Below are 65,753 nucleotides of genomic sequence, written 5' to 3'. Positions count from 1 at the left end.
TCATGAGCACAATTAAGTGTTCTGGAATTCCCATTCTTTGCAATGTTATCCATAATTTGTTATGATCCACACAGTCCAATGCCTTTGCATAGTCAATAAAACACAGGTCACTTTCTAACATACTATATAGTTTACCTATTTATTTTGTTTTATTATCTATTTTCTCATGTTAGAATGTAAGCTCCATGAGAGCTGGCATTTTTTTTTTCTGCTTTATTCACTGCTATATCCCCATTGTCTATAAATATGTCTAGTATGTATCAGGCACTCAGTAAATATTTGCTGAACGATCTCATTGAATCCCTAAATCAACCCTGTGAGGTAGGTTCCAATATCTCCATTTACAGGCAAAGAGAATAAGGTACAGAGAAGATCATACTGTATCACTAGCCCAGATCCCTCTCTAGAGCTTCCATCTGCCTACTGGGCATCTCCATTTGGAAATCCTACAGGCACCGCAAACCCCAAAATGTCAAAACTTAATACATCTCCTCCTTCACCCCAGCCTCTACGTCTACAAATTCTTACTACCAAGGCAGCAAGAAATAAGTCCTTCCACCTCAGCAGTAGTGAGCAGCTAGAGACCTACCACAGCTGCTAAGAGAAGTAGCCACCATTCCAGCAGCAAGAAGGAATCTGGTCTCCTATCACTACAGTCAGTGATATGTAAGGCATGCATGTTTGCAAATCAGATGTTTCTATCTTTGGAGATGTTTGTACTATGAATTATAATCCCTTATCATATATAGTCTGCTGCACTTATTTTTAAAGAATTTAAAGCCTAAAATGCACAGTAATATATCTCCTAAATCCATTCATACACATGTGCACACACTCCCCCGCAAAAAATTGGAAAGAAATGCAATCAATAGTGATTTACTCTAGATAGTGTGGTTACTGATAATACTTTTTCCTTTATACTTTTCTGTTTTCCAAATTCTCTGCAGTGATTACATTTTTAAACTCAACACAAAGTAATATTAGACAATTTAAAAAAAAACTTGCCATCAAGTTGATTCCAGCTCACGGTGGACTTGAGCTGCTGACCTTTTGGTTAGCAGCCATAGCTCTCAACCACTACACCACCAGGGTTCCAGTGGTAGACAATAGGTATGATTAATATTTGTGTTCAAGCTGGTACCCCTTAAGGGTTTGGTGAGGATTGTAATCCATAGGAATTTTTCTAGAGAAGACTGAGAGGTCTTAGGGAAGAGGAGGGAAGCCAAAACCCAAAAATAGTCAAACTGCCTGTGGAAAGTTTCAGTAGATATTCTATAAATGTCACAAAAATAGGCAGTCAATAAATATTGTTGAATGAATATACAAATTAAAATTAAATTCATACAGCATACATAACTTGCAAATCAACTTTTTTTTTTTGCCACTTTTTCAGTAGACTATAGCACTTTTTTCTGGATTACTTTTTTTTTCTTTTTTCTTTTTAGCTATTTCCAAAGAAAATTCCATGAAACCACTGCAGGAACGTTGTGGAGTCCCTATGCTATGGGTTATGGAAAAAGGCAACTCAAGCCAGACATATGCACGCCTCCAAGCTCAAGCACGGCTGCCTTTGCCAGTGCTGCCCGGACTGCAATAATGAAAGAAAAGGATTTATTTAAATTTCTGGAAGAGCTTAAGAGTAAGAGCTACTTGTCTTTTCTCAACTATCTTAAAAGGATTTGTTTGTATATAAATAAGGTCAGACATAAATCCTAGAGGCCAAGTATCTTAACAGTAGGACCACAGCCTATTCTGAGTAAATGGTTTGTCACATAGATATAATTTGAAAGCAAGTAAACATCTTACCTAAATCCTCAGACACTTGGATGAGACCCAAAGTCTGTGGGTGACTGTGGGGAATAGAAGCAGGAGATAGGGGTGGGGGGTGGGACACATGGCCACTAAAAGGAAGATTAAAGAGCAAAATAGGCATCACATGTATGTCTGATGTGTGATTATGATACCATTTTGTTTTTACTTTTTTAGGATGCAATCCTCCTTCAGATAGCCCATATTCAAAAATACCCATCTTTCCATTGTTTCCAAATGTGGATGGAGTAGTGATGGGAAAGCCATTCAAAGACATACAGAAATTAGAGATGCTAAAGAGAAGGGAGCCTCTGAATTTCTTTGAGAACTATTTCTTCCGTAAAAGAGACTGGAAAACACAGGTGAGATTTAGATCATGTCATATCAATTAATTTAAATACTCAGGTATGACAGAAATAACCATGCTTTTTATGACAAATATTTTCAGTGATTATATTTCAAACCAGATTCCATAGCTATTTTCATTTAAATGTAAATATTTCATTAATTTCAACAAATAGTTGAACTTACTGAAAAATACAATCCTAGGCTTGAGGTTGAAGGTAGGGAATGTAAGAATAATAGCAACAAAAAAGCCCTCAGGTCCGAGCTCCAACTGCTCCCCCATCAACTGAGGGACCAAAAGCTGCATTTTGGACTCCCTCAACTGGCTCTAGATAATGGTAGGGCCAGTCACCATAGGATAAGAGGAGCAAGTCCACAGCCCACAGTGCTATGATGAAGGAACTATCCCACCCTTGGACTGGACCCTCATTTATGGTACCAGCTGCCCCTTCTGGCCCTGCTTCAAACTCTGTTGCCTCTAATCTAGTTGCCCCTTTCTCAAGATACATTTTGTTATCATGAGTTTTAAGGTCTCAGGCAAGTGTGTCCATGTTTCTGGATATTCTCTCAGGATGCTCTGGCCTTACTTCAGGCTTGTCCCAGGCCTGTTAGCCTGAGAAACAGGATCAAGATATGACTGGAGACGCTCCCAAACACAGGGCCCTGTGTGACTACACAGGTCACAGTCCAATGAAGCTGGCCCTGGAGGGGGGAAATTGAAGGGATATAGCCCAGGAGAGGAGTTAATAAAGAATATAGGGGAGGCCTCGCTCTTAGAAATCAGGAAGCACTTTCACATATAAGAGAGAAGGAGGGAAAAATAAAGGATGGAGAAATCTTATTTCTTCCCATACAAAAATTTATACATACATTGTTAATGTGACTCTGATTGCTCTCCCCATACTGTGACAGCACACTCCTGCTTTCCACCCCTGATTCCCCATGTCCATTCACCCAGCTCCTAACCTAAAGGATGGAGAAATCTTGAGGTGGAAAGGATTAGGAGAATTCACATCAAATAGCTGAGGGAGTTTGAAGGTCTGGTTTTGCAGCCACCACTGTGAGGACTGTGATGAGATGTTAACAGAGAATGAAGAAAAGGAATGTCAAGCTTACGAGGGCCTGAATGTGATTGGAAAATAAACATTTTGAAAGAAAACAATCAGCATATTTATGTGATTTCCTCTAGGATTGTTTAACAGCCCAGGAACAGGAAAAGACAGTTGGCTGGGTCCTCGTGAGAAGTTTGGAGATAATATAGTTTGTACCCTGTGGAGGGCTCATTCATTTTCAGTGGATTGTGATGGCTTGGAAAGTTTGGATCAGGATAGAGTTGCCTCCTCTATACCTTCAATATCCATTCCACACCTTCTGGCTTATACTTCTTTTGTATGAGTAGCCATCATCATTATTAAAGAGAATTTGCTAAATGCCTGTTGCTACCTGCCCCAAGGAGCCCTGGTAGCACAGTGGTTAAGAGCTCAGCTGCTAACTAAAAGGTCGGCAGTTTGAATCCCCCAGCCACTCCTTGTAAACCCTATGAGGCAGTTCTAGTCTGTTCCATAGGGTTGCTATGAATCGGAATCAACTTGACAGCAACGGGTTTTTTTGGTGTATGTGCCCCAAAACAACGGGCAACTTGCTTAGCAATAACTTTGCAACTGATATACAAATCCTTTCATAATCAAATATACTTCTAGTAGGTTTTTGTTGTATAATTCTAACTAAAACATATTTCTAACCTTCTTTAAATATTCATAAAGGCAGCAAATGTAAAGCCTTTTGACCCTGCCTCAGGCTATCCAAGTGAAATCTTTGCCATTGACCAAATGTTCAAGAGAAAGCAGACTTGGACAGTGACAGATGCAGCAGCTGTTAAACACCACGTGAGTTTCATTGTTGAATACCTTCCCAGAAAGCATTGACAAAAATACTTTCCACTTCAATACTACACCATAAAACCAAGAGAATTTTTTTTGCTATATCATTAAATGAGACAAAATCATTTTTCATTTGTACCCATTGTAATGACATTATTGTTCTATAATCAAATTTATTCAAAAGTTAGCTGTTACGGTTTATCCTGCTAATTACTTATGTAGCCATGCCTAGCGTTATTTCTGGGACATCCATTTGTTTTATGTTGGAAATAGCAACTAGTTAAGGTGGTAAAGAAACAGTCACAGTGAGCGATGTACTCAGGGCATCATGATAAGTGAAAGCATCTTTAGTATAGCAGTTAAAAGAATAATAAAAGCTTAAGCACACTTCCTAGTTGCCAGATACTATGCAAAGCTCTCTACAGGTAGTATTTTATTTAATCATCACAACAGCCCTTTGAGAAAGGCATTCCTTGTCATTTTATAGTTACGCATAGAGTTTAAAGTGACTTGTCCAAAGGCACACAGTTAATAAGTAATAGAGCCAGTATTATAAACATGGGCAGCTTGACTCCAGAATACACACTTTTAACCACCATTCTATGCTGCCTGCTTGCTTTTGTGCCCGGACTTCTTAGCAGTTTTTGTACCTCTACAGAGACAAAGTGGGGTGTATTTATTTTATTTCTCCTCCCTTCACATTTGACACTAGTGATCAGGCTGTCTTTGACAATTTGACTTCCTTGGACTTTCCAATACTGCACCTTCAGTTCTTGTAATTCTGGGCCCTTTCCTTTCTCTTCTCTTTCTTGAATATTCATCCTTTAAGTATTGATATTTCCTAGTTTTCTAGCCTCATGCTACTGCTCTTCTCATTATATACACTCATCCATTCAGTTCAGTAAATGTTTATGAAGTGTTAACAAAGATCTGGAATTAGGGGATACCACGGAGAAAAACCACAGTTCCTACCCTCAATGAGCTTAAAGTGAGTTGGAAGGCATGGAGAAGAAAAAGGGCGATGGTAATAGTAATACACTGAGATAAATGGAACTACAGGTGTTAAGTACTGCATGCCACAGAACACAGAGGCGCAGATTCCCGACCTCTATCTTATCATGACACATTGTCTTAGTTATCTAGGGCTTCTATAACAGAAATATCACAAATTGATGGCTTTAACAAAGAGAAATTTATTCTCTCACAGTCTAAGAGGCTAGAAGTCTGAAATTCAGGGTGCTAGCTCCAAGGGAGGGCTTTCTCTCTCTGTTAGCTCTGGGGGAAGGTCCTTGTCACCAATATTACCTGGTCAAGGAGCTTCTAAGCACAGGGACCCCAGGTCCAAAGGACGCACTATCCTCCTGGCTCTTGTTTCTTGGTGGTATGAGGTCCCCATGTCTCTGCTCGCTTCTTTTATATCTCAAAAGAGATTGACTTAAGACACAACCTAATCTTGTAGATTGAGTCCTGCCTCATTAACATAACTGCCACTAATCCCACCCCATTAACATCATAGAGGCAGGTTTTACAACACATAGGAAAATCACATCAGATGACAAAATGGTGGACAATTACATAATACTGGGAACCATGGCCTAGCCAAATTGACATACATTTTGGGAGGACACAATTCAATCCATAATACACATACTCAAACTAGAGCAAATGGAGGTTACTCATGGCCAGAGGCCTCCAGCCCTGGGGCACCACCTGTCTCCAAGGGCTAAGAAGCTTGAGAGGATCAATAATGTGGCATCACTGTAATCCAGTCACAAGGAGCCCTGGTGGCACAGTGGTTAAAGTGATAGACTGCTAACTGAAAGGTTGGCAGTTCAAACCACCAATGGCTGCACAGGAGAAAGATGTGGGCAGTCTGCTTCTGTAGAGATTTACAGCCTTGGAAACCCCATGGGGTTGCTATGAGCAGTGGGTTTGTTGGGTTTTTGTAATCCAGTCACAGCAGAACATTGGGGATCTCTGAGGTGAAGGAACAGCTAGGGTGAGTATTCATTGGGCTATCTTAATCTGCCCTCCTTGTTTCGGCCACCTCCTATATACTGATAACTCTTAAATTTATTGCTAGCCTGGACCTCTCTCTTGTACTTCTGTCTCATCTCACTGACCAGCTGATGAGCATCACTACCTTGCTGTCTCATAGCACCATCTACCCAGCCATTCTTAACTTATGCCTTTTCTTCACTCCTCACATCCTTCAATCACCAAATCCAGCCATTTTTGTTCTCCTAAAGATTTTTCAAATCTGTACTCTTAACTCTATCCCTATTCCCAGTGCCTTACTTGAGGCCCTCATTAGGTCTTCCCTGGACAACAACCTCCAACCTGGTATCCCCACTTCTATAGCTGTTCCCCTCCAACCACTCTCCACACAGCTACTAGGCTCCAACGTGAAGATCCAATCATGTCACTGTCCTACTTAAAAATGAATGCCTCCATTTAAAAAATAAGTAAAATAATGTTTTTAAATAAATGCTTCCCTTTCACCAATGGCAGGGTTTTTCAACTATATTTTTTGCTCCATACAACTGAGGGATTTATCTCACTTCTGTCAGAAACGGTGGTTCACTACAGCATGATTTTTACTGAGAAAAGGGCTCTCCCCAACCTCACTAAAGATTACTGACTTACAGGGCTAAGTCCAAGGGCCTAATTACGGCAGGCTGCCTCTCTTCCATCATTAATCCTTCCCTCCCACTTTCAACTTGATGCTCCAGCAACACCAAAGTGCCCGTACCCCTCTACCAACTCCAGGATGTTTATTGCCTTTGAGCCTTTGTTTATGTAGTCTGCTCCTTCTAGAACACTTTCCCATCCCCACCCACTCCCTCAATTTGATCAAATCCTTGAGAACCTAGTCAGCTCAGCATCTTCTCCCAGACACTTCTCCTTCCCTGCTCTAGGCTGGATTGGGTACCATCTTTGGCGCTCCTGTTATATCCAGATCTTATCTCCATTCCACACCTCCTCCCCGTTTGAATCTATTGTATTTGTAATATTGTTACAAAATTTCTTATTATCTCATTATTTGCAAGTAATACATTTTCATTGCCCATCAACTCCTAGCTCACATGTCCTCAAGAGGTACTATCAAATGTACAAACTCAGTGACTTTCAGGTAGCCTGGGAACATAACTTTTGGGATATCTATAATTTTAAGGTACCTACAGTAAACTTCTGCATTCTCACTGCAGGTGAAGAGAGCAACAGATACCTATAACTTAGGAACTGCCCTTGAACACCGAAAAGAAATGCTAAACCTCTGGCGGAAGATCCGAGGGGATTTGATTGGAATAGACACTAAAAATGAGTCCTTTTATGACACCTTCTCTACTTACACATGGTCCTGGAATGTATGCCAAGAACTACTTTCCCCAAAGGACTTAAGGTTATATGATGCCTGCATGAATAGAAATTCCATCCACAGTGCCAGATTATCTTCCTCTTCAGATATCAGTGAATGTGACACAGAAACAGGAAGGAAAAGAAAACGGAAAGGTTCCAAAGAGTTTCGACAATGAAATTTCTGCATTTTCTAAACAGCTCATCGTAAACCTTTTTCGTAGTTATCAAAATTATCATTTCTTGCTTTTGTCTAGTACATTCTTAGCAGCTGGGAATGTTGACATCTTTTGGATTCTGACCAGTAAAAAAGCTTAAGTCATAAAATGGCTTCCCTTTCCTAATTCTTTACTAGTTAGTAGATGCTATGAGTCGGAATCAATGCAACTGGAACTCTTATGGGCGCTATAATTTCCGTAGCAACCAGCTACACTCTGCTGCCCCCTCCTGGCTCAAAACTGCCTGTGCCTCATCAGGAAGGAAAAAAGCTGAAATCTGACATGACCTAAACTGACCTTCTGAGCTCCTAAGGGCTGTCACAGCAATAAGAGTCTGAGTTTATGGTGATTGTAGGGTCGCTGTGAGTCGGAATTGACTCAACAGCAACGGGTTTGTTTGTTTTTATAAGTGGCATTAGGTTTTCGATTGTTTGTGAAAGAGGCCTGAGGCAGCAGATGACAATGACCTTCCAGTTTCAGGGACTAATATTACCAGCCCACAGAAAACCTTGATTAAATTGAGGTGTTCCCTAGACTCCTTTGCTACTCACCTGCAAAATGATCTCTTAGATAACTCTTACAAATAGCTGCCCTCAACCATTGCGTTATTCTTCCTAATTCTACTCTTTCAGTTCTTAGGACATTTTACTATGGTTCTCAAGGGTTGACCACAAAGAGACAGATCTTTTGGCCTCAAGAAATCCGTATCTACCAGGATTAAATCTATATTTACCTTTTGATCTAACATCAGGTTGGCAAATGTGTACCAATTCTCTTTTTTTAACAGTTTACGTGAAATTTTACATAGCAAATTAGTTTCTCATTAAACAATTAACACACAAATTTTTTTGTAACATTAGTTGCCAATCCTGCAGTCTGTCAACACTCTCCCCTTCTCTACCCCAGGTTCCCTGTTTCCATTTGTACAGTTTTCCTCCCTGCCTTCTTGTCTTTGATTTTGGGCTGCTGTGCCCATTAGTCTCGTACACGATTGAACTATGAAACATATCCCTCATGTACATTATTGTTGGCCCTGTAGACCTATATAATCTTTGGTTGAAGGGTGAACCTCAGATGTGACTTCAGTACTGAGTTAAAAGGGTGTCCGGGAGCCATAACTCTGAGGGTTTCTCCAGTCTCTGTCAGACCAACAAACCTGGTCTTGTGTATGTGAATTTGAATTTTGTTCTACATTTTTCTCCCACTCTGTGATCCCTGCCAGAGCAGTCGGTGGTGGTAACTGGGCACAATATATATAGTTGTTCTCGGCTCAGACTGGTGGAGGTTGTGGTCCATTAGTCCTTTGGACTAATCTTTCCCTTGTCTCTTTGGTCTTCTTCATTCTCCTTTGCTCCAGTCAGGATGGGACCAGTAGATTATCTTAGATGGCCACTTGCAGGCTTTAAGACCCCAGACACTACTGCAGGCAGATGTAGAACATTTTTTTTATAGACTATGTTATGCCAATTAAGCTAGATGTCCCCCGAGACCATGGTCCCCAGCCCTCAGCCGAGTGGCTTGGTCCCTCAGGGTGTCTGGATGTGTCTGTGACGCTTCTGTGACTTTGCCCTGGTCAAGTTGTGCTGACTTCCCCAGTATTGTGTACTGTCTTACCCTTCACCCAAGTTACCACTTATCTACTATCTAGTTAGTGTTTTTCCACCCCCACACCCCTCGCTTGTAACCATCAAAGATTGTTTCTTTTTGTGTAGTATTTCCTGTACCAATTCTGGTCTAAAAATATAATGAATTAAATCAGCTATTTATAAGAATTATCCAAGAGATGGGTTAGCAGGTGTATGGTTAAGTCTATCACAATCAACGTATAGAACAAAAATGCCTTTTTAATCATTATTCTAGAATAATATGCTCCAGAAAAAGGACAAGACATGTTCAGTGTTGATGGGGACTGTGGTGAATAATGTAAAATTATAAAGTGACAGGAAAAAGCAATGAAAATAGTGAAGGCCGCCAAAACTGTTTATTGAAATAGACTTGCAGTAATTTGGGGGTTATCTTTGAGGGTTACCCTGAATATTCAAAAGAGTCTAAATATATTTACCATTATTTATAAAGTACAATGTTGGGAAAAAGAAGTAACCTTATAGATAAGGGACTATATTTCTAGCCAAAAAATAAGATTTACAATTAGTCAAGAGATTTTTTTTGTATGGTTTGTAGATGCAACAGGCAATCTAGGAGATGTAATTTGGATGCTAAAATACTAGGATTCCTGTAATATTTCCTTGAATCAATGGATAACAGTACATACTATTTTAAGTAAACTTGTGCTAAAAAATCTAAAATGTACGGTAATACATTCTTTCTATTAAATTGTCACATACTGTTGATGACAGTATAAATCGGTACCTCTGCCTGAGTAGTTTAGCAACAGGTACTTACCCATTCATTCACCAATTACTGATTAAGTTGCATACTGTACACCAGACACTATTCTAGGTCCTGGAGATGTAACAGTGAACCAAACAGATAAAATGCCCTGACCTCACAGAGCTTAGTAACAGAGCTAATTATAACCATTGACTCAGCAATTCCACCTCTAGAAATTAATCCTAAAGAAATAATCATGAATGTACAAAATGATTTCGCTACAAGGATGTTTATTATGTTGAATTTTTAATAGTGAGAAACTTAAAGTAGCCTAAATGTCCAGTTAACATGGTACATCTATACCAAACAATACCAGGGAATCATTAAAATGATGTTGTAAAAGGAATAATATTCACAATATTATTAAGTTAAAAAGCAGGCAACAACTGCTAAGAGGCATGAGGGAACTTTATGGTTGCTCTAAAGCTTGATCATGGTAGTGGTTGCACAGATATATATTTTTATGAAAGCTCATCAAATGGTACACTTAAAATGGATGAGTTTATTTATATATAAATTATACCTTGATAGAACTTTTTTAAAAACAGGATACAAATCAGTTTATGTTAAACCATTTTAATTTAAAAGTTACTTACATAAATAAATTAGAAAAAAAGCCTGGAAGGATATAAACTAAAATGTTAATGGGTTAAATGAATGCTGGGAATGCGGTATTTTCTTTTTTCTTTCGTCGTCTCTATATCTTCTTAATATTCTACAATAAACATAGAAAGACTCAAAAGCTGTTTTAAAACCAAAGCTGTTAAACCAACTTCTACGATTTCTATAGTGGCTATAGAGTCTGTCCTATGAAACCTTTGTTGTTAGGTGCCGTTGAGTTGATTTTTGACTCATAGTGACCCTGTATGACAGAGTAGAACTGCCCCATAGCGTTTCCTAGGCTGTAATCTTTTCAGAAGCAGATGGCCAGGTCTTTCTCCCACAGAGCGCTGAGTGGGTTCAGCAGAGTGCTTAACCGGTGCGCCACCAGGGCTCTTTTGTGAAACCTTAAAGAGAGCAAATTAAGACTCCAGGATATTTCCCCAGTCCTTCAGTTCCGGAGCACACACACAGTCCAGAATTTCCACTGATCAGAACTGAATAAAAAGCATGAAGCAATTAGCAGCCTCGGCTGCTAGTAAGGTCAGCGGTTCAAACCCACCAGCTGCTCTGCAGGAGAAAGATGTACAAGTCCGCTTCTGTAAAGATGACAGCCTTGGAAACCCTATGGGGCAGTTCTGTTCTGTCCTATAGGGTCACTATGAGTTGGAATTGACTCTATGGCAACGGGTTTGGCTTTGGTTTTGGTCCTTAGCTAACACAGAAGGAAAGAATCGAATGAGAGTTAACCTTTGCATCCTTTGAACTGATGCCACCCAGTGAGCTAGATTTCTCACCACTCACCAGCAGAGGGACTCTTCTTGTTGTTAGGTGGCCTCCGGTCTGTTCCCACTCATAGCGACCCAACGCACAATAGAACGAAACACTGCCAGGTCCTGCACCATCCTCACAATCGTTGCTATGTTTGAGCCCATTTTTGCAACTACTGTGTCAATCCATTTCATTGCGGATCTTCCTGTTTTTCACTGACCCTCTATTTTACCAAGCATGATGTCTTTCTCCAAGGACTGGTCCCTCCTGATAGCGTGTCTGAAGTATGTAAGACGAAGTCTCACCATCCTCACTTCTAAGGAGTATTCTGGCTGTACTTCTTTTAAGACAGATTTGGTCATTCTTCTGGCAGTCCATGGTATATTCAGTATTCTTTGTCAACACTATAACTCGAAGGCATCAATTTTAGGTGCTTCAAAAGATAGATAAAAATGAGTTGTACAGGCCAACTAAAGATAATTGTATAAAATTAAGTTTAGGATACTTTATCACATTTCACGAAAAGGGTCCAAGTTGTCATTTTAAATTGCAAATAATTGTTAGAACTAATATAGTAAGTTTTCAGGTAAAGACAGTGAGCTATCTACAAGAAAATACGCAGTGGGACTGTTGACTGAAAGCACTAACAGCTTTTGGTGTGGAGAGAGGAAATGTCCACTGCTGAGAAAACAAGTTGATAAGAATAAATACAAATCAACCACCATATCTGCAAACAGCTGACCCTGAGAAAAGACTGAAGACCTCGTACTTGTTTCTTTGGAAAGGAGCTTTTGTTCAAGATATTTCAAAAGACCTTGAGAATGGCAAAAGCATGTTATCTTTAAATAAAGTACAAGTTCTTTACTACCTTATCTTTTTGATTCACTTGTACTGTTCTTCTTGATTAGAAAAGGCCTAGGGCTCTTTCCCATTAGTTTTGATGGGAAAAATATACTCTATTGCTCTCCTTTAGTTTTGCCTCTGGAAAGAATCTGCAATGGAATGAACGATCACTGTGGACCAATGTGCTATGTGGAGCAGTGCACTAATTAACTAAATAACCCAAGTGGTAGTCATCAGTCTTCTAAGTCTTCTCAACTAATCTTACACTGAAGACATACATTCTACATTCCTTTGAGAATCATTTGTAGTAACTACAGAAATAAAAATGTAGAGCTGAAAATGTATCAATATAAAAACTATGTATGTATGAATTACAGTCTTGATAGTGCTAATATAGCTCAGGTATGGATAATTCAAAAAAAGTGGGTGGTTATAAAAATGTTTTAAACTTGTCCTTGAATATTCCATTTGATTTGATGGGTAAGCCTCAAGTTCTTCATTGCACACAACAACAAAATAGGAATCCACATTATGCGGAGCTGACTGTGGAAGTTTGAAAATTGCCGTTTAATCACTCTGCTGCCTTCAATTCTTCTGGCTATCAACTCCACAATGGGACTGTGGTGTGCAGTTGAGTCGGTTCCGATTCATAGCCATCCTATAGGACAGAGGAGAACTGTCCCATAGGGTTTCCTAAGCTATAATCTTAGGGGAGCAGATAGTCAGCTCTTTCTCCTATGGTACCGGTGGGTGGGTTCAAACCACCAAACTTATAGTTAGCAGCCCAGCGCTTAACTATTGCGCCACCAGGGCTCCTTGCAGTGGGACGAACTCACTGCCATGGAGTGGATTCTGACTCATAGCGACCCTATAGGACAGAGTAGAACTGCGGTGCAGCTGGTGGATTTGAACTGTCCACTTTTTGGTTAGCAGCCAAGCTCTTAACCACTGAACCACCAGGGCTCCTCCGTGGAACCAGGTACCCTTAACTCTTCGAGTGATTCAAGATTTTTCCTGTCTTAAATTTGAGGAAAAGTGGGGAGCATGTTAAGAGGATCCCAGCATCGAAAACTCGGGCTCGGTGGAACGGTTACCATTTCTTCCCGCCAGCACGTCCCCCAGCTCTTCCTCAGGGCAAAACGACCCCAGGAGAAATTCCATCTGCACAGTCCCCTTCCCCAGAGAGCCCTTCTCCAATACTTGGCTGGCTCCACCCAGCGGAGCTCCAGCGCCCTCCAGACGCTGTACTCCCGCAGGGAACACCTCGGTCCCGCCGCGCCGCGTCACGCCTCTCTTTTTTTCCCGCCCTTATCCCGCGCCTCCCGGAAACGGGCGTGGCCCGAAGGAAGTTCTCGCGTTAGGAAAAGGAGGGCATTTCCGGCTCCGGTGTCATGGCGGACTCCTACTCTGAAGGTGTGCCGGCAGTTCGCAACGGAAAGAGGGAGCAGTTCGGGAGCCGGTTCTTGAGCGACCCGGCGCGCGTCTTCCACCACAATGCCTGGTAACCCCCTGCCCCTCCGCCCGGCTTGCGGCTTACCCTCTGCTCCGCCGCCCGTGAGCGCCCCGAAAAGCTCCTGACCGCCCCTTCCGCCAGCCGGGAGTTCCGCTGCCCTACCCGGGGCGCTCTTTTCCTAGAGATGAGGCGTACCCGCGCCAGCGACTCACCCTGCCTGCATTTGGCACGTGAGGCCCCTGAGCTGCCCGTTTGGTTTTCCCAGGGACAATGTGGAGTGGTCAGAAGAGCAGGCCGCGGCAGCGGAGAAGAAAGTCCGGGAGAACAGTGCTGCCCCGCGAGTGCCCCAGGAGAAGCAAGGTGCGCCTGAAGGGGCCCTCGATGGCATCTACAGTTACGGAACTCGGGAGCAAAGTGAGACGGGGAGGGGATGGGGAAGGAAGGAAAAGAGCTGCGCCTTAGCAAAATCTTGTTAGGGAATAGAGAAAATGGTTGTTTTTATTTGGGAGAGGATAGCTGTGTCTTCATTTTATTTTCCAGTGATTGAATTTTTAGTTACGTTGACTGTTATTTGGTGCCATAGACTGGATTTCTACTCCTAGCGACCCCATGTGAGAGAATAGAACTGCCCCATAGGGTTTCCTAGGCTGTAATCTTGATGGAAACAGATCGCCCTTTCGGACTGAGCGCTTGACCATTGGGACACTAGGGTGTTGACTAGACCCAAATTAATGTGGCTGGTCATGTCACCTTTGTAGTCACCTGGTCATTTTAGAGGAGGGTGTGCTTTCTGCATGATACACTGCCTGAGGTGTTGCCACTGAAGCTAGATTCAAATGATCAGGTTCTGAATATTGGTTGGGGAGGAGATTAACATCTGGTGAGTTGTGTGGCTTTTCCTTGTGTAATGTGCATGAGGATTTAGAGTTTCTTCCCAGAAAAGGTGGAGGGAGCAGGCCTCTTCTGGAGGAGTGTATGATTTTGCTGTGAAATGTCCCCAAGGCCAAAATTAGGACTGGTTGGTTCAGTATTCTAAGAGGCAATTGACAGCTGGGCTAAAGATTGAAGAATAGTATCCCCTGAAAGAGTTCTGTACAACAATTAGAAATTTCCAGTTACAAAGTATTCTTTTCTGTATAGCTTGAAAGACTAAATCAAAGCAAGTTAGAGTTTGAAGGGATTTTGAAAGTCATGTAGTCCAATATCCTCTTTTTCAGTTAAAGAAATTTGGACCACAGGACATTAAGTGCCTTGCCCAGAGGTAAGCAGTTAGTAGTAGCAGTGGTAGAACTAAAATCCCAATTTCTTAGGTTTTTATTCTTTCTACTACACTACTCAATGCTCTGTATGGCAAAGCGTAGAAAACAAAATCTAAGACTGCCCTGATCACCTTAAACGGCTTCCTTTTAAACAGTACATCAGTCCGTACTGTAGTCTCTCCTGTCCTCTGACTCATCAAAACTCTTCTCATCTGAAGACATTTTTCTCTCTTCTGAGCATTTTCTATTTTTCTCTCAGCCTTTTTCCTTCTTAGCATCTATTACCAAAAAGAAAAAAAAAACCATTGCTGTCGAGTCAATTCTGACTCATAGGGTTTCCAAGGAGTGGCTGGTGGATTTGAATAGTTGACGTTTTTTGGTTAGCAGCTAAGCTCTTAACCACTGTGCCACCAGGGTTCCATTAGCACCTGTTATTAGTACTGAATTCATTTCTGGACTCCAGGCTCTAAAAAAGCACAGACAGAGGGATACATTTAAAGAGGAGTTGCCCCAGTGGTAGTCATTGAGGGACATTTAGCTTGTAAAAGAGAAGATTTAGAGGGGAGATAATTTGCCCTTGAATACAAAAGAATTGTTCTCTATGGCTCTGAGAAATAGTGAACTTTTGACTAGAAGTGATAAGACTGATTTTTACTTAATGTTGGAATTTTCCGATAGTTAAGAGCCATCCAAAGATGTGAGGGGAGCATTAATAGGTAGTGAGTTCTCTGCCTGGATGGTTCAAGCAGAAGTTGGATTCCCTGGGAAGGGCAATATAAAAAGAACTTAAGTATGACAATAGATGCCTGCTGCTCATTTTCATTGAGTCGATTACAACTCCTAGCAACCCTGTACAACAGAGTAGAACTGCCCCATAGGGTTTCCAAGGAGCGGCTGGTGGATTTGAACTGCCAACCTTTTGGTTAGCAGCCGAACAACTAAATGACCCTCAGAAGTGCCTCTAGCCCTGAGATTCTATGGCTCCACTTGAGGATACTTTTAGTATAAAATGATATTTGGTGAAGCAGGATGATAATTGATACTTGATACACATAAAATAGTTGAAATATGGTTCTTAAAATTTTTTTTATAGTTGATTATGAGATCAATGCCCACAAATACTGGAATGACTTCTACAAAATCCATGAAAATGGGTTTTTCAAGGATAGACACTGGCTTTTTACTGAATTCCCAGAGCTGGCACCTAGCCAAAACCAAAATCACTTGAAGGGTTTGCTGTCAGAGGACAAGAGGAGTGAAATACCTGCGTGTAGAAGCAGTGAGGATGGACCTGGTTTAACAGCAGAAGAACAGCACAAGTGTTCTTCGAGCAGCCTTAGAGATAAAACACAGGTGTCTTCTGTGGAGAAGAACGTAACTCAGGAGCTCAGTCACCTGAGAATTTGTGCTGATGAGTTTCCTGGATCCTCAGCAACCTACCGAATACTTGAGGTAACCTCTTCTTATTGCCTTGGTAGTGGAGTGTGTAAAGCTGTCATACTGTGCACAAGCAGTGGCCCCTAGAGAGGCCGGCCACAAAAAGTGACTTCTGTCTGATGAAGCTGACTAGACTTGACCCTTGAGTTAGCCTGAATCACTACCATTTTTGAACTCATGAAATGCCCTAAATGCAGGCCAGATGCAGGTGGTCATGGCAGACAAAAGTAGACCACCTGGGACCACCCATTTTGCATCAGAAAATTGTAGTAACGTGCTGTCTCTGCCACGTGCCACTGTCTCATACAGAGAAAAGCTCAAGAGTGTGGTATGGAAAAGTTCTCAGGCCACAAGACATTTTCTGTACTTCTCTTCAATACAAGTATAAGAGCAGGGAAGGTAATCGGGGTGGTGTCTGCTTCTCAGGCCTGGGAGAATTCTTGTTTGCCAAGTTTGGATGGTGTTGGAGGGGCAAGCCTAGACCCAGAAAAGTGTCTAGGTGGGTACTGTAACGTAAATTCACAAATGCTGGCTACACACACCAATGAAAGCAGATTTTGGAGCTGGTTAGCCTTGGGACTGAGTCCTGTCGCATGACTTTGGATGAATCCCTTAACCTCCCTGAGCAGAATGGGACTGCCACCTCTGTCTCATAGGTGTTAGAATTAATTGAGGTAATGTATGTAAAATGGCTAAGAACAGTGCCTGGCACATAGTACACCCTTAGTAAATTGTCAGGTGTTTTTATTATTACTGCACACAGCACTGTAATTAGGATGGGGCTACTATGACCCTCTTTTCATGAATATTTTCAGCCCAATCTGTTAGAAACATTTTCCCACTAATGATACAGTGGAGCTCAGTAAGAAAATATTTCATCTATAGGACCATTTGCTAAAACTCAAAAGGCAAAAGCAACCCATTCCCTTTTTTCTAGACCAGCTCCCTTCTATTAATGAAAGCCCATGCTCTTGTCTTTTTTGGCTATGTCTGGTTCCTGAGGTCAGGGTTAGGGAATGTAATGGGTCCTGGTCACTTAACACCTTCCCTAAAACGTTTTTATTTATCTCGCTTCAGGGGATTAATGCTCTGGAAAGTTCTGTGAATAATAGTAAATTTCTATCTGCAGGTTGGATGTGGTGTAGGAAACACGGTCTTTCCAATTTTACAAACTAACAAGTAAGTATGTTGTAAGGTTTAACTACATGACAGCAAAGAGCAGAGAAGTAGGTTTTTCTTCTCAAAATTCTTACTGCATCAAGCTGTTAACAGTACTGTAGTTATTGGGTTTACAGGGAATTTAGATTTCTACATTATGCGTTTATGGATTGTTTTAGTTTAATTTGATATGTATGTTAGCTTTGTCATCAGGAAAATTAGTAAAATTTAAACCTGTTACAGTGTTAATGTTTAATATATCACCTTTCTGTAGGTACTTAAAACACATTTGGTTTTTCCACTCCCGTGATCTCTTTGAGGGACAGTCGATGGCTAGGCTGTCATTAGCTCATATTATAATTGAGGAAGTTGACATACATGAAGATTGTCTCCTATTTTCAGACCACTCATAGAAATGACATTCCAGTTCCAAGTTCTCCGTTGGAACCTACTGTTTCTCAAAGGTTCTATATAAATAATTTAGCCAGGTTAGCCCGTAATGCTTTCCTGGATTTAGTAAGACTTAGCTTCGTAAATATATGTGTAAAATGGAAATACTATCTCTGCCACAGCCTGTTAAGACTTTTAATGAAATCATTGTGCTCAGGGTCTGGCTGAAACCCACTTGTTCATGTCATTCACTTGCTGAGAGTCAACAGAGGCTTTTACTACCTGTGAATCAGATTTCAATTGTTCAGTATGGTTTTACCTATACAAGCTTATGCCTGTGTTTTTAACACTTGTTTTGTATTTTATTCCTTTCAACCAAATGCGTTCATTCATCCTTCAGTTGAATCTGAAGTATGTCCTGTTTCTTATCCCTTGCATTATTTGTTTTTATGTATAACATCTTTATTGAGATACAATTTAAAGTGTACAATTCATTGTCTTTCGGTATATGCGCAGAATTGTGCAAACATCACCACAGTCAATTTTAGAATATTTCATCGGTCCAAAAAGAAACTCCATACTCATTAGCACTTACTCCCCTTACTTGCCCCTCTGCCCCCCAGCTCTAGGCAACCATTAATTTACTTTCTGTCCATAGATTTTTCTCAGGCTAAGGTTTTTTGTTTTTTAATTGTATGAAATAAAATAGAGGAAACCAATTCTTTTGAAATTCTATCCAGAGATCCCCGTTAAGGACCCTTGATTTATATAATTCATTTTATGGGGTTTTTTCCTCATAATTCTTACCATTGTTTTATAATTTCTCAAAAGTAATATATGTCCTCAATAGCAAAAAGATGGAAACAACCTAGATACCCATCAACAGATGAATGGATAAACAAACTATGGTACATACACCCGATGGAGTACTACACAACAAAAAAGAACAATGATGAATCTACAAAGCATCTCCCTCCCCACATGGATGAATCTGGAGGACATTATGCTGAGTGAAATAAGTCAAGCACAAAAGGACAAATATTGTATGAGACCACTACTATAAAAACTCATGAAAAGGTTTACACACAAAAAGAAACACTCTTGGATGGTTACAAGGAAGGGGAGGGGTAGGCGTGGAAAAACACTAACTAGACGATAGATAAGTGGTAACTTTGATGAAGGGTAAGACCATACACAACACTGGGGAAGCCAGCACAGCTTGTTCAGGGTAAGGTCATGGAAGCTCCATGGACAAATCCAGACTCCCCGAGGTTCCAAATTACTGGGCTGAGGGCTGTGGGGACCGTGGTCTCAGGGAACACCTAGCTCAGTTGGCATAACATAGTTTATAAAGAAAATGTTCTGCATTCTACCTTGGTGAGTAGCGTCTGGGGTCTTAAAAGCCTCTGAGCTGCCATCAAAGATCTCCACTGGTCTCACCCCTTCAGGAGCAAAGGAAAATGAAGAAAACTAAAGACACAAGGGAAAGATTAGTCCAAAGAACTAATAGACCACAACTACCACAGTCTTCACCAAACTAAGTCCAGTACAACTAGATGGTGCCCAGCTACCATCACTGGTCTGACAGGGATCACAATAGAGCATCCCACACAGAGCTGGAGAAAAATGTAGAACAAAAGACTTAAACTGGTATGACAGAGATTGGAGAAACCCCAAGAGTATGGCCCCCAGACACCCTTTTAGCTCCATAGTGAAGTCACTCTGGAAGTTCACCTTTTATCCAAAGATTAGACATGCCCATAGGACAAAACGAGACTAAAGGGACACACCAGCCCAGGGGCAAGGACTAGAAGGCAGGAGGGGACCGGAAAGCTGATAATAGGGAACCCAAAGTTGAGAAGGGAAAGTACTGACATGGGGTTGTTAACCAATGTCATAGAACAGTATATGTACTATTTAATGAGAAGCTAGTTCTGTAAACCTTCATCTAAAGTACAATGAAAGAAAACAATGATTTTAAAAAGTAATAAATTTCCAGAGTAAAAAACTTGGAAAATCTAAAAAAGCACAAAGAATAAAACATTACTAGTCATCCCACCATCCACAGATAACCACTGTTAAACTGACATTTTATATATATCCTTTAGTGTTTCCTCTGTGTGTAGATACTTCATTGTGGTATTCATGACCTTTTTGTGCCTAGTCTCTTTTGATTGTAACCTTTTGGACGGCAGAAGCTAGGTCTGCTAGAACTTTGTGCGTGATCATACTGGGTATTCAGCAGATAGAGCTGCCCAGCTGATTAAAAAAACAGAACAGGCATGACCCCTGCTCTTTAAACTTGGCAAAGGAACTTACCGCAGTGATAGAAATCTTCTATACCTTCGCTGTCCCTTACAGTGGTTACTAGCCATACATGGCTATTAAGCATTTGAAATGTGTCTAATGGGACTGAGGAACTGAATTTTTTATTTTAATTAGCCATATGTGGTCAGTGACTACCATCTTGGACAGTGCAGCTTCCCAGGCTCCTAGTCTGGATTGTACTTCCCAGAAGTTGTCTGCCCCAAATGTCAGCAGTTTAGAGGGAGGCTTGGCCTGGGCCTTTGAGAGGTTAAGGTGTCACGTGCTCCCTAAAAATAAAGGATGAGCACAGCAGTACGGCACAGGTCTGGGCTGTTGTTTCTCAAAACACAAGCACACAGCCTTTTACCCTATTCTTCCTCCAGAAAAAGAACTCTGGAGTTACAGATTGCTTTGTATTTTGACCATGATTTGTAAGATGTCTTCAGTTTAAATAAATAGTGTGCTTCATAATTGAAAGCAATTTTTGGTAGTTATTAGTTTAACCTTGTGTTCCTCCAGTGTGCCACGACTTGTACTAGACATTGGAGAGAGTAAGAAAAACAAGCACAAGGATGTTGTCTTGTTCATCTTTGCCTCCCCAGCATGTAGGATAACACCCAGTACATAGTAGCCCCTGTAGCGGTTTGGTGAACCAATGGCTGAAAGTTGTGATCTCTGCGTTTGTGGCAGCCATGGTGTTGTGGGGGCAGGCAGGTGGGTACAGATGTGTTCCTGGCCCTGAGAAAGTGCCAGGATGGCACCAAGAGAAGGTACAAGAATTCTCATGGTACTGTCAGGCAAGACTTGATTGGAGGAAAAGGTTTCTATAAATGGAGAAAGAGAGGAGGTTGTTGTGTTGAAAGCCACTGATTTTTTATAAGACTTCATGTTAGCTATATCCTCAGGGCCTAAAAAGATATAAATCAAAAAGGATTTTAACCAAAATGAAATACGTTGTGACTGATGGGTGCACTTTCTCTGAATGACTCATACTCTTTGTCATTTGATACTTTAAACTTTACTACACAGCCCCTGGAAAAGGACATCATGCTTGGGAAAGTAGAGGGTCAGCGAAAGAGAGGAAGACCCTCAATGAGATGGACTGACACCGTGGCTGCAACAATGGGCTCGAGTATAGCAATGATTGTGAGGATGGTGCAGGACCAGGCAGTGTTTTTCTGTTGTGCATAGGGTCACTTTGAGTTGGAGCCGACTCGTCGGCACCTAACAGCACAGGAAAAGGAGTAGACCTGGTCCAGTTTGTAAGCTAATTGTTCTGTTTTTTCTGCCCATTTCAGTGACCCAGGGCTCTTTGTTTACTGTTGCGATTTTTCTTCGACAGCTGTGGAACTGGTCCAGGTAAGCGCAGTGGCTCCTTGCCAGTAATCTTCACTGGCTGAAGGCGAAAGGGTCTCCTGAGAATCAAGGCCTGTAGCTATGTTCTGATTGTACTGTAGTCTACAAATAAAAGATCAACTGAAGCTGCCTAGAGGAAAGGGCCAGGCATAGATAACTGAATCTGTCACTTGCAGCTGTGGAACTTTGGGCAGATTTCTTAACCTCTCCAAATTGGTGTGTTAAGGATTGAAATGAGATGATTGTTCTGTCAGGGTTCTTTGGTTACAAGTAATAGAAACATCCAGACAAACTTAGCAGTAAGAAGGAATGTCACAAGCCAAGAGCAGAAATGCAGCCAGGCCTGGGGAAGAACCGGAACTTGGCCCTGAGAAATTGTCAGAAACCACAGCAAGCTGGCTGGCTGGCGAGGTGTTCCCTCCCTCTCCTATCACGACAGCTTCCTCAAGTTCATGCTTTCTTATCTTTCATTGCCCAGTGCTCGTTTGCTTTATTCTTTTTTTTTTTTTTTTTTCCCTCTGCAGACCAACTTTCTCTGAGTGTTTCTTGGTTTTGCACGTGACCCCAACATGCCTGCCCCTCCCAGCCTCTCACAGGTCCACCCAGGTCAGGTGTTCACAGAGCCTCACTGGGATGTCCCACTTCCAAAGTCCCTGGAAGCATTGTCTGGTTGACACAGCCCAGCTGATAGATCCACATCCCCTGTTTGAATCAGCTGTGGCCAGTAAGGAACAAAGGCCTGTTTGGAGAAGGCCGTGGAAAGGACGGATACCCAAAGGTGGTCTGTTACAGTAGCAGGGAGCTTGGGAACTGGTCGTCCCATCTCTTTCTGAAACTAACATCCTTTTGAATCTAGTCTAAATGAATATTGAGGCTTCTCTTTACGTAATTTTTTGTTAACAAAATGCAGGTTACATTTTTCACATCTAGAGAAATAGATTTCCCTGGCTGAGAGCTTGTTTTTTTTGTTTGCTTGTTTTTTATCTTTGATTTTTGTTTCCTTTTTCTTTTTTTTATTATAGTACCTTAAGTGAAAGTTTACAATTCAAGTTAGTCTCTCATACAAAAATTTATGCATACGTTGTTATATGACCTTAGTTGCTCTCCCTATACTATGATAGCACACTCCTCCTTTCCACCCCAGATTTCACGTGTCCATTCAACCAGCTCCTGACCCTCTCTGCCTTCTCATTGGCTGAGAGCTGTTTTAACTCACACTTTTTAAATACGCTTTGTTTCTCTCCTTGTGAAATCTTTCTGTTCCCTCAGGGTCACTTTGCTTCCTGGTTGTTTTCCAGTCCTCAGATCTGACTCTACACTGTAAGGGAAGTGCGTCAGAATAGAGAGGGAAAGCAGGGGAATCAGGAATGTTTCCTTTTAAAAGTCACCAATGCCCGCTTAGATTCTACAGGATTTTCCCTGGCATTGTTCTTGATCCTCACCATGTGAGTCCCCCCTGAAAAGGCACGTGCTGTAAGGATTCTCTTGGCGATCCCACGCACAACAGAACGAAACACTACTCAGTCCAGAGCAGTGGTGGATCAGACAGTGTTCCATTGTGATGGTGCAGGACCAGGCAGTATTTCGTTCTGTTGTGCTTGAAGCCACCATGAGTCAGGGGTCAGCTCAGTGGCAGCTAACAACAACTACAAAGATTAAAACTATATTGCTCAGTGTTTAATTACATTTCAAATAAGATAAGCTTTTCCCAAGGTCATGTTAACATTCCCTAACCCATTTGTCTCAACTGTCACTGCAGTCACATTCAGAGTATGATCCTTCTCGGTGCCTGGCCTTTGTTCACGATCTGTGTGATGAAGATCAGAGTTACCCAGTGCCCAGGGACAGTCTCGATATCATCATTCTCATATTTGTTCTTTCAGCAATTGTTCCAGACAAGTAAGTTTTAGGTCCCTTAACCAGTAGTGTAACGAAAGAAAAAGCTTTGATCAGGGACTTTGGTATCTGAGTTGGACTCTAAATAAAAAAAAGTTTTATTATGTTCTGATAGACAGGAAGCTACTCCATCCATAGCAGTAAACATGAGTATCTCAGCAATTTTCTTAAGCTTGTCTTTAGGTCCAGCTTCTGCCTTTCCTTGTATTATCATTTACCCTTCCCAAAGAATGTGGAGAGATCTTTAATGGATATGTAGAGAAATTCCCCCTGATAATCTCACAGCGTGTCGTCTCAGAACTATGGGTGCCACAGTTGTTAGATAATACCCCATTGTTGGTATTTTAAATCCTTTAAATAAACCAAGCTTACTAACTATGTACAAAGTTTACATTGAAGCTTAACTAAGGTAATACTTATGCTGAAGTTCCCTGGAAAACACAGTAAGGACAATCCCATAAGACCAGGGTTAAATAAAAATAAAGTCAAATGCTGTCCGCTAAAATGTACTATCAAAACCTCATCCACTTCAGGCAACCAGTAGTCCCATTGAGACTGCTGTCTCAAGGAAGCAGGGTTGGTCACAGAGATGTTGGCTAAGAGATTTGGGCACCATCAGCTGACGCCAGAGAAGCCCTCGTCCCTGCCGGACACCAGTTAGGACAGAGGCCAGGAGCTTGGCACATACCAGTGGTCTGGCAAACCATGCACCCAAAACCATGGGATTAGGATGGAGGATAGATGCTTTAAACGTCTACTGGTTCTGTGAACATTAAAACCAATAAAGAATGATGAAGTAAATTAGTGTTAGAGGTGAAGGTACGCAGGCTGGAGGGTCACGTGACAAGACAACAAGGACCAGCAAGTGAGCAAGGCCCTGGTGTAACTCTGGGTCCAAAGACCCAGTGCTGGCCCCACCTCAAGTGAGTGATTAAACTCCAAAATAGCTTTAAATCATCCATTCTGACAACGATATTATAAGGGTGAAATAAAGACATTTAAATGCTACAAACTTAAAAACCGACATGGACTGAAACAAAGCATTAAAATTTCATTATTCAAAATTTGAATATTAACTTTCAAGTGATGTCTTTGCTAAGTTTGTAGCATTTATACTTCTGAAGTTATTAAAGCTTAAACCTGCACCAAGACTTCTGGGACACTCTGTAAAAAATGCAGTTATAAATAAAAAATACTTTATCCATGGTGCTCATTTGCATACTGATTATATCACCACTTAGAGATTAAGTTCTTGAGGATAAGTCTTCATTTAACAAACTTTATTAAACATGCTGTGAGCTAGAGACATAAAGGTGGAAGATACGGTCTCTGCCTTCAAGGAGCTCCCTCCTGGTGGGACGGCAGGTGAGCCAACAGCAGTCCTCAGGCGGGGTGGTCGGGGCTCTGCTCCAAGCCAAGTGAACGTAGAGCAGGGATGACTTGCTCACAGAGGCAACCCCAGGAGGAGTGGGAAGTAAGCCAGGGGAGACCATGCGACTGTTTCCCTCAGCCAAGGCACGTTGTCCTCGTCAGCAAGCAGCAGGAGACATCGGAGGTTTGGACGTGTACTTGGTTCTCATTGAAATGAGGGCAGAGGAGCGAAAGTTTCAGAGGTTGGTGTCAGGGTTATTTGGGACATGCTACACAGACAAGGAACCCTGTCCCTAAGGAGATTTGATCTACGTTCCCTCTGCCCCAGGATGCAGAAGGCTATCAACAGGCTGAGCAAGCTTCTGAGGCCCGGAGGGATGATGCTCCTGCGAGATTACGGCCGCTATGACATGGCGCAACTTCGGTTTAAAAAAGGTATTTTGGAACAGACTAGAAACTTTCGAGTTAGATCTCCATATATAAAAGAATTTAATATATGACAAGAGTGGTATATTCTTGCAGACAATAGATTGTTGTTATTGGGGAGGTCTTTTTAACCAAGACAGCTACAAAACCCAAGAGCTATTTTTAAAAGAAGACATTGGGTTACATAACTAGTTTTACATGCAATATGCAAAAGATACCATTAGAAGACACTGGAAAGATTAGGTGTAGGAATCAGGGGACAGTGAGTTTGTTAATGGGGGAGAATGGTTGCACAGCTAGAAAAATGTATTCAATGTCAATGAATTGTACATGTGGAAATTGTTGAATTGTTTGTTCTGCTGTGTATATTCTCAACAACGAAAAATAAAATTTAAAAACAAATTTTTAAGTTGAAAGACATGATAGATTGAGAAAAAATATTTTTAGTGCATATAACAGATAAAGTATTAATTAATATCAGTGCTGTTCAAGGAGCTGTCAGCAAATTTATAAGGAAAAGGTCAATGACACAACCAAAAAACAAAGAATATTTAGAGTCAGTTCACAGAAGAGCATATCCAAATGGCCAGTAAACATAGCATGGTTCAGATAGGCTCAACGTCATTGATGTCACTAAATTGTACACTTGAAAAATGTTAAATTGGCAAATGTTGTATTATGTATTTTTATAACAATTTTTTTTTAGAAAGCTGCTCACCCTCAAGGGTAGTCAAGGAAACAAAAGTAACAGTGAGATAGCATTTCTTAAACTTGTTGCTGGCCAAGTCAGAGAAGGAGGTACACTCTCCCATTGCTGGTAGAAATATGAGTTGTTATGGTCTTTTTTTTTCTTTTAATCACCCTGGCACTGTCTATTCAATCCAACAGTCCTTCTTATGGGAATTATTCTATAGAAATAAAAGAACCTGTACATAGTTTGTATACAAGCAAAGACCTGGGAACAAAGTGAATCCCTCTGGATAGGGGAAGTCATGCGTGTCCCACAAGGTCCACCAGTGCCCCTGAACCTGGAGGGATTTCCATTCTGTATTGCTAGGCAAGAAAAGCAATGGGCAGATGAGTGTTTTAAACAGTTACTGGAAAGAAAAAGGAATAAAATATACACACACACACCTGCAAAAGCCAGAACCTGTGTGAGGTGGAAACCTCTCGGAGGAGGAAAATGCAAATATTGTCCACTAATAGAGCAATAGAAAAGTGGTAAGACTGCACTCTGTCAAAGGTGGAAAACTTGCGAGACCCAGAAAAATAAGGCAGTCCGGTAAGGTTGCGACTCTCACAGGTTTCACTGGGTGTGTGTGTGTGCACACGCGGGTATATTCACATTCGGAAAGGCATAGAAGGTCGGTGTGCCAGGTTGTTCCATTGAGGTGATGTCGGGGATCAGCAGCAGAAGGGAGAGGGTGTCCCTGATGAGAGCAGTGTGTGTAGACATGTCAAAAGACATGAGAAAGGACTGTCGCCATAACGGTGATGGTGGCTCTGTCAAGTTTCCTTAAACTTAACTGTCTTGCTTGATTTTTTTTTTTTAAATTGGGAAAAAAGACAAACTATTTTCATTGTGAAAAGAATAATAGAACAGTACTGAAAATCACGTGTGTTATCTAACACTGAAGTTTGATTATTCCCCTTGGACTGTTCTCCAAAGCTCCATTCCTTTGTAAGAGACACGTTGAAGCTTCCTGCAAAGTACCAAGTGTAACTAAGAGAGGATTTTGTCCTCCGCCCCAGAAGTTCATGTCTTGATGCACACTTGATTGGTGCTGAAATTCAAAGAAATGCTTTAAGTTTTTCTGAATTTGACCACATTACTCTGTAGGTCAGTGTCTGTCTGAAAATTTCTATGTGAGAGGTGATGGCACCAGAGTTTACTTCTTCACACAAGGTATGGAGACTCTCATCTTTATTTACGCTAAAGGTCCCCAGAATACCAAATTAGGTGGTCCGCAGCGCACTTTCGGAAATAAAGTCATCTGGCCTCTCCCACCTTTCTTCTGTGATTAAATATCCATCATCCCCTGAAGCCAACTTTAACTCTTCATTGTTCCTAATGTAGGCTTGGCCTATGTGTGCCCTCAGTCCTTTGCCTTTGCTTCCCCCTCTCCCACCTTGTCCGACTGGGAAACCTACCAGTTTTGCAAAACTCATCTCCAGTCCCCAGCCTATTTCACCTAAGCTGCTTTGTGCCATAAGGTATACCTGGGCTAAGGTGAACTTATTTCTCAGTAGGCTCCAGGTATAACCCAGACTGCTGTCTCTGTTACCCCTGCTCCGAGGTGGGCTCCCTGCCTACAGCTTTCCTCCTCCACCAGCCCTTAGGGATTCTCCATCCCTGGGCCCCTCAGGCCCTTACCCCTGTTAGATCACGTACTTATTTCAGCCCTTGGTTAAAGCTGTAGAGCCTCTCCCCTAGAAAAGCTGCTCGACATACATGCATGCTGGTTTTTGCGTATAATTTTAAGGTGTCCATCAATCCATAGAACCCTGAAACCCAAACCTAAACCAGAAGGTTCAAAGCCCCTGGGCCTAGAGCCCATCAGTCCCTCCCACCACTGTTAGAGAAGATCTCCTTGGGGTGCCAGGCTGCCTTTTGCCAGGCTTGGCTTCCCCTATTTACCCATGAATTTGCTGTTACCAAACCACTACATTTGTAACAAAACAGCTCTGCTAAAGCCGCTTAAAATATATAAATAGCAGCAATCTCACGGGAGCCCAATTTAATGAGGGAAGTGGTAGACAAAATGCTTTTTCTTTAGAGGAAAATATAAACATCTCTTTCCAAACTAGATGAACTGGACACACTTTTCACTGCTGCTGGGCTGGAGAAAGTTCAGAACCTGGTGGACCATCGGCTGCAAGTCAACCGGGGGAAGCAGCTGACAATGTACCGAGTTTGGATTCAGTGCAAGTACCGCAAGCCTCTGTTGTCCAACACTGGCTGAGGCGCCTGCTCCTGACACGACCAGAGCTCGCTGTGCGCCTGGCCTTGAAAGAACATCCATGAATCGTGCTTTGTTGGTGTTGGACAGCTGAAGGATTCAAACAGACTCAAGCCTTGAACCTAGGGAAAATTACTTTTTATCAAGATTCTAGCAATTTAACTGTGCTTTTTATTTGTGAAGCCCTTTAATACATACTTTTCTCAAAGAATTTGTCGTACTATTCTGTAGCTAATAACTGAAATTTTATTCATGGGAATTTTAAATTTAAAAAGCATCAAGATTCATTTCTATGTGGAAGTATTATATATGATAAAGTGTTATTTGATGGTATATGGCATTAAATTATTTGGGAATTCAGATACCTGGATTAGGCAGTTGCAGTTGGTAAATATATAGATGAATAAAAGTTTTATTAAGTGGTGGGGGAAGCAAGTTGAGAAGAATCATATTTGTCTTTGGATGTTTTCCTGACTCAACAATATCCCTTTAAAGAGCTTCAAAATGAGGTGTTCTTGTTTAGTATGTGGTCGTGGTCTCTGCTTAATCTTAATACCGTAGAGTTTTTAAGCATTGTTCCACTTATAAGTAACTGTGTTGAAGAATTGAAAGGTTCTTCTGTACTATTTTTAAAAGTTCTCATTTTCTCATTGTGACCTTAAGTATTTGACACAAAAAGAATTGAGACAACTTCTTAATTTTAGCTACATTGCTTCACTTCTGAATGGGATTGTCATCAGTGTTAGAGACTTTTACGTTCTGCTTTTCTCAGTTATCACTTTTACTTGTTTCGCTGTTGATGCAGTCTTAATTTTACCAAATAAGAAGTTTTTAATTCTACATTCCTGAATTTTGGATTTTCACCTCAAATGTTAATTATTTGCTTTATTGTGAAATGCACCAAGACAGAAGCAGTTTTTCTCTTTAATAACCTAAATTTCAGAAAATGGGAATATTTCCCACAAGGAAAAGAAAAAAAACCTTGAGCCTCAAAATAATGCCTGGCTTCTCCTCTTCCTCCTCCGTAGATATACAGTCATCCCTTGGTTTCCATGGCGGGTAGGTTCCAGGACCCTCTGCGGATACCAAAATCCTGGGATGCTCAAGTCCCACATATAAAATGACACATATGCGTATGACCTACACACATTGTCCTCTATACTTCAGATCGTCTCTAGATTACTTACAATACCTAATACAGTGCAAATGCTATGTGAATAGTTGTTAATGCTGACACTGAACACTTCATGCGTTCTCAGCCTTTGCAAGCACTTTTATCAAGAACCAGAGAGACCATTTTTACCATTGTAGGGGCAGCACTAACACTTCCATGAATGTCGGTTCTTTCTGCTTTATTATGCAAATGCTTGAGTTATTCTTACCGACCTTAAGGCCCACTTCGGCAAGTGATATGCCACTTTTCAAAAGATACGAGATTTTTATTTTCTTGTCGAGAGATAGCATTTGACGCTCCCTCTTAGCCTTTGAGGGATTCCTTTAACCACTTCATTGCTTTTTAGGAGCCATTTTTTCACAGAAACAAAGGGTGCCTACAAAACAAGTAGCAAATGAACAAGACACAAGTTGAACAATGCTCCACAGCTGGAGAGAGACTAAGAATCTGTGAAATCGTGGGAGGCTACAGCAGGATCTGCCTACACACCACTTCATTCACTTGGGTTCAGTGGAGTTCTAGGCGTGTGGCAAATTCAAGTTTTGCTTTTTGGAACTTTTTTACCCCTCAAATATTTTCCATCTGCAGTTGGTTGAATCTGTGGATGCAGAAACCGAGGATACAAAGGGCCAACTAGATGTCTCTATAAATATAGGTATATATCCATATAGATAGAAGGTCCTATGTGGCGCACCCACCACTCCTCTATCAGTACTATGGTGGCTTGCGTGTTGCTGTGACGCTGGAAGCTATGCCACTGATATTTCAAATACCAGCAGAGTCACCCATGGTGGACAGGTTTCAGTGGAGCTTCCAGATTGAGAAAAAGGACCTGGCAATCTACTTCTGAAAAAATTGGCTGTGCTGTTGCGCGCTGTCAAGTCAGTTCCTACCCATAGCAACCCTACATGACAAAGTAGAACTGACCCATATGGATTGACACAGTGGCTGCAACAGTGGGCTCAAACACAGCAAGCATTGTGAGGATGGTGCAGGACTGGGCATTGTGTCATTCTGTTGTATGTGGGATGCTATGAGTCAGAACCGACTCGATGGCACCTCACGACAGCAACGATCTTCATGAGAGCAGATCGCCACATCTTTTTTCCCACTGAGTGGCTAGTGGGTTCAAACAGCTAACCTTTTGATTAGCAGCCAAGCATTTAACCACTTGTGCTATCAGGGCTCCTAAATATAGCATATATCTATAGGTATGTATAGATATATACCTCTATACAGAGAGAAGGAACCCTGATAACAACGGTTAAGTGATCAGCTGCTAACTGAAAGGTTGACAGTTCAAACCCACCAGCCACTTCCTGGGAGGAAGATGTGGCAGTTCTGCCCTGTCGTACAGGGTCACTATGAGTCAGAATTGACTTGATGGCAACAGGTTTGGATTTTTATTTGTATGTTGTTGTTAGGTGCCATTGAGTCAGTTCCAACTCATAGTGACCCTATGTACAACAGAACGAAACCCTGCCCGGTCCTGTGCCATCCTCATGATCGTTGTTGTGCTTGAGCCCATTGTTGCAGCCACTCTGTCAATCCATCTCATTGAGGGGTCTTCCTCTTTTTCAGTGACTCTCCACTTTACCAAGCATGATGTCCTTCCCCAAGGACTGATCCCTCCTAATAACATCGGACGTCCAAAGTATGTGTGATGAAGTTTTGTCATCCTTGCTTCTAAGGGGCATTCTGGTTGTACTTCTTCCAAGACAGATTTGTTTGTTCTTTTGGCAGTTTATGGTATATTCAGTATTCTACACCAACACCATAATTCAAAGGTGTCAATTCTTTGGTCTTCCTTATTCATTGTCAGCTTTCCCATGCGTATGATGAAATTAAAAATGCCATGGCTGGGTTAGGAGCACCTTAGTCCTCAAAATGATATCTTTGCTTTTTAACACTTTAAAGAGGTCTTTTGCAGCAGATTTGCCCGATGCAATACGTCGTTAGATTCCTTGACTGCTGCTTCCATGAGTGTTGATTGTGGATCCAAGTAAAATGAAATCTTGACAACTTCAGTCTTTTCTCTGTTTATCATGATGTTGCTTATTGGTCCAGTTGTGAGGATTTTCGTTTCTTTATGTTGAGGTGTAATCCATTCTGAAGGCCGTAGTCTTTTCATCTTCATCAATAAGTGCTTCAAGTCCTCTTCACTTTCAGCAACCGAGGTTCTGTTACCTGCATAATGAATGAATGTTAATGAGTCTTCCTCCAATCCTGATGCCTCGTTCTTCTTCACATAGTCCAGTTTCTCAGATTATTTGCTCAGGATACAGAAGAAGATTTGTTCTTTTGTCAGTCCGTGGTATATTCAGTGTTCTTCACCAACACCACAACTCAAAGGCTGCAATTCTTAGGTCTTCCTTATTCATTGTCTAGCTTTTGCATGCATATGAGGCAATTGGAAACACCATGGCTTGGGTCAGGATCAGTAGTCGGAAAATGTGGCCTTGGTGATGGAAACAATGCCAGAGATTTCATGATAGGATTTTGTAAGACCAACGACTTCATTGCAAATACCTTTTTTGAACAATATAAACGACAGCTATACACGTGGACCTCACCAGATGGAATATACAGGAATCAAATGGACTACATCTATGGAAAGAGATGATGGAAAAGCTCATTATCATCAGTCAGAAAAAAGCCAGGGGCCGACTTTGGAACACACCATCAATTGCTTGTATGCAAGTTCAAGTTGAAGCCGAAGAAACTTAGAACAAGTCCACCAGAGCCAAAGTACTATCTTGAGTATATCCACCTGAATTTAGAGACCATCTCAAGAATAGATTTGACATGTTGAACACTAATGACCAAAGACCAGATGAGTTGTAGAATAGCATCAAGGACATTATACATGAAGAAATCAAGAGGTCGTTAAAAAGACAGGAAGGAAAGAAAAGACCAAAATGGATGTCAGAAGAGACTCTGAAACTTGCTGTTGAATGTGGAATAGCTAAAGCGAAAAGAAGACATGATGAAGTAAAAGAATTGAACAGAAGATTTCAAAGGGTGGCTCAAGAAGACAGTATTATAATGACGTGCAGAGATTTGGAGTTAGAAAACCAAAAGGGAAGAACATGCTTGGCATTTCTCAAGCTGAAAGAACTGAAGAAAGAATTCAAGCCTGGAGTTGCAATATTGAAGGATTCTACAGGGAAAATATTAAACAATGCAGGAAGCATCAAAAGAAGATGGAGGTAATACACAGAGTCACTATACCAGAAAGAATTGGTTGACGTTCAACCATTTCAGGAGGTGACATATTATCAGGAAACAATGGTACTGAAGGAAGAAATCCAAACTGCAATGAAGGCATTGGTGGCATATTGACTAATATCAATTGAGATGTTTCAACAAACAGATGCAGCGCTGGAAGTGCTCGCTCGTCTAAGCCAAGAAATTTGGAAGACAGCTATCTGGCCAACCGACTGGAAAAGGTCCATATTTATGCCTATTCCAAAGAAAGGATCCAACCAAATGCAGAAATTATCAAACAACATCATTAATATCACATGCAAGTAAAATTTTGCTGAAGATCATTCAAAAGTGGCTGCAGCGGTACATCAACAGGGAACTGACAGAAATTCAAACCAGCTTCAGAAGAGGACGTGGAACCAGGGATATCATTGCTGATGTCAGATGGATCCTGGCTGAAAGCAGAGAATACCAGAAAGATGTCTACCTGTGTTTTATTGACTATGCAAGGGCATTCGACTGTGTGGGTCATAACAAATTATGGATAACATTGCGAAAAATGGAAATTCTGGAACACTTAGTTGTGCTCATGAGGAACGTGTACATAGATCAAGAGGCAGTCATTCAAATAGAACGAGGAGATATGGCATGGTTTAAAGTCAGGAAAGATGTGTGTCAGGTTTGTATCCTTTCACCACACTTATTCAATCTGTATGCTGAGCAAATAATCTGAGAATTTGGACTGTATGAAGAAGAACAAGGCATCAGGATTGAAGGAAGATTCATTAACTACCTATTATGCAGATGACACAACCTTGCTTGCTGAAAGTGAAGAGGACTTGAAGCACTTACTGATGAAGATCAAAGACTATAGCCTTCAGTATGGATTACACCTCAACATAAAGAAAACAAAAATCCCCACAACTGGACCAATAAGCAACATCATGATAAACAGAAGATTGAAGTTGTCAAGGATTTCATTTTACTTGGATTCACAATCAACACCCATGGAAGCAGTAGTCAAGAAATCAAACGACATATTGCATTGGGCAAATCTGCTGCAAAAGACCTCTTTAGAGTGTTAAAAATCAAAGATGTCACCTTGAAGACTAAGGTGTGCCTGACCCAAGCCATGATGTTTTCAATTACTTGCCTCACATGCATGCGAAAGCTGGACAATGAATAAGGAAGACCTAAGAAGAACTGACACCTTTGAGTTGTGTTGGCAAAGATTATTGAATATACCATAGACTGCCAAAAGAACAAATAAATCTGTCTTGGAAGAAGTACAACCAGAATGCTCCTTAGAAGCAAGGAAGGCAAGACTATGTCTCACATACTTTGAACTTGTTATCAGGAGGGATCAGTCGCTGGAGAAGGACATCATGCTTGGTAAACTAGAGGATCAGTGAAAAAGAGGAAGACCCTCAATGACATGGATTGACACAGTGGCTGCAACAATGCGCTCTAGCATAACGATACTTGTGAGGATGGCACAGGACCGGGCAGTGTTTCATTCTATTGTACATGGTTGCTATGAGTTGGAACTGACTCGATGGCATCTAACAACTACAACAATCTGTAAGGAAAAGCCATCTGTCTTCTCTATTCATTTACTTAATACAGACTCATGAATTTTTATTTTATTCAATGGTTATCACCTGTTGTTATTTTGATGCTGGTAATGTCCCAGATTTGGCCAATGGGAGCCCCTTCAAACTGGCCTCTGTGGCTTTTGGATGTGTCCCCATTATTCTTTGAGCAATTCTTCCAGGCACAAGATGTTCCAGGCTCATCTTGTACTTTTCTGCCCCTGTCTGGAAGCAACCATTTTCCCAAGCAGTTCTGGTTCCTTTTAGTGGAAAATGGTATTTAGAAACCAAGAAATGGGCACTATGTGTACTTATTGCTATTGAGGTGTTCCTGTTCCCAGGCTCTCTCAGTGGATAGAGCTAGGGAATTTATGCATATAAATGCATACATATTTACATCTATATTTTTATACCTATATATATTGAAAACCATGAGTTCAAACCAAAACCTTTAATTCCAATCCTACATCACAAGATTCATTCTAGTTTTTTCTCTTTCTGTATTTGTAACTCCTTTTTCCAAAGGTGAGGAGCCTGGCTCCTATGATCCTGAATGTATCTATTGATCAATTCTGACTCATAGTAGGACAGAGTAGGACTGCCCCATAGGGTTTCCAAGGAGTGGCTAATGGATTCAAACTGCTTACCTTTTGGTTAGCAACTGAGCTCTTAACCACTGTACCACACAGGGCTCCACTGATCCATCTTCTTGTATAGTCAATCTCCTTGCACCACCATCCACACATGAATGCCCTCATCTCTCTCGGCCTCTGACACCCCATTCCAAGCCACTGTTGCCACCACCACCTTACACAGACATCCTCCTCACCCTAACCTGGGTCCACACCCCACACAAGGCCGCCACTGCCCTGCCCCCTGCACTGACACTACCTTGCTTAGCTCCAACTTAAGGGTTTTAGAAGGAAGGGTAAGAAAGGAGGAAGGGAGCGCCCATCTTTTCCAAGTTAAAATGACTGACTCTTGAAAGCTTGTGAGCAGCCATCTAAGATACTCCACTGGTCTCACCCCATCTGGAGCAAGGGAGAATGAAGAAAACCAAAGACACTAGGGAAAGATTAGTCCAAAGGACTAATGGATCACAACTATCACAGCCTCCACCAGACTGAGTCCAGCACAACTAGATGGTGCCTGGCTACCACCACTGACTGTTCTGACAGGGATCATAATAGAGGGTCCTGGACAGAGCTGGAGAACAAAATTCAAACTCACCAAAAAAGACCAGACTTACTGGTCTGACGGAGACTGGAGAAACCCTGAGAGTACGACCCCCAGATACCATTTTAACTCAGTACTGAAGTCACTCCTGAGGTTCACCCTTCAGCCAAAGATTAGACAGGCCCATAAAACAAACAATAATACACATAGTTCGACCATGTATATGAAACTAAATGGACACACCAGCCCAGGGGCGAGGACGAGAAGGCAGGAGGGAACAGGACAGCTGGATTAATGGAAACGGGGAACTGCAGGTCCAGAGGAGGAGAGTACTGACACACTGTGGGATTGGCAACCAATGTCACAAAACAATATGTGTATTAATTGTTTAATGAGAAACTAATTTGCTCTGTAAACCATCTAAAGCACAATAAAATAAAATGACTGACTCACTAGAATGGTGTTTCATTTTTCTTTTGAAATGAATAGATAATACTGATTTAAATGGCCCACTCAAGTCCTTCCTTTGGCATCCCTGAAGAATTTTAAAGCAGTAGGAAGAGTTTTTATTCCATCTTCCTGGCACCTGGCTTTGACTTCACGTTTAGGTGTAAAAGACGAGCCTTTTCCTGCCCTCTGCTTGCTTCTATTCCCTCCCATTGCTAATCTTCCTTTGCTTTCTGACATTTTATCTGTCAGACCGAGCTGAACTCTGTAAGGGACTTGGCATAATTTTTCAGCCTTGATGTCACTAATTAAATATGTTCAGGGTATATCAAAGTAGGGCCTTGGTGCCACTCCAAAAAGAAATACATACCGGTTGACTACTGTTCTGACTGAATGGTATCTCTTGATACTCTTAATGCAAGACAGGTGCTATGTTGGGCTGGGAAGGAGCTCCAGGTGTGAAACTGCTCAGGAAGTTGTGTGGTTTAGATGTGAGTCTAATAGAGAAGTGTGTCTGAAACTGACTTCTCTTGCAAAGTAATGTTAATTTGGCTGAGGAGATCAATGTTGTTTGAAAAAGGAGGGACAGTTTAATTTGAGACAGGTAAACTGGAGCTTTTGGAGTGAAGCCATGTTTCTGAAGGTGGTGCCCTGAGCTGGAGTAACATGATCACCTGAAGAGCATGAGTTTTTATACCACAGGCACGAAAGTGATTCATCTTGTGGTTTTGTGCAGTTCATCCTGAGCGCAGCCTCTGCTAATGCTGCCAGACCTATGCTTTGCAATGGATCTGCTACATCCCTTCATGTAACTTCATACTCTCTTGGGCTCTGGCTGAAAAATTAGGGCCTAGAAAACTTAGTAGGAAAATAAAAATCTAACGTACTTAAGACATCCTACTTTATATAATTGATTCCTAGCATTGTGTAACCAAAACTAAACCTGTTGCCATGGAGTCTATTCTGACTCATAGCATCCCTATAGGACAGAGTAGAACTACCCCAGAGGGTTTCCAAGGCTGTAATCTTTACGGAAGCAGACTGTTAGAACTTTGTCCCAAGGAGCGGCTGGTGGATTTGAACCGCCAACCTTTCAGTTAGCAACCAAGCGCCTAACGAATGCACCACCAGGGCTCCTTATCCTTGCTTACATTAGTAATCGTGGGAACTTCTATCAGTGGCTTAAAAGATGAGCTTAGTACAAACAGCTTCTTTCACTTCGTTCACAAAGGCCTGTTCTTTGGTTTGTGGCTGCAGCTGCTATTTTCAGAGCCCGGCTGCAACGATGCATTGCAGATTTTTGTATGCTTCTTAATTTGGTCTGCAGATTATGATTTGGGTACCTTGGCCATGAGGTGAAAGAAGTGCCAATGGTGAATTTCCCAGGTCAAAACACAGAAGTGGTGCATTATGATTGCCTCACTTTATTTCCGTTTCTGGATTCCAGATCAGATACAGTCTCTTGGTTGTAGTCAGAGGAATGCACTGCACGACGAAGCTTCGGGACAAATAGGCACACTGATTCCTTGCTCCAGTTGGGGGCACTGGGGTGTAGTAGCCAGTAGCCTTGACCAAAGGCTCACACATGTCATCCTCACCCTAAAGTGAGGGCCACATTGCATGCATTCAGTCATTCATTCCCCATCTTCCTTTCTCTTCGTTTGGATATCTCCATCAAAATTAAAATATCCTTAGAAGAAGCCATACTTTAAACGTTTCTCAGCAAAAGCAGGTTGGAGAAACACCTCCAAGGGCACAAGCAGGAATATAGAAAACCCTGAAGGTCTTGCTGTCAGCAAGCCCCCCACACCCTTTCCTCCTTGCTTCCCATGACTCCCTAACACAAGTTCTTCCCAGCCAGGCACTCAATATTTGTTAGGACATTAAGGCAGACACTCAATCGCACTCCCTAAATTGTGAGTTCCTTGGGGGACCTTTATATTCTCAACACTTAGCAGAATGGCAAAGCCCCTGGCCCCCGGTAGGTGCACAATCAATGTGGACAGAAGGAATGAATGCCTTCTTCCTGCCCTGCCCCCACCACCCACACACTGACACACAGTCTGCATTTAAGTACTGAAGAACGTACGTGTGCCAGGGCTGTGGTTTCGAGGCTCAGCAGTTCTAGCTGGATTAAACAAGAAAACAGAATTTAGGACACAGGGTGTCTCATGGAGCCCCCTGGGACAGAGGAGAGCCCTGGGGGAGCTGGGAAGTGTGCTTTCTCCTTGTCTCTTAAAACCCTACGCTCTCTGCTCCTTAGTCCACCTGTGGTTGTTTTGTTGTAGGTGCCATTGAGTCCATTTCGACCCAGATGACAGAGTAGAACTGCCCCACAGGGTTTTCTTGGCCGCTGGGTGGGTTCGAACCACCAACTTTTCAGTTAGTAACTGAGAACTTAACCATTTGCACCACCAGGGCTCCTTAGGCCACCTATAGAAGGTAACCATATCCCAGTTCCTGAGGTTTGATGTCTATGAAGCATGCAAGCAGAGAATGTGTGTGTGCGTGTGTGTGTGGGGGTGTGTGTGTGTGTGTATTGTGCAGTGAAATACTTAATATGGCCCTTCTAGCCGTAGTCTTTGTAATTCCCACCAAATGACTGGGTGGTGTTATGAAAATGAGGTGCTTGTGGCCCACCAAGGGGATTGGATAGCTTGCTAATAATGTAAATAAGGTGCATAGCACACTTAGCGGTGTGGGACCATGCAAATAAAGTATATGGAACCCTAACAAGGGAATTGATAAGTTTGGCCATCCCACAAATCTTAAAAGTGAGCCAATCCCAGAGCAGAGCGGGGGACTCACCACCAGCAAGAAGAAGAGATGGGAGTAGAGCATGTCCTTTGGACCCGGAATCCCTGCACTGGGAACCTCCTGCACCCAGGAGACAGACAGAGGGAGCTGTAACACGGAAGACAGCAAGAGACAGTGGTGCGAGAGGGTGGTAACAGGAGACTGACGTGAGAGCTGTGGTGGGGCTTGCTGACCCACGGAGCTAAGAAGGGTAACACTTGCCCAGGAAGGCCCCCAGCAAGGCCTGGTGGCAGCAAAGCCCCAACAGAGCCCATCATCAGAGATTGAGAAGAAGCTGTCCTGATCAAAGAACTGTATTCTGAGACGTTTCTGATCCTGAATTGTAACCTGTTACTTCCCTAAAAAACCTCCCAATTGGGAGTATGGTCTGTGAGTTCTATGTGGCCATTGCAACGAATTATTGAACCCAGCAGAGAAGTAGAGAGTGCCGTGGGAGGGATGGATGGCGTCAAAATTGGTAAAAAAGTTGGAGGGTGGAGGTGTGTCTGATCTCCACCTCATAGCAATCAGCCTTGGTCTCTAGATGTTGATTGTCTTAGTCATCTAGTTCTGCTATAACAGAAATACCACAAGTGGATAGCTTTTAATAAAGAGAAATTTATTCTCTCATAGTCTAGTAGGCGACACGTCCAAATTTAAGGCATCAGCTCCAGGGGAAGGCTTTTTCTCTCTGTTGGCTCTGGAGGAAGGTCCTTGTCATCAATCTTCCCCTGGTCGAGGATCTTCTCAGGTACAAGGACTCTGGGTCCAAAGGACACGCTCTGTTCCTGGTGCTGCTTTCTTGGTGGTATGAGGTCCCCATGTCTCTCTGCTTGCTTCTCTCTTTTATATCTCAAAAGAGATTGGCTTAAGACACTATCTAATCTTGTAGATTTCATCAATATAACTGCCACTAATCCATCTTATTACATCATAGTGATAGGATTTACAACACGCAGGGAAATCACATCAGATGACAAAATGGTAGACAATCATACAATACTGGGAATCATGACCTAGCCAAGTTGACAAATATTTTGGGGGGACACAATTCAATCCATGACACTGATAATGATGCTCCTTCCCCCTCGTGAAGTTAGAGGAGGTCAGATGCTGCTGCCATACCATGTTTACAGCGTGTTCACACTCCTGCATTTGAGGGTGGGCAGTTCCCAGAGAAAACAAGAAGATTTATAGGCCAGGCAGACTCCCAAAAGGCATCCACTAAAGCATTGTTTCTGTCGTTCCGGCAACTTCAATTGTTTCTGTTTCATCTTTGTGAATATTGACTCAGAGCACCACTGTGATTAATCTTTTAAAATTACTTATGTTTTTCACTTATATTTACTTTTAAAGCAAACTTTAAACATAGCACAAGTAGTATAAAGGAAAGTACTGTATGATGTCATAAAAAGAAAGTATCATAAGTTCTGGCTGGATAGCATTGCCTGCCAGAGGCCCTGATGCTAGGCCTGGAGACACAGCAGCAAACAGAGCAAAGTCCCAGCTTTCTTGGAGCTAACAACTGGCTGGGGAGAATCCAACAATAAACACGTAAATCACCTATGTGGTGGTATTTGCCAAGAAAAATAGAGCAGGTAGGGGAGATAGGTGGCGGGGAGCAGAGGAAAGGTGTCTTCTGAGGTGGGGTGGGCAAGAAGACCTCCTGGAGCAGGTGACATCCCATGCTTGGGACATCTAGGGGAGGAGCCTTCCAGGCAGAAGGAACAGTCAGTGCAAAGGCCTCAAGTGGGAGCTTATGGTGGCCTCCCATGCTTTCCACCTGGCAGCGAAGGGAACGATACATCACACATATCAGCTTATGGTACCATTTCTCACTCTCAGAATGAATATATCCTGCCTTTCACACATTTGAATAAAGAGTGTTACCTCTGTGCATTACGTAACCAGAAACAAGTAAGAATGATTACCTGCTTCTGGTTGACCCTCAGGTCTAGGTCTGGATGCTTACAGAGACTATAGACCCCAAGGAATCTGTGAAGCCAGCCCAGCTCACAAGAGTCTGGTTTCTAAACCAGAAACATTGATCTGTGACCTGAAGCATAACCGATAAGCAGAGGGGATCTCCCCAGGAAAGAAAGCTGCTTGAGAAGCTGAATGAAGTTTGGAAGTTGATTGTTAAGAACAGCACCAGAGCCCAGGGAGCTAGATGGCTCCAAGAGAGGTTCCCATCATACCACCGTCCCGAGATGCCTGAGCCGCATCAACGAAGCAACCACTGAGCAGATCTGCAGTAACACTGACTGGCATTTGTTTAGACCCTAATTCTCTTTGAAAAGCTTTTCATATATTTAATCCTCACAGAGCCCGTGTGAAGTGCAAGTATAATTATCTCCATTTTACAGATGAGGAAATCTGAAGTTCAGGGAGGTAATACCAAGGTCATACAAGAATGTTAATATGTTAATCATACGGTAATTAGCCTGGAATTAAGGAATAGTTTGATAGAAATGGTATCTGACATAATATATGGGTTTAAACATTCTTGCCTCCAACTGACTGTGCCTGCCCCAGGAAAATGTCACTCCAGCTCAGATGTAAACCCTGTTGCCTGGTGCGGAAGGGGGGAAAGCACTGTTCCCCACAATCCCCACCCTGAACCTCCCCAGGAAAAAAACGCTGCAACTATCAGAAGTGTAACAGAGCTATCAAAAGTCCATGAAACTGGCTACATAAATTGTGCTTCTTTCGCAACAGTGTAAAAATGGCAATGTTTTTATCAAAATAGAAAAGTTAAATCCGCCACGTACCCTGTTCCGTGGGACCACGCCTGTGGGGTCCAGCTCAGCCTGGGGGTGAAGGGAGGGCCTGGATTCTGCACCCCCATCTTCCCAAGCGCCTCAGACTCAGAGCTAGCTTCAACGGGTATGCGACCTATGCAGCTACACAAGGGCCCGGATAACAAGGGCCCCCACTTGGTTTAATGCTCTGCCTTCACCATCTTGAAATTTTTAATAATTTTTGAACAAGAGGGCCTTACATTTTCATTTTGCACTCTCCTCCTCCTCCCCTGGCAAATTATGTAGCTGGCCCTGCTGCTGCTTCTTTCTTGCCCCTTCTTCCTCCTTCCTTAGGGAAGTGCTGTCTTCTCTCAACTATTTTCCCCTTGCACAGCGTTTGCTGACTCATGGCCACCCAAGACAAGATCGTCTGGGTTGGGCCTCCTCACCACCCAGCTACCTTGAGCTGTTCCTGCCTTTCTAAGCCCCTCTCGGCTCTGCTTGCTCCCTGGGATCCGCTCAGGCAGACTTCCAGCCCTCAGACATCCCAAGCCCCGTGCCCCTCAGGACTTAACTGTTCCTGCCTGAAAGGCCCAACACCCTGTCTTCCCACAGCTGGCGCCTTCTCCTCATTGAGGTGTTGTCTCAAATGTCATCCCCTTCGAGACTCCTTGCCTGACCTCCCTGACCAGCATTACCCTCACCCCACTCCCTCAGCCCTTGCCACACTATAGCCCTCAGTCGTACCACATTATGAGGCTGGCTTTATCTTCTTCAGGATAGGCATCACTGTTGTGTGCCGTTAAGTTGATTCCGATTCATAGCGACCCTACAGGACAGAATAGAACTACCCCATAGGGGTTGCTAGGCTGAAACCTTTAAGGAAGCAGATCGCCAGTTCTTGTCCCTGGGAAGCCGCTGGGTGGGTTCAGACAGCTCACCCTTCAGTCAGCAGGTGAGCGCTTAGCCACTGTGCCACCAGGGCCCCTTTAGGTATCACTGTTCGTATTTGTTTATTATCTGTCTCCTGCCTCTAGGCTATAAGCTCCCTGGGGTCGGGGACCTTGTCTACCTTGTCCACAGTTGTATCTTCCCTAGCTAGAAAGGTGTCTGGCACATAGTAGGTGTTCAATAAATATTGACTGGACAAGTGAATAGAATGTCACCCAGGAGCTGGGTACATCAGGTGTCAAAGTGAGGAAAGCTAAGTTTTGTCATCCAATCCAGTGAGTAACAGGGGCTGACAATGGGAGCCCAGGACCTATGGGTAGACGGTGCTCCATAAATGTTAGATGCCAAGCATAACTGGAAAACAACGGGAAGTGGGAGCCCGAGGGAGCCAGGGGGTCCAGCTCTCAATAGTCCCAAGGAAGGAGCCTGGGTCCTAACAGTTTAAAGGTGCAGGAATGATCCTAGGGAAGCCTGCTGGCCTGGCCCCACCCCCACCCCCCGAGAACAGAGAGACCGCAAAAGAGGGAGCAAGCTGATCCACGCTAGATCTTAATACCTCCAATACCTGGCAATTGCCAAAGGTATGCCATGAGCTAAGGACCTCACCTGAGCCTTAAACAATTGTTGTTAGTTACTGTCCAGTCAATTCCAACTCATGGCAACCCCATGTGTGCAGAGTAGAATTGCTCTATAGGGTTTTCAAGGCTGTGAACTTTCAGAAGCAGATCTCCAGGCCTTTCTTCTGAGGCACCTCTGGTTGGGTTCAAACTGCTAACCCTTTGGCTAGGAGTTGAGTGCTTAACCATTTGTGCCACCCAGGGTCTCCAAGCTTTGAAATAGTTTGTCCAAATACTTCCTAGACATCTCTCTCCCCTGGATGATGCTCAGGCCCCACAAACTCTATCTAAAGCAACTCACAAGAGCACAGACTGGGGTTGAAATAAATCCTGGAGTCACAATTTGCCCTTTGGGTCATCTTGGCCAAGTGACTGAATTGTTCTGATTCTCAGTTTCCTCAACTGTAAATGGGGTGTAAATAACAGAGCACACAAGATCAAGCTGCCCCCACTGGCCCCATTACACAATCCTAACTCTGCAGAGGACAACATTGAGTGCCAACCTCTGTGGGCTATTCTGTCTTTACAAGACTCATTTGAGTAAGGCACACCTTGTTAGATGTGTGTTTTGTAGTTATATTGATGGTAAGTCTCTTGGAGATTTTTGCTGGGAGAGAATAATCATGTTATTGAGTGATTCTTGATTAGATTTGTAGCGGAAAGCACTAATCTACAATTCTTTATAGCTTCTAGAAGTGAAGAGGAGGTAAGACCTTCAGGCTGTCAGTGAATCGCAGCTTTGTGCCCTCAGTCAGGGCCTGCCTTTCGACTGGGCAAAGGAAGCACAGGGTCTCAGGCCCACGATACTGTTGTTGTGTGCCGTCAAGTCGATTCCGACTCACAGAGACCCCACGTAACAGAGTAGAACTGCCCCCATAGGTTCTCCTAGGCTGTAATCTTTATGGCAGCAGATCCCCAGTTCTTTTCTCCCTCAGAGCCTTTCAGTTAGCAGCTGAGCTCTTAACCACTGAGTCCACCAGGCTTTCTTGTGATACTTAAAAAAAAACCAAACCCTTTGCCATCAAGTTGATTCCGACTCATGCGACCCTATAGGAAAGAGTAGAACTGCCCCACAGGGTTTCCAGGGAGGAGCTGGTGATTTGAACTGCCGACCTTTTGGTTAGCAGTCACAGCACTTAAACACTGTGCCACCAGGGCTCCACTATGATACTTTTAGGGACCCATAAAAATGTTTTAATTTTAATTTCTTTAAAAATTAAAAGAAAACAAATGACTATAACAATAATACATATATGATAATAAATCCAGCCTAGATTATATTTGCCTTTATGCCAATGCATTCGTAAAATACAATTTTATTTTATTTTTTAAATGGAGGAAGGTACCCACAAAGGCAAAAGTCACAATATTGCGCTGTCCTCAGTGGCAGCCTCCCAGACAGAGGGGCAGAGTTCATGGCGGTAGATGTGGTTGTGAGCCCTCCACTCCCTCTTACCCCATCTACCCAACTCACGCTGTCTCGGGGAAACGCATTATCGAAAGAATTGTTATATAAAGTCCTTAGCATTTCTATATGTGTGTAAGGCTATCTAACTGCTTGGGATAATTGTCAGATGGTGAAGAGTTTTGAATGGTGGCATCCGGGGCATCGAGGGACAAATCCATCCTTTTTGCCTTTATTCTTTTCTTATTTTATTTATTTATTTAGTGCTTTAGGTGAAAATGTACAGCTGAAGTCAATTTCTCTTTCAACAGCTTGTACACACATTGTTTTCTGACATTGGCTGCAATCTCCACAATGTGACAGCATGTTCCCCCTTTCAAGCCCGGGTTCCCTGTGTCCATTTATCCAGTTCCTGTCCCTGCCCGCCTTCTCATTCTACCTTTGGACAGGAGATGCCCATTTGGTCTTGTATATTTGATTGAACCAAGAAGCGCATTCCTCACATTTATTAATTTTTTGTTTTATAGCCTTGTCTAATCTTTGTCTAAAAAGTGGGCTTCGGGAATAGTTTCAGTTCTGGGTTAGCAGGGCATCCAGGGGCCATTGTTTCAGGGGTTACCTTTATTCTTATGGAGATAAATTGTATTTATGTTTCCTGCTATAAATAGGAGACTCCTGGAGCGCAGAAGGGAGCAACTTCTTGGGGAGGATGTCACAGGGCAAGTAATCATTGAGCAGAGTCTTGGAGGATGAGGAGGTTTTCCAGGTGGGTAGAAGATGGGCTGAGGGTGCCTGGCCAGCGGGATGGAATTTTTTGAAGGCCCATTACATGGAAAAGCAGACGGACGGATAACTACAGCTTTTCTGTAAGCATGGTGTCTTAGGCTGGGTTCTCTAGAGAAGCAAAACCAGTAAAGCATATAAATATAGAGAGATTTATGTCAAGGAAACGGCTCACACAATTGTAGAGGCTGGACCATTCCAAGTCTGGAGATTAGGGTAGAAGCTTCTCCTGATTCATGTAGCCACAGGGTCTGGCGAACCCAAGATCAGCAGTTCGGAGAGCAGGGCTCTTGCTCATAGGCTGTGAAGATCAACGAATCCCAAGATTGGCGGGTAAGCTGATAGCTCAAGTCCCAAGAAACAGAGGTCAGACAAACAGGAGGCAGCCACAGGATCCACAGCGAGCAAAAAAGCCAGAACGTCTGCTTATATTTGGATGCAGGCCACACCCCCGAGGAAACTTCCTTTCAACTGATTGGCTACTCACAGCAGATTTCATCATGGGAGTGATCACATATAAACACTGAGAATCTTGACCCAGCCCATCACAGATGGTATGTGGTGAAGTTCTAGAAGAATCTAGTGGAGGCCTCAGATGCCATCCTGAGGGGTTGGGGCTTTATCCTGTAGGCTGCAGGGGGCCACCAGAGAAGGTGAAAACAGGTAAACAGAATAATTACATGGACATTTGAGAAAGTTATCTCTGGCAGCAATGTGGAGGGGTAATTACTAGGGATGAAGGGGTGTGGACGGGAGGGGGCTGGTGACAGAAATCAAAGCAGAGAAGTCAGTAGGAAGAAGGCTCTGCTAATCCTAACAAGACAGGAAGAACTAAAGCTGTGTAAGCAAGGACAGAAAGGAGGGAGCAAAGTTAGAACACATTTAAAATGTGCAAGGGATTGGATTGGTGGTGGATGTGAGGGAGGCAGGGCCAAGAGAGACTCTACAATAACCTCAAGGTTTCAAGCTTTATCAATGAGGGAGATGTTGATGTCATAACTAGGGCTTCAATCAAGGGAAGGAAGAAGAGATTTGAAGGTGTGGAGGGAAGATTAACGAGCTTCGTAGTTTGATCCACCCACAAGTCATCCATGTGGAGACATTCAGCTAAGAAATCTTGCTGTGGTTAAGTTGATTCTGACTCACAGTGACCCTATAGGACAGAGTAGAACTGCCCCATAGGGTTTCTGAGGCTGTAAATCATTACAGAAGCAGACTGCCACATCTTTCTGCAGCAGAGCGGCTGATGAGTTCCAACCGACCACCTTCCCACCTTTCAGTTAGCTGCCAAGAACTTTAACCACTACGCCACCAGGGCTCCTTAGCTAAGAATAGGCAGGTCAATATTGGTTGCAATGATAAAATGCATTTTTGTGACCAAGGTTGTAACTAGCCTGTTTATTCTTAAGTTACAATCAAAATATTGAAAATATTGTCTTGATTCAGATTATTTTTCATCTCCTACAAACGGATGAATTTTCCTTTCTTATATTATTACTTGTTTAAAAGTTTGAATTGCTTTTTATATTGGGACTATATGATTTTGGTAGCCTTAAAAATAAAATTAAAAAATAGGAGATTTCAACGAGAGAATCACAAGCCTAAAGGTGGTGGTTGAAGCCATAGCAATGGATGAGACCTGAGTGAGGGTAAAAAAGGAGAGGAAGAATCCAGAACTAAACTCCAAAGAAGTGGTGGAGGAGAAGAGCTCTTGAAAGCTGATGGTGGACGATGTACTGAGAAGTAATAACAGAAGTCAAGGAAGGGGTGTCAAAAAGCTGTGAAAGGATTAACAATGATTGTCATCAGGTGATGGAATTGTGGTTTTTTTCCTCATTATTTTCTGTATTTTTAACTCTTTCATCAGTAACTATATATTGCCTTTTTTGAGTAAGGAAAAAAAAACCTCCACGGGAAAAATAAAAGGGACACTTACCAATAGTTTGGAGTCCCTGGGTGGTACAAACTGCTAATGTGGGTTAATGCCCTTGGCTGCTACCAGAAAGGCTGGAGGTTCAGTCCACCCAGAGGTGCCTCTGAAGAAAGGCCTGGCAGCCACTCATTGAAAACTCTATGGAGCACAGTTCTACTCTGACACATTTGGGGTCTCCATGGGTGTGCATGGACTCCATGGCAACTTTTTTTTTTTGCTGATTTTACCCATAGGGTAAGTGCCCCCCAGCAACGTTTTGTTCTGTTATACATAAGGTCGCCATGAGTCGACTCCAAGGCAACTAACAACAAGTACAAAGCGCCTGCAGAGAAGTCCAGAGCACTGAGTACTGATCAGAGATGTAGAGACAGCGTGTTAGGGTCGATTGCCCAGTCCTATATCTCTAAGAACTGCTCCCTGTCCCCTGTCCAATCGTTAAGGGAATATAAGGGCACCCCGGGCAGTCACGTTTCCACCATGCGACCCTGCCCTCTGACCACAGATGATTGGATAAGACTGTGCATGTGACACGAGCTAAGCCAATCAGAGCCCCGGAGACGGCAACTGCTGTGGGTGGCAGGATCTGTAAAGTGTGAAAGCAGGAGCGGTGTTCCGCCAGGAAGGCTGAGGAGAGGCAGCTCTTGGAGACCGAGGGTAAGAGCACAGCAGGAGGAGGTGAGAGCAAGTACAAAGGCCTCGGGGTGGGAAAATCGGCACACTCAAGGAGCTAAAGGGGCCAGCGTAGTTGTTGCCAGAAAGAATGGCGGAGAGAGATGTGCAGTGCTAGACCACAGGGCCTTGTAAACCATGCTGAGGGGCTGGGATATTTTATTCCAATGAGAGCTGTTGAAGGGTTTTAAATGATCTAGTTTACATTTTTAAAAGATTGTCACTGCTGGAGAATGTGCTGTAGGGGTGGGCTAGGGTGGAGAGCAGTTTGGAGGTAATTGCAGTATCCAGGCAAGTAATGACAGTGGAATGGACTTCAGTAGTGGCTGAAGATGGAAAGAGAAGTGAATCGAATATATATTTTGACAGGACTCACTGGTGGACGGGGCTGGAGAGGGAAAGGATGAGCTCAAGGATAAATGGTAGGTATTGGAATTAAGCCCTGGGATGAATGGTGGGGCTGTTACTGACGTGGAGAAGAAGACAACAAGAAGTCAGTGTGGACAGGTTAGGTTTGAGATGCTCAATCCAAGTGAAGATGCCAAGAAGGCAATTGGTACGTCTGTCTGGATTAGAAAGACAGATCGGGGCTGGGCGGCCCTGGGTGTTGGAAAATATGGATGGCATCAGCATGCAGCCAGTATTTAAAGCCACCGGCCCAGATGAGACCACCTGATAAGCTCAAGAGGTGAGGGCCCAGGACAAAGACCTGGGATCCCCAACATTGAGGGGAATCACAGAGGGGAAGGAGCCGCAAATGAGGGAGGAAAGTGGCCCATGTTATGACCCGGGAACCCAGTGTGCCCTGCTGAGCACCCTCCTAGGGAAAAAGAGAGTCCTTCAGATGTGGTCACTGAAGTCACTGGTGACCTTGCCAAGAACAATCTGAGTAGAATGGTGGATCTGGAAGTCAAATTGGGGTGGGCCAGGGAGCAGACGGTGTGACGACCGAATTCATTGCTTCATCCTTGTCTGGAACCTGGGATAAAGAATAGTTATAAAAAGGACGTTTTGGGGACAACTGAGGACTTTATATTAGATGACATCATATCATTGTTCGATTTCTTTTGTGTAATGATGGTCTGTGGTTACATAAGAGAGGATCCTGGTTTTTAGGAGACTCACAATGCAACATTTAGGGGTGAAGGAGCAGAATGCCTGCAACTTTCAAGTGACTGAGCAACAGCAAACATTTTTAAATATATATACTGTATATGGAGATAGATAAGACAGAGTAAGCAAGTGCGGCAAAATGTTAATTGGAAAATCTAGGTGAAGGGTATTCATTTTAGTATTTTTTCAACTTTTTTGTGGTCTTAAATTTTTTGTAAATAAAAAAGTTAGGGGAAAAGAATATAAATTAGACAAAGAAAGAGTGAATGGAAGGTGAAGAGGAAGTGGAGACAGCAAGGGAGCTGAGAAGGAGAGAAATGGTATAGTAGCTGGAGGAGGATGGGAGAGTCAAGGGAGGGTTTTATACATTCATATATATGCGAGTGGATGGGAGTGTTCCCATGGAAAGGGAGAATTTGGTGATGTAAGAAGGAGGTGAGAGGTGCAGGGCAAGAGTCCTGAGCAGGAAAATGCGCCCCAGTGCAGTGAGGGCAGCCTTTGGACCCAGGGGCACTGCCTGGAGCCACCTTTCAGACCTGTGACTTGGTGGGTGGTCCTGTCTGGTGACTTCTGTTTTCTTCTCAAGTGGGATCTGAGGCTGTCACCTGACGGGGGTGGGGAGGGGAGGTGGGAGATTCAAGCAGAGAAGAGCCAGGTTGATGGAGGCACAGGGCCAAGAAAAAACTGGTGGAATTTGTTGTTTTGTGTTTAAGATCTGAATGGAGATTATTCATTGGCTTGGGGGAGGAGCCAGTGGAGGAGAGATTTAAGTCCTTCCTCCTGTAGGACTCAGTTTCCCCTTATGTAACCTGAAGGGATTGAACTGCAGGACTTCTAAGGACCCTTCAGACTCTTACACCTGTACACCCAGGGTCCCTTTACAAACTGATGGAGCGTGTATACTGAGTGGCATATCCTCAGGTTGTTTCAAGAGAATTAAGGATAGCTAGTAAAAAACAGACACACTTGTTTAAGAGGTTTCTAAACGAAGGTTAAAAGCACTATACACAGAGAGACACTTGAAAGGCAGACTGCTTAAGGCTTCAGGGCACCCCTGGGGTGGGTTGGGGGGCGGTGGCTGAGAGGTTGATGGGGCTCTGCAATGCTTGACTAGGTGCCTTTTGGGCGAATGCAGTACGAAGTCCCTTTTATAGTAACTCTGCTCTCTCTCAGCTCTCGCTGAAGTTCACATCACACAGTGTGAAATGAAACAGCACATTAATGTGATTAACAGTGAATAAACCTCTGTGTGTGTGAGCAAATACAGCATGAAATGGGTTCTGGAATTTCAAAATATCTATTATTACAGGCAGCCCACAGGGCCTGCAGTGGCATCTGATGACCAGCCATAGCTGCTGCTGTAATCTGATATTCCCACAGTCCTTTCCTCAGGCATCTGCCAGCTTCTGCATTCCTGCTCTTCCAGGTCTTCTCAGGGGGATTGGCACCAGGACCCCATTTTATAGATGAAGAAACTAAGAGCCTGTCCACAACAGATTTCTAATATCATCGAGGGCAGGGACTGTGTATGAGTCATCATCGGCTCCCTAGTGACGGGGCGCAGTGCCAGGGGAGGGGGAAGGGAGGGAGGACGGGAAAGAAGAGAGGCTGCTTCTCAGTCCCTGATAAGCAGCTCAGTTAGCCAAGAATGTTATCCTGTAACGTCCACTTCCACTTCGGGAGTGCTTGCTGAGGACCAGGCTCTGTGCTGAGTGCTTTACGCTGACGGTCTCACTTGGTCTTGAGAACAACTCGTGGAGGTTGTTACTAAAAAAACCTGTTGTCCATCTAGTCAATTCTGACTCTTAATGACCCCATAAAAAGAAATCAAACTCGTTGCTTTCGAGTCTATTCCGGTTCATAGCCACCCTATAGGGCAGGGTAAAACTGCGCCATAGGGTTTCCAAGGCTGTATGTAAATCCTTATGGAAGCAGACTGCCACCTCTTTCTTCCATGGAGCGGCTGGTGGGTTAGCAGCTGAGCGCTTAACCACTGTGCCACCAGGGCTCCGGAGGTCAGTATTATTAACCCCAAAAGGAAACTGAGGGCAGAAAGGTTAAATAACTTGCCAAAGGTCACACATCAGGATTCAGACCCAGATTTGTTTGAACCAGAGCTGTGCTCTTATGTGATTAATGTAATTAGTGTCACTGATGTGTACGTGTAAAAATGTTGAATTGGCAAATGTTGTGTTATATATATTTTTACCACAATTAAAAAAAAAAAAGCAGCTTGTGCTTGGTTGCTCAGCTGTAAACTGCCTTCCAATAGAGCATGAGGTGGACTTTTGGAATTCTTGCAGCCACCTTCCTCAGAGGCACATGTAACTGGGCACTTGACAGATGTCAGCTGGCTGACTATTGACTGTTTGAAGGAATGACTGACAATCTGAATGAATGAATGAGTAGAAACCTGAATTCCTGTCTGGTGGGTCTCTTCCTCTTCAAACTGAAGATTCCCCCATAGCTCAACTAATGTTCGAACTAATTAAGGCAAAAAAGCATCAGAGAATCACCGGGCCCTTCCTTCCTTAACCGTCACGTTCGAGCCATAGGCTTTTTCCGGGCCAAGGTCAGAGATCAGCTTTGGCTGCTGTCCTCTCATTCATCTGGCAAAGTCCGGAACATCACATTTATTGATGCAAAGCTGATTGGCGGGTAGGGGTAATGACGAGGCAGGGACAGGGAAAATCAGAAAGAGCTCTTGGCCACTCCCAGGTTGGTCCTGCTCCTTTGCTGGGCCCGCTTCCCTGTGCCCCAGGGTGCAGGGTCAGACCCTCAGGCACTAAGATGAGATGGGCAGCAAATGTTGTCCACTGAGCCCATCAAGAGGAGGAGGGGAAGGAGTCCTCACTCCTGGTTTGTCTATTAATATCTAAAGGAGAAAGTGGGGTAAGGAAGGTAGGTAGGGATGGTCTTGCAACTTCATGGATCAAAGAATTCCTGTTGAAGCCTCCTTCAGACAGGCCTGGGCATCTTAAAAAGGAAGTTCATTGCTACACCTGCAGTTTGCAGCCGTTACTCAGCTGCTGCCTGCTCCTGGCCAGCACCTGTCCTCCTCCCTGCCCACCAGCAAAGAGAGGCGGGAAGGATGCTGGGTCACAAACCTGGCTCTCGGGGAGTGTCCCAGAGATAAAACCCAGGAGGTGGGTGGTAAGTTCCAGAAGAGAGAGGTGGACCCAGGAGCTGTTGGGGCTTCTGCCACTCAAGATGGGGTTGGGGGGAGACTCAAATCTCATCCCTTTTTACCAGGACCAAACTTGCTTTCAGCCTGATCCAAAAAAAAAGCATCGTGACTGCTGGCCATTTTAAATGGCTTCTTAGTCCCTGTAACTCAGAAATCATCGTTTCCCACAGCAGACAGCTATCTGGATTTAAACCCCTGAACTGACACATCACGAAGTAAAATAGTCCAGTTAGAAGCAAAAAACAACAAAATTAAACAAACCAAACCTCCAACCCACTCTCGTTTTGTTTCCTTGGGAAACAGTCCAGGTTCAAGGTCTAGTCTGAGCAGGGAAGGTTTCCTCTTGGTGGCTGGCAATCACTCCTGGTCTGTTTCTGGACAAGCAGGGGGGCAAAGTCCCTGTTCCTCCTACCCGAGGCAGGGCCGGGCCCCGGTCATACAGAGCTCCAGAAAGAAATGACCACTATAGAGGAGGCAGAACCAAAACCTCTAATGGCTGTGACCCTCCTATTTGAGTTCTGCCAATGAATGATGAGTAAGTGTGATTGTCAGGCTCTGGGCTAGGAAGGTGACTAAGAAAGGATCTCAGAGACCCATACGCCAGCCCCTAACCAAAATACTACATAACAAATGCTGTGCTTGCAATAGGGATAACTCCTGTAGGTGCACAGAGAAAGCAGCAGGTTGGGAAAGGCCTCAGCAGTTCTCAAAGTAATTCCCGGACCAGTAGCATCAGCTTCACCTGGGAAGTTGTAGAAATGCACACTCTCAGGCCCCACCCCACACCGACTGAACCAGAAACTTTGAGGGCAGGGCCCTGCCATCTGTGTTTTACAAGCCCCCAGGTGATTTTAATGGCCACTAAAGTTTAAGAATCATGCAGGGGTCGGCAAACTATCCTGCAACCAGCAGTCTGTTTTTGTAAGTAAAGTTTTATTGAAATACAGCTCTACTCACTTACTTACATATTGTCTGTGGCTTCTTTCCTGCTACGCTGGCACAGTTGAGTAGTTGCGACAGAGACAATATGGCCCAAAATGCCTGAAATATTTACTATCTCCCCCTTTACAGGAAAGATTTGCTGCCTCCCAAGTGGTGGGGTGGGGAGAGGCTGATTCCCCTTGGATCCCCATCCTGTGGCTGGTGCTGCTAGGGCCTCTGGCAGCCATGCTTCAGTCAGCTGGGTGCTGGGTGGTCAGGCCAGGACTCAACTCTAGTTTGAGGGACTCCTTGAAAACTCTAAACATGCCAATTTTATGTATGATAAATAGGTATCCGTTAACACAATTCGGAAGGTGGACCTTTAAAAGTCAAACAAGTAAGGGAAGAAATTGTAATTTCAGGAAGCCCCTAGTTACGGATTGCCTGCTCTGCCAAGCACGGTGCTTGATGTTTTCTGTAACCTAACTGGAAATCTCACACTCACCTGTCAGAGGGGTTTTGTATCCCCATTGTACAGGTGAGGAAGGTGAGGCTTGGAAGATGAAGTAGCCGAGCTCATCAGGGTAGAGCTTCGACTGGATCCTGGATCAGCCTTGCTCTTTGCCCCACACCCACCACCTTTGTTTTCCCAACTGTAAGAGGAAACTCCCCCAACGGGCAACTGGGCACCTGGTAGGAATCTGTGAATGCAGTGTGCACATTTCATACTTCTTCCAGACGAGGAGCCACGGCATCGGGGCTGGGGACCCAACCCAGGCCTGACATCCTGTGGGGTGGGGGGTGGGGCTTCCAACCCTGTTAGGGACCACTGTGAGGGGAGGAGAGGAGCAGACAAGAGGAGGCCTAGGATCAGCTCTCACCTGTGTGAGCCAAGCATGCCTTTCTGACTGGGGAGAGGTGAGACCACCACACCAATGCCGATTGGTGCCAGCTGTGATACTGACCTTTGGGCAAAGTGAACATTAAAGGCTTCCTGGCCACAGCCCCTGCCCCATGTACTGACACCACAGCCTGCATGCAGGCCCTGTCCCAGCTCCCGGGGGCTGCCCAGTAAAGACTGACTCAGTGGTTATGTGAGGCTTGTGTCTGTGTGAGAGGAGAAAGGGACCCCTTATCAGGGTACTTCCTGCTCTGATGCAGGAGTGGAACTGAATCAGCTGGCTAGTAAAATGCCAGGTTCAGGAATCAGATTGGGAAATTTGTTACTATGTGATATCTTTGCAGCTTCCATGCTGGTGGCTGCAAGTCTGAGCAAACGTATAGCCCTCCTACTGCTTATGAAACGTGGGGGCTAAGACACCAGTGTCTGGGTGGCTATAACAGTGACTAAGAAAGCTTTTTTTCCTCACAATTATTTATTTTGGCTTCCAAATATTTTGTTAGAATACAGAGACAAAAACATTCTTCCAAGCACGCAAATAACACAAAGACCTTGGTGTGTCAGGCCACAGTTAAAACCTCTGAAGAAAGCATTTTAAGGAGGAGACTAATGATAAACTGTTCTTTCTTCCATCAGACAAGTCAGTGCGCATGAGCTGACATTTGTATTATTTTAAACAAGCATGTCTGGAGTTCTACGTGCCAGACACCACACTAATCTTTTTTAACCTAGGTTTCCGCATTTAAGCCTCACAGCACCCTTGGCGGGCAGGTATTATGAGCAGCCCCATTTTACAGATGGCGTGGCCAGGGCTTAGGTGGGTTGAAGATCACTTACCTGAGCCTCATCACTGAGAACATGCCAAAGCTGAGTTTTGAACCCAGGACTTGTGATTCTGTGTCTTGTATTTGTTTCACAATATCATGTTTACTCTGCAACTAAATGTGAACTTGGGAAAGAGCACAGGGAGACCAGGAAACACAATATCCAAAGCCTTTGATGTCTCCACATTGAGACGTTGAAGTATTTTTTAGGTCAATAGTTCTTGGACCAAAGGAGTCCTGGTGATGCAATGGTTAAGCACTCAGCTGCTAACCAAAAGGTTGGCGGTTTGAACCCACCAGTGGCTCCGGGGGAGAAAAGACCTGGCAATCTGCTCCTGTAAAGATTACAGCATTACTGTCATGGATTGAACAGTGTCCCCCAAAAATATGTGTATCAGTTTGGCTAGGCTATGATTCCCAGTATTGATTACCCACCATTTTGTCATCTGATGTGATTTTCCTATGTGTTATAAATCCTATCTCTATGATGTTAATAAAATGGGATTAGTAGCAGTTATGTTAATGAGGCAAGACTCAATCTACAAGATTAGATTGTGTTTTAAACCAATCTCTTTTGAGATATAAAAGAAAGAAGCCAGCAGAGAGACATGGGGGACCTCATACCACCAAGAAAACCACTGGGAACATAGCACATCCTTTGGACCCGGGATCCCTGCATGGAGAAGCTCTTCCAACAGGGGAAAATTGATGACAAGGACCTTCCTCCAGAGCTGACAGAGAGAGAATGCCTTTCCCTGGAGCTGGTGCCCTGAATTCAGACTCTTAGCCTACTCTATAGTGAGAGAATAAATTTTTGTTAAAGCCATCCACTTGTGGTATTTCTGTTATAGCTGCGCTAGGTAACTAAGACAATTGGAAACCCTATGGGGCAGTTGTACTCTGTCCTGTAGGGTCGCTATGAGTCAGAAACGACTCGATGGCACACAACAACAACAGTTCTTGGCCCGGGCCACACTCCCATCAGTAACCAACACTGTGGGCTGCTGTGTAGACTACACAGGCTGTGGGTCATGTGCAGGTCTCTGGGACCGGCTGTAATGCCACCCTTCTCTGTCCTCATCACAACCACTATTTTAGGAAGACTTTGCCCTGAAAGAATAATTTCACCTTGCATTTACATTATATATGTTTTTAACTTTCATATGTTAACCGGCTTAATCCTCATAGACACCTTGGGAGGGGGACAGGCGTTAGGTCCCGGTTTGACAGATGAGGGACTTGATTCCAAGAGGTAAAGTAACTTTCCTAGTTAGAAAGCTACTGAGCTTATGCAGAGTCTAAAACCTGAGACCTTGGCAAGATACCTGCAGAACCAAAAATGCCTCCTAAGAACAAAACTTACATATAACTTCCTGGAAACTTGTTAGAAATGCAAATTCTCAGAATGGAATTTGTTAGAAATGCAAATTTTCAGCAGAAGCCCTGAATGGAAGGAATTAGCCCCTGAACAAAAGCACAAGGGATTGGCTAATAATGGGTGATGCAAATTTCTAAGAAAATGTAAGCCTAACCATTGTTTGTGGATTTAGAAGAAGTGTGGTCTGCTACCCAGAATCTAAAAAAAAACCCACTGCCACCCAGTCATTCCAACCCATGTGGTTTCCAAGGAGCGACTGGTGAATTCAAATTGCTGACGTTTTGATGAGCAGTCGAGCTCTTAACCACTGTGCCACCAGGGAGGGCTCCAGAATCTTAAGAGAGGGGGTTCTACAAAGCAGGGATGTGGTGTAATTCCATCCTGTTGTCCATAAGAGAAGGAGGTTTACAGTCTGCCCCTGTGGGGCACTTCTACTTTGTCCTGTAGAGTTTCTGTGAGTAGGAATTGACTTGATGGCAATGGGTTTAGTGTTTGGTCCAAGTGAGGGACGGACAGCATGTCCTGTTCTTTTAGGAGGTAGGGCGCTATTTCGAGGAATTAGGAACAGTAGCTGAATATAGGTCGATACGGTGCAACTGTTAAGATGATCCCATTCTTTCTCTGTCACCAAGGAACCTCCTGACTGTGGTTTGCCTTGCTGAGTAGCTTTCCTGTGAGGAGAAAGTATGCTGAGAAAATGATGCCACTCGGCAGTTACGGTCTCCTTTTAAGATGAATGAATTGGCGTCCTGGGTTGTACACCATTCTCTGAGTATTTTGATTGCATTCTTCCTGGCTCTGATTAACTCCGGGGCATGGGGGTGGGGAAGGGCCTGAAGAACTGAGAACCCTAGACTGTGGTGGACTTGACAAGAGTCCTAAGCACCTAACCAACACCCATGCCTAAACCTTCAGAGGAAGTCGAAACTATTTGCCAGGTAGGAAAGTTGTGGAACATAATGAGTACGGGGTGATTAAGTAAGAAACCAGAAAGAGATGAGGGAAAGTTAGCGTTAATGGAGCCAAACTAAAGGAGCAGGTGGAAGGCCTTGTGAACTCATGTCTACCCACAGCAAAGGGTGAAACAGCTGAAAAGTGGTTGGGGAACTTATTGGGAAGACTGTTTATTGCGTCTACCCCTCTGAAAAAGACCTAATCTGAACCAAGCAAATGGACAGAAATTCAGAATTCTATTATGGTCGTGGAGCCCTGGTGGCACAGTGGTTAAGAGCTCAGCTGCTAACCAAAAGGTCGGCAGTTTGAATCCACCAGCCACTCCTTGGAAACCCTATGGGGCATTTCTACCCTGCCCTATAGGGTCGCTATGAGTTGGAATTGACTCCATGGCAACAGCTTTGGTTTTTTTAAAAATCATGGTCACAGTCTGTAAGGCAAAGAGCCACCAGTGGTGCCTTGGAAATTCTGAGATATGATGGGACAGGGGAAGGAGGGGCCGAATTCACTGCACACTCTGCCTCTGTAGCATAAACCCAGGAGGGCGGGGGAGCAACAGCCGTAGCTCTGGAGGAGACTGTCTTGGGGAGGACTCCCCTTCAGCTGCCTACGAACTGTGACTGGGAATTTACACCTCCTCTCTGCTTCCTTTTCCCCTCTCAGGGCTGTAAGGATTAAATGTGATAATGAACGTGCTCTCAATACAGTGCCTGCCCTCATACATGCTCAATAAATGGACACTTTTTGTTATAATCCCTATGCTTTGGGACTAGGCATTAAACACAGTTTTGAGGTGTTGAAACTCACTACAGCATAAAGCACCTTGTTGTACCAGAACCTGAGAGCGTGGTCTGCCCTGGGTACCCAGCTCTGCAGTAGGCGGCTTTCTCACTCCATCAGGGAAAGCTCCAACACATGGCTGCAGCTTTGCCTGATAGAAACCAAGTCAGCATGCTCTGAACCACTTAGTTCTGGTCCCAGGACCTTTCACTCACGGTTCCTGCCCCTGGGTTTGCTGTCCCATTTCCTGTAGGCATCTGCTCAAACGTCGCGTTATCAGAGTTGTCCCTGACCTCCCTATATAAAGTAACATTCCCACCGCCACCTGGTCTAGCACTCTGTCACCCTGCTTCCCGTTTCTCCATGGCACTCACCAGCCCTGACATCTAATAATTAGGTGTTTATTGGCCATTTCTCCCGAAGATTACAAATGCTGCGACAGCAAGACTTGGTTTGGGTTCTACTCTTTAAACTGCCCTTCTCACTTCCTTCTGCTCTAAAGACCAGCCACAGCTGCTTGTTAGTTGCCTTCAAGTCAATTCCAACTCATGGTGCCCCCTGGTGTGCGGTCAGACTGCTCCATAAGGTTTTCAAGACTGTGCCCTTTCAGAAAATCACCAGGCCTGTCTTCCGAGGCACCTCTGGGTGGGTTGGAACCAACCCTTTGGTTAGTAGTCGAGCGTTTGTTTGCACCACCCAGGGACTCCTATGTCGTTATCACATGTACACAGAAGGCAGGACATACTCTACGCACTAAAACTTAACACATAGCTGGGCCTGCTAGGTATCTGGCGGACAGCGTTCCAGGTAGAGGGATATTAAGTGCAAATAGTCTGAGGTGGGAGCAGATCAGTGAGGCTGGAGTGGAGGAACCGGGGGGTGGGAGTGGAAGAGAGGTTAATTGCAAGGTTTTTTCCAATTCTGCTCATTCCAAGTAATGAGCGAATGGAATTGACATTTGCTAAAATGAGTCAGATTTGGAGAGGAGCAAATTTTGGATGTGTAAAATTTGGAGATGCTTTCAGACATTAAGTGGAAGTACCAGCCCTGGGTCAAGCAGGATGCTAAGTGCTTTACATATACCATGAGCCCTGGTGGCACAGTGGTTAAGATCTCGGCTGCTAACCAAAAGGTTAGCAGTTTGAATCCACCAGCCCCTCCTTGGAAACCCTACGGGGCAGTTCTTCTCTGTCCTATAGTGTCGCTTTGAGTCAGAATCGACTTGACAGCAGCAGGTTTGGGTTTATCTCAACTGCAGATAAGGAAATGGAGGCACTAGGGTTAAATAAGTGTCCCAAGGTCTACGTAGAAGGGCTAGGATCTGAACCCAGGCTGCTTCTCCAAGGATCTGTCACCTTGAGAAGCACTGGTCAGTGAAGGAAGTGCTGAGAGAGAACTTGCTTGAAGCTGGAAAAATCAGCAATGATTTGGATAAGGTGAACTTAGACTTCTTTTCCAAATTCTGGAATAATAGGACAAAGAAGGAACTCCTGTAGCTAGACTGAGATACATTTAGGACAAATAAAAGGAAGCACCACGTCACAGGAGTGCTGGGGCTGCCATCCCGGAGGCCCTAGCGAGGTTGCTGGTGAATCCATTTCCACATCCCTTCAGGCTGTCACATGACACCAAAGCAATGGAATGAAACGTGGAAAATCGTTTGAGGTTACCATCATAGCCACTCTTCAATTTTTCACATTTTCTAAGATTTGTTTACATAGAACGCATTCTTAAAAAATACTACTAGTGCAATGGACAAGCCTTGCAGAGCCTTGCTACTCAGCGTGGTCCCCAGACTAGCAGCATCAGCATCACCTAGGAGCTTGTTAGAAACACAGAATCGCAGGCCTCACCCCAGATTTAGTGAATCAGAACCTGCTAATTTTAGCATGAACTCCAGGGGATACATATACTCATTAAAATTTGAGAAGCCCTGGTCTAGAGCAAGGGTCCACAAACTTTCTGTAAAGGGACAGGGAGTAAATATTTTAGGCGTTATAGACCTAAACCATCTCTGTTGCAACTACTCAAGTCTGCCCTGTAGCACAAAGGCAGTCACAGACAACGTGTACACAAATGGGCGTGTCTGTGTTCCAACAAAACTTTATGGACGCCAACATTTCAAAAATTTTATTTAATTTCAACGCGTTATGCAATGCAATATTCTTTTCGATTTTCTTTCAACTATTTAAAAATGTAAAATTCATTCTTAGCTCACAAGCTATACAAAAAGAGGCAGGGGGCCTGATCTGGCCCTCAGACTGTAGTTTGCTGACCTCTGGTCTAAACTAAGGAGTCCTGGTCGCACAGTGGTTAAGAGTTTGGCTGCAAACCAAAAGGTCGGCAGTTTGAATCCACCAGCTGCTCCTTGGAAATGCTACAGGGCAGTTCTACTCTGTCCTGTTGGGTCACTATGAGTTGGAATAGACTTCATCGGAGTGGGGTTTTTTTTTTTGAGAAAGTCATGGGCTTGTGGATCAGATATGCATGCTTCAACCCTAGCTCTGTGTGACTGCACAAAACTCCTAATTTCTCTGATGCTCAGTTTCCTCCTTATATGAAATGGGAGTCCGTCCCCCAACTCATTGACGCATGCTAGGTCTTACACAGCCCAGTGCCTGGCATGTAGTATTCACAAATTAGTTCCCTTCCTCTCTCCTCTCCTCCATCATTTGTTCCCCCCTCAATATTCCCTTGTCTTCCTTGCTCAGTAAAACTCAAAATTATTCAAAACCTACAGCCCTCATATTTCTTCCGGAAAAGTTTAGAGTTGTTCCCATCTACATCTGATGATTAATATTCCACTCTTTAATCATGTCCATCTTCTCTGACTTGCCTGCCTACCCGTAACCAGAGTGATCCCCTTCTTTCTTCTCTATAGGCATGGGGTTCAGACCCCTTTCTCACCATGACCCATGTCAGTGTATCAGACTGATTACTTAAGCCTAATGTGAAAAGTCAATGAAAGAAGCGAGATTAAAAAATATATACTTTACTAGTTTCTGTCAATACAGCGTGTTTACCGTTTTTCCCTCTCTTAAAAGTTTTCTGAGAAAGACCAATGTGGAGGATTCAATAGCTAAGGGGTTACATTTAAGTGGAGTTTATTCTCTTTTGCACCTCTATTTGTCTATTTTACATTTCAGCTGTTGGGAAGGAACACACAATGCAGGGAAAAGATGATTAAAAGGAAGAAGTAACATTTGGGGAGGGAGTTGAAAGAGGAAATAAGAGAAGGGAGGTTGTTCCCCAGGAGAGAACAGGAAGATTGTTCCAGCCTCAGTGGGCTGTGGGGAAGAATGCAGGACTTGATAACTAAAGCAAACTGTGTCAAGGGGACTTGCTTCAGAAGAGCTTCTGAAGCACGTTGGGCAGTAGGAGGATATGCAAAGCATAGCTAGAGATAGTGATTGGCAGAGTTATGGAGGATGAGATCTGATTCTTTTTTTTTTCCTGAGGGGCACTTTCACGGTAACTGGACATTTCATTTTGTTAGGAACCGGGAGAAGAGAGAAAACAACATTGACAAACGTTTCAGGCAACGTTTCATTCTGTTACGTGTTAAAAACCCCAACAACAACGAATGCTTACTGTATGTCAGGCACGGCTATAAGGCATTTTTCCATCATCATGTCAATTAAAAGATACAGCCGCTCTAAGAATTAGGTATGCTGGTTACAGTTTTCAGTTTTCACCTGCGAGTTGAAGAGATGGGATTGGAACCCAGCTCTGTCTGACCACAAACACCTCTCTATATATGTTCTACACTGTCCTGCCTAGAATAATTTACAGTGGAAACATCGCTTTCACAAAATCCCTTATTTCTTCAGACCATTAGAAACCCCAAATTCTCGAGGATGTGGGAAAAATAGCAAACAGATCAAGTGACTTTTACATTTTTCTCCACTTTTTTTTTTCAACAAATGCAATGTTTTCATTACAAAGATATCAAATCCTCTTTGTTATGAAGAAAACAGTACCACTACATGACTCAGTACATTGGCAGCCTGGTTTCTGAGGTTAAACTGCGTGCTGCCAAGTCAATCCAGTGACAAATGTATAAATCCTTGTACAGAAATGTGAGAAGTTATGTTTTGGGGACCATTTATTTGGGGATTACGATATTAAGCACATATCTCATTTATTCCGCCAATTGTCCAGTGAGGTATGAACACCATTTTATGGATAAAGAACCTGAGGCTTCCAAAACCCAAACCCACTGCCGTCAATTCAATTCCAACTCACAGCAACCCTTTAGGACTGAGCAGAACTGCCCCATAGGGTATCCAAGGCTGTAATCTTTATGGAAGCAGGCTGCCACATCTTTCTCCTGCAGAGCAGCTGGTGGGTTCGAACTGCCGACCTTTCGGTTAGCAGCCGAGTACTTTAACCACTGTACCACCAGGGCTCCTTAAGTGAGGTTTAAACAAGTTAAATATCATGCTTAAGGCTACACAGTTGGTAAGAGACAGGGCTTAAGTTTTAACCAAGGATCTTGACTAGGAAGCCCGTCCTCTTAGCCACCATACTGCAGGCTCCTTTCATGAAAGGACCAGAGGAGCCGCAGAGCAGTATCATGTGCCATGATCTTTTTGACGGTGATCATGGATATTGTGGAATATTCAATAAACTGGTGTGGTACTGGTCATAGAGCACAAAGCAGGGAGCAAGGACAACTGTTTGAAAAAGAAGGTTAAACTACTTTTCCCCAGAACACCTTTTCCATGGGTACCCAGAAACAACCAACAAACCAAAAAACAAAAAAAGACCAGGGCAGTGGTTTCAAAATTAAATGTTAGGAAAACACTGAATACCCGAATCCTCCTTTTGGAGACTGACATATGCACATCAGTGTTATTATAGGCTCTAAGAAGTACTCCAGTAAAGGATTCTGCTTAACTTTAACCTAGAGTTCCCTAGGTTATTTGACCCTTGTTCCCTTTAAAGCGTATTAATGTATGGAGACTTGCAGAGTACACCTTGGGGAACACCAGAACTAGTCTGAGGCATGTCTAATTCTGTGGTCCTCTCTGTGACTATGAATGTGAATCTGGAGGACTTGTTATTCACTCTCCTGAAGGTAGGAAGGACCAGATGATCAATGTGAACATCTTCTGGTTCTGACTGAAAACCCTATCCTTGTTTTCGCCATCCACAGCTGGTGGGAATTGCATCTTTGCATGGGAGGTTGTCACATTTACCGTTACATGAAAAATGGAGTCGAACACACTTTAAACAAGTTGGTTCAAGTACCCAAGGTTAAATGACATAAGAGGAACCATCTGACAACAGAATTTCTTTTGAAAATATTTATCTTTCTCCGGGAAAGGGTGAGCCAGATTTTCTATATCCTTTGCCTACTGTTGATATTTGATATTTTCATTACATGATGCTTATAAATAGAAGCACCCGATCTCTGTGGTAAGCAAATTCATTAAATTCCTACAGGCAATTTCTAGTGGAATGGGTGTTAAATCTAGACTGGGGCTGTGCATATGCAGGACAGTATGAATTATTTGACACACAGAGAACTACAAGAAAAAGGGAGGCTAACAATCTCATCTTTCCCTCTGTTCCAATAATTACTTTCAATAGTTATTTTTAAAAATGGTACCATAGACTTTTAGACCTGGAAAGGACTTTGGGAATCTTCTATTCCAAACCCTTCCGTCGCCGATGAGGTAGAGGAAGCTTGAAAAGGTTAGGTAACAGGCCCACGCAGTTTATGTGGAAGGGCTGGATTGATTTCAGCTGACTCTGTCCAGTGCCATTTCTCTCCTATCCTCCTCATTTAAGACATTCCAATATCATTTTAAGGAGTTACTTTCTTGATCATTCCCTATAATGCAAGAGCTTGCTTCATTTGCTTTTCTTTGAGACTCTGGGATGGCACGGAAGGCAACCCATGTGCTCACCAACAGCTCTTTGGTTCTCCTGCCCGATCATAAAGTATGGAGTCCCTGGATGGTGCAAATGGTTAACACACTAGCCTGCTAACTAAAAGGCTGGAGGTTGAGTCCACCTAGAGGCACCTTGAAAGAAAGGCCTGGACATCTAATTCCCCAAAAAGTCAACCACTGAAAAAAATGAATGGAACATAGATCTACTCTAACACACACAGGGTCACCATGACTCAAACCTCAGGGCAACTGGTTTATCATGGAGGAGAGGCTGCTGCCCCTTGATAGCCCTCCACCATGCGCCCTTTTTTGACCCTCTGTCCCAAATTTGCTTTCCTGTCTTCTTCAGTTATCTTTGGAAGCATGTCTGTGCACTTCCCAAGTAGTCTGGGATCCGGAGGATGGTGACTCTCAGTTTAATGGAGTTTTTCCATAGTGCTTCAATTTGCCCCGAGGGTTTGGAAGTTAACAAAACGTAAACTGCCATCCTTTGCCCTTTCCAGTCTAAGTTCCGTTAATAAGGAAGTTTTGAAATAAGTGCAGAAACTCAGAGTTCTTGCCTACCCCTGGAAAAGTTCAAGGCTGTTGTTCAATATCTGGAAATTTCCCTTGTAATTTGCTTGTAGTCCTTAAGTCATCTTCAGACATCTGATCAAGAAAGCGTCAGAAGAAGATAAAGTGTTGGGTATTTGCACTGAAGTCAGTTTCCTGGGCCATGGGGAGAATGTGTATTTTTGCTCTGGCGCTTAGTGATCAGAGTGGGAGCCCATTCCCTAAGCAGGAAGCCCTCCTTGCTGCAGGGGCTACTCCATACAAGAACTCACCCGTTCCTATTTTTCATTCCTCAAAAGAAATTCTGTGAGGGGCAGACCTGTTTTTCTATTCTAGTTACTTCCCATCATATCCCTTAAGTACCCAGGAAGACCGTATTTTTAACCAGAGGTTGAAATGGAACCTCTCCCTGCGTGCTCGGAGGGAGTCCCTTTGGGGCAGCGCCCCCCCTTCAGGAGGGCAGCATCCTGGTGGGGGTGAGGGCTCAGCTTTGATCCCAGGGAACCTTTTGTCCCTGGAGACGCCCTGCCAACCAGGTATGTGGAGGGTAAGTGCTACCCGCTTTCCAGGACGGCAAGTGTGGGCTTGGGACCGGGAAGGTCGCTTTGGAGAGCGGCGGGGAGTGGGAGCCGGCGAACACGGGTGGACACAACGAACTCACTAACGGCGTCTCCGGGGAACTTCGGCGGGGTCCACCGGCTCACGGACTTTCTTCCTCTAAATCCATCTCTAGGCGGAGCAACCCCACTGCTCACCAAACTCATGCTGATGAGGGATTAGGCGGGAGCGGGGTTTGACGAGGCGGATCCAGGAAAGGCCTGGCCCGGCGGCGAGGCCCCTCCAGCGCCGGTCCGCGGCCCCGGGTGCCTGCCCTACGCCTCGGCCGGGACTGGTCCCGCGGGGCAGGGGCCGGTAATACAAAGACGGCGGCGGGGCCTCCGGGGCTTGGGCGGCGGAGCGGGCCCGGGCTGGTCGTGGGTATCACCGGCGCGTCCCGACCTCCCCTCGCGCCGCATCCCCGCGGCCTGCTACTCCCGGGCGCCCGCCCTCAGCCGCTCTGCGAGGCGGCGGCCTCCGTCGGGCGCGGGGTCCCCTGGTTAACCCCTGCCCGCCAACCCGGCCGCTGATTGGAGGAGGCGGGGCGCCGGGGCAGCGGGGACCCCTCCACCTTCCTTTTCCCCTCCCTCTCCCCCCCACCTTCCTTCTCCCCTCCCTCTCCCCCCTACACCGTCGACTCTTCCTCCACCACCCCAGGACCCCCCCTGCCTCCCAGCCGTGCAAATCTCGCGAGGAAACACGCAGTTTCACTAGTGTGTTTACACCGATCACTACTAATCCGGACCGAACCGATCCGGATTAAGGGGCCGGAGGCGGGTCCCAGGCACCAGCGGTTCCGAACCCCCCGCCCTTCGCACAGCACCCGAGTGGCCCCCAGCCGAGCGGGCCCCTACCTCCCGGCCCGGCCTGGGCCCTCCTGCGCCTCCCTTGGCCTTTGTCCGGCGCCAGGAGGCCGGTCCCGCGCCCC

At 43.9% G+C, this 65,753-nt stretch overlaps 2 protein-coding genes across 3 annotated transcripts in view; both read left to right on the top strand.

Moving 5' to 3' along the window:
* Window positions 1-7,751, top strand: part of EFCAB3 (EF-hand calcium binding domain 3) — a 36,363-nt gene extending 28,612 nt beyond the window's left edge. The window contains exons 7-10 of one of the 2 annotated variants that reach the window (XM_004374243.2): window positions 1,446-1,639; window positions 1,987-2,171; window positions 3,918-4,040; window positions 7,244-7,751. In XM_004374243.2, the coding sequence (XP_004374300.1) occupies window positions 1,446-1,639; window positions 1,987-2,171; window positions 3,918-4,040; window positions 7,244-7,570 (829 nt within the window). In that variant the 3' untranslated portion in view covers window positions 7,571-7,751. The remainder of the gene's footprint in view (window positions 1-1,445; window positions 1,640-1,986; window positions 2,172-3,917; window positions 4,041-7,243) is intronic. The other variant, XM_023729143.1, reaches the window with a different exon arrangement.
* A 5,817-nt stretch (window positions 7,752-13,568) lies between these two features.
* On the top strand, window positions 13,569-28,782 carry METTL2A (methyltransferase 2A, tRNA N3-cytidine). Its single transcript, XM_004374241.3, has 9 exons — window positions 13,569-13,715; window positions 13,933-14,027; window positions 16,020-16,378; window positions 17,493-17,542; window positions 21,517-21,577; window positions 23,334-23,473; window positions 25,170-25,276; window positions 27,108-27,173; window positions 28,076-28,782. Exons 1-9 carry the CDS (start codon window positions 13,606-13,608, stop codon window positions 28,228-28,230), a joined length of 1,143 nt encoding a protein of 380 aa, XP_004374298.1. The 5' UTR covers window positions 13,569-13,605; the 3' UTR covers window positions 28,231-28,782.
* Window positions 28,783-65,753: the final 36,971 nt, after the last annotated feature.

Source organism: Trichechus manatus, unplaced genomic scaffold (genome assembly GCF_000243295.1).
Source record: "Trichechus manatus latirostris isolate Lorelei unplaced genomic scaffold, TriManLat1.0 scaffold00028, whole genome shotgun sequence".
NCBI classification, from domain to species: Eukaryota; Metazoa; Chordata; class Mammalia; order Sirenia; family Trichechidae; genus Trichechus; species Trichechus manatus.
Note: the sequence above shows the minus strand (reverse complement) of the source record. Positions and strands in the feature narration are given on the sequence as shown.

Coding starts and splice junctions, on each gene's coding strand:
- METTL2A (XM_004374241.3), top strand. CDS start 13,606: ATGGCGGACTCCTACTCTGAAGGTGTGCCGGCAGTTCGCAACGGAAAG. Junction 23,474..25,169: donor TCAGCAATTGTTCCAGACAA/GTAAGTTTTAGG, acceptor CCTCTGCCCCAG/GATGCAGAAGGCTATCAACA. Junction 27,174..28,075: donor AGTTTACTTCTTCACACAAG/GTATGGAGACTC, acceptor TTTCCAAACTAG/ATGAACTGGACACACTTTTC.